This window comes from Hermetia illucens, chromosome 2, assembly GCF_905115235.1.
Source record: "Hermetia illucens chromosome 2, iHerIll2.2.curated.20191125, whole genome shotgun sequence".
Taxonomy (NCBI): domain Eukaryota; kingdom Metazoa; phylum Arthropoda; class Insecta; order Diptera; family Stratiomyidae; genus Hermetia; species Hermetia illucens.
The window spans coordinates 137,335,843-137,407,931 of NC_051850.1; the positions used below are offsets into that span (position 1 = coordinate 137,335,843).

General features: G+C 39.7%; 2 protein-coding genes and 3 pseudogenes across 2 annotated transcripts; 2 read left to right on the forward strand and 3 right to left on the reverse strand.

Annotated features, from left to right (window-relative positions):
- Positions 1–31,537: 31,537 nt before the first annotated feature.
- Positions 31,538–32,613, reverse strand: LOC119648570 (NADH-ubiquinone oxidoreductase chain 6-like; the record flags this gene model as incomplete). Its single annotated transcript, XM_038050340.1, is given in 2 exon segments — positions 31,538–32,303; positions 32,305–32,613. Coding segments are annotated over 2 exon segments (621 nt in total), but the record flags the coding sequence as incomplete, so codon positions are not given.
- Positions 32,614–34,349: 1,736 nt separating this feature from the next.
- Positions 34,350–36,094, forward strand: LOC119647529 (annotated as a pseudogene).
- Positions 36,095–38,712: 2,618 nt separating this feature from the next.
- LOC119647530 lies at positions 38,713–39,414 on the reverse strand (annotated as a pseudogene).
- LOC119647528 lies at positions 38,713–41,012 on the reverse strand (annotated as a pseudogene).
- A 26,787-nt stretch (positions 41,013–67,799) lies between these two features.
- On the forward strand, positions 67,800–68,503 carry LOC119649538. The gene is made up of 2 exons (XM_038051725.1): positions 67,800–68,086; positions 68,152–68,503. The coding sequence occupies exons 1-2, from the start codon at positions 68,075–68,077 to the stop codon at positions 68,443–68,445; spliced, it is 306 nt and encodes a 101-aa protein (XP_037907653.1). The 5' UTR covers positions 67,800–68,074; the 3' UTR covers positions 68,446–68,503.
- Positions 68,504–72,089: the final 3,586 nt, after the last annotated feature.

Sequence of the window (72,089 nt, forward strand, 5' to 3'; positions counted from 1 at the left end):
CAAATAATGGATATCCAATTACTTTCCATTTGTTTCACTATCTGCGGATATCAGAATTATAAATTCTGCCACATTCTTCCTGCGACAGAACCACCTACTTCATAGTAAACAGAAGGCAATGATGAACTGCGGAGAAAAATAACGAAGTAAGAACTACGTTACAGCAGAACCTCATTACGGATGTAGGCCCAATCGCGCCTTATTTGCAAATCACAAGTTATTTACGTACAAAGCAGACATCAAGCCAAATGGAAATGTCCCTCCGGCAGGAAAAGTCTATTTTTAGTAACCACATTTCTGTATACAAACAGATCCGGCGACTAAACAAACGGAGGATGTTGCAACTTACGGCAGTCCTTTCTACCGCGTCATAGTATTTTCCATGAATGGGGTTCGCCGAATCCTGTAGTCCCTCAAAATTTTTAAGCAGGTCGCATCATTGTCGCACCATTACTGTCACCGATCCTGTCGCATCTTCTCTCCTATCGCTAATTGATTCATGGCGGAGGCGTCTGTTTATATTTGGTGTTGTTTGGAGTTATTGTTTGTCAACTTTCACATAAATCAATTTGTTTGCGTGGTAGGATTTTGCACTTACAACCTTGAAGCCAAACAAACGCAAAAATCTTAATAGGCCCAGGGGTATGGAGTTCTGCTGTTTCCTGGAATCCACATTATATCAACCTGGCTGAAGAGGGTCGTGGAAAATTATTATTGTAGGTATATGAAAGGGTTAATTATGGCGATATTAATTTTCATTAATGGTTGATTTAAATGGGATCTGGCTGTTGCCCTGTCTTTGTGAATCTAGCATAAAAAGGGACCGTTGTTAATATTGTGGGACTTTTGGCCACCGGAATAAAATATTGTTTATCGACAGCTTATGTTACAGTCACCCTTTTTGTTGACGGACATGATAGGGTGGAATTAATTCATTGGGGTGAAATGCCCAGTCGATTTATTTGCACAATCATTTTGCGGTTATTGGTATCTGTAGTAGAAACCTAAGAGCTGGAGGCTTTGGAGGATTCCGCAGCTTGGTAGTTCAGCATGAGTGTAGGCAGACACCAAGGGGTGTTTGCATCTTGGGAATAAGTTCGCTATAGAACAACACCTATCAAATGTAAAAGGCTACCGGATTCCGTAATAAATACTCTTGCAGTAATGTGTAATTAAATAGGGAGAAATCAGTGACAGCTGAAAGTCTATCTTTTGAAAATCTACATCTAATCATTGCTAGGACAACTCATACGAAATTGAACACCGAAAATACAGATGGGGATGGCGAAATGCCAAAGAGGTTGTAGTACAATCGACGGCATATACTTACGCCGTTGTTAAAATGATGCAGATTTCACACCATTAACGGATGGGCAGATCATGTTTTCTTGATTGACTACTATTTGTACTTTGATGGCAGACGGTAAAAAATGACCTCCTGGAAATGCTAACTATGCAAAATTATCCGACTTACACTTGACTTGTGTCACAAATGTTTAGTTTAGTTTCCGGGATGAAATGGAAGAAGCAGGGAACAGTGAAATTCTCAAATAAAAAAAATGTTTAGCTGAAATTCACTAAAATCCTGGAAATTAATTTATTCAATTGGCATTTGCGAAGCTAGAAGCATGATTCGTTATAAGCTTCTGGAGATTTGTGTGCTTGCAGGACTTTCTGAGGAGGCTACACTTCTTCTGCCCCAGATGCTTTGGTGTTCAGAGGTGGCGGTGAGGAAGACGGGGCGGCAACCCTATCGGCCAAACCAAAACAAAGTGGCCGAGGAGAACCTCCATAATGGTGGCACCGGGAGACGCTGTACTCATTTTGGCTTGCCGGCCGTGATGCAGTAGGCGAATGCTCTAAAGGCCTAATCAGGGCGATCAGACCCGAGTCTGCACGGCGACTCATCTGAAGTGGCAAATTGGCCACGAAACCTCACCAGGAGTATACTGGTACCATGGGAACCGAGATAGCCCCTGGACTCTCATACTTCGGGCGAACTCCCGCTGTATGTGAGTAGAGCTCGGTTATTTGCGGTTGGCCCCTTAGTGGGTACTTCATGGGGGTTGTTGGTTATGCTCAAGAGAGAAGAGACCTTCGGGCCTTGGCGTGGTGTTGCGTTCCTTATTTCAGTAGAGATTTAGGTGGGTCTTGCATCCACCAGTATGAATGCTAAGCCAGCACTTGGTATAGACTGGTACCGTTGTTGCTTGTCACAGCGGGGCTTTGATTGTGGTCACAAAATCAATCCGTGTCCGTAGAGGACCGTGGGATTAAGTCTCCACGACAGGTACCCACGCAAAACACACAAGGACTCACTGCCCCAGGTGCTATTTTGCCCCGTTGTATGCGCTCCGACAACAACTAAATTGCGCGATAATTGACGCGAGTCACCAGATGAACTCACAAATTCGATGAAAGCAGTTAACGAAGCTATAGGGCTGCCAATTTTGCAGATGTTGGACCTGCCAGGTTTGAAGTTTCCTCATACCAATGCGGCCTGGATGCTCCTTGAGTGGACTCAATTATCAGGAATTTTAAGGTGGTTTGCATAGCTTAAAAGTGAGCGAACTCGATGCGGTTACCGGAGGATTTACATTTTTTCATTCTTGTGAGTTTCAGGTGGATGTGAATGGGAGAGCAAGAGGCGTAACAAAGAAACAAGTTGGATAGAATATTACAAAAAGAATGGGGGGGGGGGGCATGGTGGGATGTTATGACATTAGGATGTGGTCCTAAGTGATAGTCGTCAGTACTGAATTCAAATATTCGAAATTTGACTTTCGGAAATTGGTTTTATAGGCTTGCGCCCTACGTGTGACTCGGGACGAGCTATCATCGCTTTGAATTCACGAGCAGATTCATGAGCGTCAGAAGTGAAGTAAGGAGAAGCACCAAGAGATTAAAACAAGTCGGGAAACCGGAAGCTGGACGCTTCAGGTACGAAAGGTTTTGTGTATTTCTTAGTACGTAGCACGTAATATATGCATATATTATGTGAGAATATCCACTTTCGGATGATATTGACATTCATAGTCTTGAATTTGCAAAGAAGCGACAACTTTGACGTATTATAATTTTGTTACTAATAGTGCGATTTCCACCAAACTTGGTAAGATCATGCTCTATATTATATCCTATATTGTTGCGAAATTTCGTGGTCCTAGCATGAACTTAAGGGGGGGTCTTGCAGCGAATTACTAAAAATTATAGTAATATACTATTATTAACTTTATTTGTGCAGATATCAGTTTGGAAGGTATTTCGGAGCCCAGGCCCCATATAGTGGCAGCCTCTTGATTTTTTTCAGATTTTTCGGTTTGGTAGTTTCTGAGAATGGCCCCCGTAAAGGAATGGTCACTTTCAACCCCCCGCCCTCCCCACCTTTTCAACAAATGTCAAAACTAAGACCGTCTTCGAAAAGTACTAACCGAGACCTTTAATTTGATACCCCACATGACTATATTTGACGAAAAAAAAATTTACACCCCCCTTTTGCCTGTATGGGGACCCCCCCTTAAATTCGTCATTAAAGGATGTAATTCACTGTATGCGTGAGTGTTCACAGTTCCCAGCTTTCCACCAAATTTGGTGTCAATCGCTGCAACCGTTTCCGAGAAAAATGCGTGTGACGGACAGACAGACAGACAGACAGACAGACAGACAGACGGACAGACAGACAGACAGACAGACAGACAGACAGACAGTAAACCGATTTTAATAAGGTTTTGTGTTTACACAAAACCTTAAAAAGCAACGTTGGAGAGGACAAAAGTGCAGTTTAAATGATTTTTGTGAGGTAGAACTGAAAAATCACCTAAGCAGCATTGCAATTCAACCTTATGAAGATGACAATTAAGGGAGAGAGAGGTAATAACGAGTTATTGGGGAGAAGTAGAGAGTCAGAAACAAAGGTGAGCGTAAGGAGGTTAAAATTACCGCAAACATCAGGATTTCATGAAATTTAACAAAGAATTCATCATATCTTTGCTTTATAGTCATACGGTCTTCGCCATAGCGAAATGCAGAATAGCCTTCAAAGAACTCAGAATCCAAAATCATCGTCCAGCCAGTTCTCAGAAAGGGAGCTAATGTGGAGTTTAAAAACCAAGACAAATCGATTAAAATAAAAAGTTTGTGTCTCAACTTCTTGTTTCATTCTCAACTTCGTAACTTAAGGAAATAGGAAACCGGAAACTCACGCTTGTACTACCATGACTTCTTTTGAGATTCTTAGGTTGGGTAGTTTCTGAGAACGGATCTTTGAAATAATTACGGTTCCCCAAGGAGGTATGCTATCACCACTTCTGTGGAGTATGCTGAGCACCTCACTACTATGCAAACTGAAAAAATACACGCTCAAGCTTATGCTGATGAGGCAGCTATGCTTGTTATTGATCGGAATTTAGGAACGGTGTGTAGAAATGTACAAAGCCCTTGAAATAAAAAAGCACAGAGCATTGGAAGAATTACTGGCAGAACTGAATCCAGTTCTTAAATTACCTTCTGATTCTTGGGTTTCCAAACATCTGTTTGGTAGAAGATATGAAGTTACCCTTACACGTAGTCTTCTTCGCCGCGAATAAAGTTCTCGAGTCGGGGTCTACCTCCCGAATAAAAACGAGAAGTGGGTTTTCACTTTGAGACAATATGCAATGATTTTTCAAACTGAAGTACATAGCATCCTAAAGGCGGAAAACTGGATGATTGACGAGGCAGCACTGAGGGCGTTGAGTAGTTCTTTGATCATCTCGACAATCGTTCAGGAATACAGAAACCGTTTCAACTCTATTTCTAGATTCAATATGGTGGAACTACTCTGGATAACTGGTCATTTTGGTGTGGAGAGAAATGTAATCTGGGATGGTTTAATAAAAAAGAATTCAATCTCCCCCATACCGTGATCGGAATCAGCAACTGGAATATAAGTAGCATTTGCTGTCTTCATAAACTGCGATCGAGCTTTCCATAATGGTAGGGTTACATTTAACAGAACTCACCGTTGTATCTCGTTTCTTGACAAAGGTAGCGAGGATCCTCACAATACGGTCTTGGTGGCTGCACCGATAATGGTGGGAGGTATGTGTATTTCTGGTGGCACATTTTTGTCATAAGATCAATTGGGTTTCGACGAACCAATACTGTACGGGTAATCAGATTGATCACTTGCGTATTAAGTCCGTTACATGTCGCAGGGTTGAAGAACTGTAACCCGCTAAGGTCAACATCGACCGTCGATGCTGGACAGTGGAAGAGCTATCTTCCAGATGGGACGGCAGATATACTGAGTAAACTGCCTGAGAAGATCCTTGAACCTGGCATGCTGCCATAATAAAATGCTCTTTTCTTGGGTGCTATACAGATCGTTGGCCATGTCCTGAAGGGGCGTTATAAGACTGACTTTCGAAATCCCATATAGAGTGAAACGCTGGAAAGTTCAAAATAGTGTGCGCCGTGACAAAAGGAAATTGGCTATTGCGCTTGTCAGGGAGATGCTGCAGAACGTAATGATTTCAGAAGTGTCCACAACATAACGAGAGAATTTGCATGTGGATAGTCCTGTGAAGGACGTCAACGGTCGATTCATCATCCTCAAACACGCAGCTGAAAAGGAAGGTTACTGCAGATCTGTTACCTCCACTAGTACGGAAATCTTGGGAATCCGAGACCTTTCTCAGAGAGTGGAAGAAGTGGATGATCATTGAGATTTCAAAGAAGGGCACCAGTTTTGAATGAGACAATCGGAATAGTATCTGCGTATTTTCTTCAGTTCCAAAGATAATGGGTAAAATAATTCTGGAGCGCATCTCTGGCTTCAACTTCGAATTCACTTGCATTGACCACATCAGCATCCTACGAATCATTTTGGAACGATGCACGGAACTTAGATCTGTGAATGACCTGCTCTTTAGCAATTTCGAGAAAACTTTCGTCAGCGTGACCAGAGAGTCCATCAGGTATCCTCTATGTAGGATGGGCATGCTGAGAAAACTAGTAGCTAGTGTCAGAGAAACTATGATGGCGCAAGGAATGGGGGGGAGTTCAACGAATGACGACATTTTTTTCTCAAACACCTCCACTACGCTTTTAGCACCTGTTTGCCCTCCCATCGGGTTATGGACCTCGACCAAATGGCTTTTGGTTTGAAAAGAGAGGCAAGTAGAGTTGAAGTGAAGGCAAACACCAATGAAACCAAGGTTCTCAGTGTGACAGGTCATCACATTCTTTCTACCTGTATCGAAAGCATTGGTCAATTTGTTATCTACAAAGTGTTGTTTCTGCCGATGGCAGCACCGAACTGGATGTTGCTCAACGCATTAACAACGCTAGATCCACTTTCGCCGCCCTGTCTAAAATCTGTAAATTCAATTATCTCAACATTAAGATCAATTTGAAACTCTTCCGTGCTAGTGTCCTTTCTGTGTTGCTATATGGGAGTAGCACATGGAAAGTGGCTCCAAGGGTACTTGGCGCATAACAGGGGAGCGGGAGTGCAGGAAAGTCATTGGGGGAACTGAAGCGCATTTCGGTTAACCGCGAATGATGGCGCGTAGATGTGGTTGACGTGCTATATCCCGCCAAGGGGTAACTGGCAACCACATATACATATATAGTTGTATCGCCATGGCCTCTCGTTTAGCTCTTATTATTCTTTTCCGGACACTCCTTTCGAAGGTATTGACCGGTTTTTCGGAAATTTGCGTTAGGGTCCATGTTTCACATCCATGGGTAACATAGGTCTTACTATCGTCTTGTTTAATGGGGATTTTTATATCCTCCAATTCCTTTCCATCTATTGGCAGTTGTCCACCTAGGTATATTTAAGCTGTTTACATTTTGCAAATTGTATTCGTGCCTGGTGGTCGCCACTTTTCCCGGTTCGGTTTTGCTTGAATTCCGATGCCAAGCATTCATCATCATCATCATTAACGGCGCAACAACCGGTATCCGGTCTAGGCCTGCCTTAAGAAGGAACTCCAGACATCCCGGTTTTGCGCCGAGGTCCACCAATTCGATATCCCTAAAAGCTGTCTGGCGTCCTGGCCTATGCCATCGCTCCATCTTAGGCAGGGTCTGCCTCGTCTTCTTTTTCTACCATAGATATTGCCCTTATAGACTTTCCGGGCTGGATCATCCTCATCTATACGGATTAAGTGACCCGCCCACCGTAAGCTATTGAGCCGGATTTTATCGACAACCTGACGGTCATGGTATCGCTTATAGATTTCGTCATTGTGTATGCTACGGAATCGTCCATCCTCATGTAGGGGACGAAACATTTTTCGGCAAGCATTAGTTTCTACAATATATTCCAGTCAATACCTGCTTCGATTCAATGAATATTTAATGGAAGTCGATGTTGAATTCATAGCATTTGCTTAGTGATTATTTGGCCCTAAAGCCGAGAGAATGGATGGATTTTCAACCGGTAGTCGGCATTAGCACTTGATAGGACCAACGACGTACACATATCTACCAGCAGCCGACATTCATTTAAATCCATAACATTGGAAATCAGTTACCTAATGACATAAGTCTACATCTCCATATTCACATGCATCCGAAATCATTTTCTATCCCAAAGTCAGCTCGAAACTAGCCCAGAGCCAGCCTAAAGCGAGCCCAAAGCGAGCCCAATACTTGATGTCTGTATTGACAACTGTACACAATAGGGGCACAATAGTTTTTCAAGGACGCGGTGCGACTTTCCCGTAACAGAATTGACAACTGTAGCCGCGACTTATACTGTGAAGAATTCGTCGTTGTTTTTAAATGTGATAAAATATTACAACATCACTTTTGCAATGTGGTAATTTCAGGTGATGTGATAATGTTAGGCGAAGTTTGGAAATATTTGCATCACTCCCACATTACATGGCCGAGTTTTTACTTGAAACCCTAAAGAGGCAACCTGCATATTTACCCGCAGATATATTTTTACCGGTCAAATATACTAAATAAATCTGGCCTAGAATTCCTTCCGCTTTTGCAATGTCGCAATCTATTAGTCTAAGTTAACGTTCCTAATTCTAGAAATCACTTCCCTTTTTAAGTTTTTTTTTGTAAACACAAAACCTTATTAAAATCAGTTTACTGTCTGTCAGTCACACGCATTTTTCTCGAAGACGATTGTAGCGATTGACACCAAATTTGGTAGAAAGGTGGGAACTGTAAACTCTCACGTATATAGTGAGTTACATCCTTTTACGTCGAATTTAAGGGGGGTCCCCATACATGCAAAAAGGGGGTGTACATTTTTTTTCATCAAATATAGTCATGTGGGGTATCAAATTAAAGGTCTCGGTGAGTACTTTTCAAAGCCTTAGTTTTGACATTTATTGAAAAGGTGATTGAAAGTGATCATTCCTTTAACGGACCCATTCTCAGAAACTACTTAACCGAAAAATCTGAAAAGAAGTCAAGAGGCTGCTACTGTATGGTGCCTAGGCTCCGAAATAACCTCCATACCGATACCTGTTCAAATAAAGTTAATAATAGTACATTACTATAACTTTTATTAATTGGCAGGAAAATCCCCCTCCAGGTGGTCTTCCCGTGTGAAAGACTTTTTTTTTCGGTTTTTTAGAAATGTTATGTGAACAACTGGATAAAGGTACAAATACAAATTTTTCCATAGCATAGTTCATTATTGAAATACAGAGCAATTTATAAACCCATCTCCGCGGCGCTGTGATCATCTTAAAGAAAAAGTAAACGCCACTTTAACGTGCAGACTTAACTACAGTCCGCAAAAAATAAAAATATTAAAAACTAAATTTTTGGTGCCGTGTTAAACTCTTTTTGTGAATTTTGGATTTTTAAGGCTTCTTTAATGAATAAACAAAACGACTGTATAAATCGCAGTTATCCTAGTTTGCAGACCGTTGAAATATGTTCTGAACAAGTTCTGAAAATTTCAAAGAATTTAGTTGGATAGATTTTGGGCTATGGTGGCAACAGTTTTTCAATATGCAGTTTCGAGAAAAACGCATTTAAAAAGTAGAATGTTATTTTTGGCCATAAAATCTTAACTGCCTATAATTTGCTACGCCTAGTCCATAAACCTTCAGGTTTCTTCAATAAACGCATGGACAGCCTTGGCTTCACTTCTTGTCCTTTTCACGAAGTCATTCGAACGTCATTCCGACCGATAAATACGCGCTTTATTACGACGATCGGCATAAATCTGGCGTGTGACTTATTACGTGCTATACTTTCCGAACGGCTCCGGATATCAAAAAATCACTTTGCTTATATATTCTACGCTATATCTACATACGATTGATACTAAAAAAATGGTTCCGCGGATCCGGCACACGGGATGACCACCTTAAGTTCCTCCTAGAATTTTGCAGCAATATAGGCTACAGTATAGAGCATGATCCTACCAAATTTGGTGAAAATCGCACTATTACTAACAAAGTTATAATAGGTCAAAGCTGTCGCTTCAGTGCAAATTCAAGACTTTGAATATCAATATGACTTGAAAGTGGATATTCTCACATAATACAGGGTGCGGCAGCATAACTTCCTTTTTTCAAAACTCAATAAAAACTATTGTATGCATCGGAAAATATTTATTAATTTTTTATAATGTAGGTACATGTCTAAAAAAATCACAAGGGGACAGATCGGGAGAGCGTGCCGGCCATTCCAAATCGCCTCTAATTGAGATAAGGCGCTCTGGAAAGTGTTCCCTCAGAACAGCCATCGATGCTCTTGAAGTGTGCGCTGTTGCACCGTCTTGTTGGAACCAAGTTTCCCCAAATCCAAATTTTCTAGCCGTGGGAAGAAAAAATTCTGTAGCATGTTTACATACCGGTCCGAATTCACTGTCACTGTAACCTCATTTTCCTCAAAAAACCAGGGACCAATAATTCCAGCTGAGGAAATTGCACACCACACTGTGTGTTTGTCTGAATGTAGTGACCCATGTAACGATTGGTTTGCGGTCTGGGACGGGAGCCAACGGGACTAAATTAAAGCGATTCCGAAATGCACGCTGTGTTGCAATAACCGAACATCCGCTTGAAAAGTAAACCTCAACGGCAAAGGCACGCTCCTCACTATTCCAACGCATGATGGCGACTGAACCGTGTCCGGGCAAAACTTTACAGTATCCCCTCTTGAACGAGACCACTAGCACTCCGCTATGACATCAACTAACTGAGTGGCGCGCATTTTAAAAAAGGAAGTTATGCTGCCGCACCCTGTATGTGCATCTATTACATGCTACATACTAATGGGACAAATGCATACTCAAATCTCTTTGCAAAAGAAATACACAAAACCTTTCATACCTGAAGCGTCTAACTTCCGGTTTCCCAACTTGTTTTAGTATTAACTAGTAGGGACCGAATCATTCTTTTGTTTGGGTATTCCACAGGATTTTCGGGATAATAATATGCAATAATTTATCTCTTTGAATTTGGGGAATAGATAATAATTCAATTAAGGATAGAAATATGATATGTTTGCCATTTTCGATTGATGTAGATGTGGCTGTGAATTATAAAAGTAAGAAATGTCCATGTCACACACTCCTTTAGAAATAATATACCACATTTAGGTTGATGCTTATCATTTCCACTAGGAGTAATGACCAATGGGATGCAGGTTTGAGATATGAGTAAACAAGAAAGCTAAGGCAGACTGGAACTTTTAGTACACGTGATCTAAGAATCAGAATACCACATTCATTCAAGTCGAATATGCAAGATAAGTGGCCGAAACAGAATACAGATTATGAGTTAATTAATCAGAAAATGGAATATGCTCGTGCGAAAGAGAATGTGATACATTAATATTTATTCCTTAACCAGTTTGTAATAATGTAATGGATACTAAGTATTAATGCACGAGTTTTGAACTTATTGACGTCGGCAAACCAGAATATCAGCCTCAGATTTTTTGAGATGATCCTCTAAATTCATATTAAATATGAAAAATAAAAAGGTCCTAAAGAGAGTAAGTAGGAGCTCCGTAACGTAGAATGGATCTCATAAGGACTTTGTACACAGTCGGTTTAGTTTTAGTGCTTAGTCCTATTCTTTTATCGAGAATAGAGTAGATAGTTTTTACTGCTCTACGTGATTTACTAAGATAAGGCTCAAAGTTGAAACTGTATCTTAGATGTTCATGAAATTGAATATCTTTCATGAATTGTTGACATTGTTGGTGTTCCCAATGTGCAGCTTCAACCGGTAAGCTTCTCTGCGGATGGATCAAGACTTTGAATATCTAGACTTTCTTCGAAGAGTGTTGGCTTGTGTTTTTGCCTCCTTTATTTTAATACCCCAGTTTCGGTAGTATTTGCAACGATCTGGCAAATAATTCACAATTGCATTAGCTGCCTTACCGGGTTAGAGGTTAGACGAGAAGATAAATGTATCGTTGGTGAATTATAACAATTCTGTGCTATTCTCAGGGGTCGAAGCAGTAGTCTGGTAGATGTTGTGAAGTGTTGGTCCTAAGATGAATCCTTGCGGTACTACCGATGTGACCAGCATGTGATTGGAATATTCACTTCCCACGTTGCCACAAAAGTGTGTATCTTTGAAGAAACTTTCTACAAGTTTTCTCATTGGAATAGGGAATTTGAGATTTATTAGCTTGAACATGATTCCGTTTGCCAACATGGACTTAAAGGCCTTTTAAGGATCTAACGCAGATACCACTGCTGATTTGTTAGTGACATTAAGTCTGCTGCTTTCTCCACAATGAAGGCATTGTTTCGTGGTTGGCCCTTTTCAAATCACAATATTGGACTAGCCCCAGTAATAATAATCGTTGACTTGACAATCCGTGATTATTACCCGGATTTGACTTAGGTGCTGATTCACAACTGCGTCGATTGCTGTCCAACATCCAGTCCAAATCCCAGGGCTGCACAATTTTTGTGAATGGAATATAGTTATGTGCGGTATTTCCCGAAGCCGGCCTTGATTTTGATATTTGTTGTAAGGGCAGGAAGTGCACCGACTATAAAGTGATAATTTCTTTCACGGATCCAGTTTCAGAAACTGAAAAGTCATAAAATCTTGCAGTAATATAGACTCAGATTCTAGAATATAGAAATCCAACTATGACAGTATATTTAGTATTCTGGCATGCTAAATGCAGATATATTGTAAGGTACGTATAAATGGAATTTAGTTGCTGAGGAGAGTTGAGTACAATGGACCCCCAGGGTCTGAATAGTGGGTGAGTGAGAAATTGGGTGAGATTATAATTAGTCCCGCATGTTTACTCTCCATCCACTCCCTGATGTTAGGGATCAACTTATGTGTCTAACGACCCTTGTTTGAATAGTCCTATCGTTGTTGCCAACTAATTATAGATATTTTTCTCTCGTCTTTTATCGTTTTCGAAAAAGTTGCAATCGATTTGATCTCGTATATTATATGTTCATCATCTCATCTTGTCAATCGGCATCATTTCTGAAAAGACGAACGCCGCATCATCTGAGATCATCCGGAAGGCAGAACAGAGCCTTAGGTCTGTGCTTCTGTATACTGCATTCAGCTTTTGTGCGTTAGATAAGATATGCAGCGCAGTGAACCCCACACTGGGACTGTATACAGGAAGATGGAACTCATCACCCTGGGTGCAAGTATGGTGCGGAGCTCCTATATTCGGCATTATTCTTGCCAGAGTCAACCTGGCGGTGGATGCCTCTTTGCAAATATACTCCAAGTGCTGCTTAAAGCTGAGCTTTGCATCTATTGTCACTCCCAAGTATTTGATGAATGACTTGGAAGTAATGATACGATTAATAATAACTCTGCCGTAGCCGGTTCCAAGCCCGGTTGTGAAAGGAGGAGGGATGGATAGCTTCAGTCTGAATAGTTGAACACTACCGCAGCGTCTCAGGGGGTAGGTGAGGAAAGTGTAGGAACCTTGCAGTCCTGCAGATTACTCACTGAGGAAGCTATCCCCACACCTGGCAGTTATAAAATGCAAATCCATCTAATGAGAAGAAGAGAAATTTGAGGTCCGGTACGGATAATCGGCGGGAGTTGTCTGACTTGGTGACTGGGTCGGGCTCTCGTAATGGACAGCACGGCGTCGAAACCGCTAGTCGTGAACTTCTTCTTCATCCGCTCCTACTACGAAATAACGGCGAGGGCGGGTACAACATCTTATCGCCCCTTGTTGCACCAGAGATTCGTCGAGCGTTTCTGGCAATTCGCGTACGTGACTGTGCAGCGAGTCGCAGACCAGTACCGCTTTATTACTCGCAGCGACACAATTCCGGCCACCATCAGGGAGAGTGTTCGACTTGAGGTCATCGGGGAAACTCGTGACCGAGAGTCGATGGGGCAGAGGCAGCGGTATCAACAACGGTATCAAGCTTTTTCCGATCTCTAAGCGAATCCCAACAGAGCATCCAGGCACTACAGTTTTTGGTGACGGATGCGAAAGAGTATTGGGGTGCACTTTGGGCTTTAGCCGCCCAGCATGCTGAGTGAATCACCGCCGAAAGCACCCGCCATGCCAATACGCCTGGCATGAATTTTGCGGATGTAACCGAAGAGGAAGTTCAACGAGCCATAAACAGCTCGAAAAACTGGAGGAGCCCAAATTTGGATTGGGTGCAGAATTTCTGGTATAAAAAATTTACCAGCGTACACAGTCGGTTGGCACACAGCATAAACCAGATCATGAGTCCACGAAGGAATTTCTACCCTTCCTCACTGCGGAGATTACCTACCTTATCCCTAAGAAGGACACGGTGCCGGACCCCGGACCCCGCAGACACAAGACCGAATACTTGCTTACCAACCCCTCTACAAGGTCATAACGTCCATTATTAGTGGAAGGGTCAATGCGCACCTCGAGACCAACAACATTCTGTCCGAGAAGCAGAAGGGCTGCCGAGTTGGTTCAAGGCGTTCCAAAGAGCAACTCATTATCGACTCGGTAGTTGTAGGACAAGTAACAAAGCCAAAGAAACCTCTTTAGTTACTATATCGATTATGCCAAGGCTTTCGATAGCGTTTCGCATACCTGGCTAATCGGTGTCCTCATCTGTATCCCATTAATCCGAAACTAATAAAATTTTGGCGAAAGTCATGGAAGGGTGGCAAACCACCTTTCAATGCGTTCATCTGAGGGTGCTAATACTTCAAAACCCATCCGTATAGGGAGGGGCATCTTCCAGGAGTATTCGTTGAGTCCCCTTTGGGTTTATATGGCTACTGAATGAAGCTAGAGGCCATGGTTTTGCAATAAAGTATGGCCTACGTGCTAAGTGCGAACTGACACACTTGTTGTACTTAGATGACATCAAACTGTATGCTGGTACAGACGACTATCTTAGAAGTCTGTTGCGAATAATATACATGTTCCGCTGTGGTATTCGGATGGAGTTTGGATTAGACAAGTGTCGAATCCAAGCCATCCGCAAAGGTCATCACGAGCCGCATGCCGGACATAGCATTAGTAACCTCCACATCGAAGCTATGACCGAGACGGAGTTCTACAAGTACCTAGGAATTCTGTTAGGAACCCATGCTCGAGTTGGTGATCTGGAGGATGCTCTGTTGCTGAAATCCCTGCGACATGTAAAGCTGGTGCTGAAATTGCATATCTCGGGGAAGAATAAAATAAGCGCGTTGAATGTATTCGCTATCCCTTCACTGGCTTATGCATTCGGAATGTTGCCGTGGATGAAAACCGATCTGGAAAACATCCAAGGGCGAATACGGACAACTATGTTCAAATTCCGAATGCATCATTCAAAGTCTGACGTGGAGCGGGTGAACCTGCCTTGTAACATCAGGAGTAGGGACGTGGTTGACATGGCGGCACAACATTATCACCAAGTCGACTCGCTGCGTGCTTATTCTTACAGCAAAGAGCAGGCGAGTCCCTTACATGCGGCTGTCTGTAAGGCAGACTGCGGGCTGACTCCACTTAACTTTGCATATAAGCATGGGCTGATCACGGGCACACGTCCGGTTTACCGATATGAGCCGGAAGCAGTACTTGATAGTTCTGCTTACAGCATCTATTGGGACTGGCAAGTTCAGACTAATCGCCATACTGTACGAAACAAGCCTGACGTACTGTCGCTCCGCGTATATTATTGATGTCGCTATTGTATATGGAAAAGAAGGTGAACTATGAGCCATTGGCTCGGGAAATCAAAGAAATTTGGCATATCGAGCGGGTGGTTATAGTTTCCATAATATTGTCAGTATAGGTATGGTACCTAAATCCCTCACGGCTTCTCTTGATGTCCTGGGACTGGGACTGGGACACACAGTTTGGTTCAAATCATGCAGAAGTACACCATTTTGCATACGTGTTCGATATTGCGGGGAGTACTCGATACCAATGACCTGCCACCAGCGTCCCCTTAGTTTTTAGGTAGGTAGGATAGTCCGGGCCTAAATGCTTGGCGCTTAGTGCTAGTATTAGGTAAAATTCGGCATCTGCCGATATTGTGATAACTCGGAAATAATAATAACAATCGTTGGCACAACAATCCATATTGGATCAGGGCCTTGAACTGTGTTAGAGCACTTCATTCAACATCGTAACAGTACGCTACAGGATTATTACCCTGATTTGACCTAGGTACTCATTCACAGCTGAGTCGACTGATATCCGACTTCAAACCCCAACACCGCCAACGAGATTTGAGCCGCGACTTTCCGTATGACAGCCTTGTGCTCTACCCACTTAGCTATCTGGACACTAAACTAAAAAGTTAATAATAGTATATTTTTATTTTTAAAAATTCACTGTGAGCTCTCTTACATTTATCCAGGAACCATGCCGTAATATAGGTTTTAATATGAGGCAGCACACTGGAAAGTTTGGTTAAAGTCCTATTATTACTAGCAAAGATTTCATCATCAACGGCGCAACAACCGGTATCCGGTCTAGGCCTGCCTTAATAAGGAACTCCAGACATCCCGGTTTTGCATCGAGGTCCACCAATTCGATATCCCTAAAAGCTGTCTGGCGTCCTGACCTACGCCATCGCTCCATCTTAGGCAGGGTCTGCCTCGTTCTCTTTTTCTACCATAGATATTGCCCTTATAGACTTCCCGGGTGGGATCATCCTCATCCATACGGATTAAGTGACCGGCCCACCATAACCTATTGAGCCGGATTTTATCCACAACCTGACGCTCATAGATTTCTTCGTTATATAGGCTACGGAGCCGTCCATCCTCATGTAGGGGCCAAAAATTCTTCGGATGATTCTTCTCTCGAACGCGGCCAAGAGTTCGTAATTCTGCTTGCTAAGAACCCAAGTCTCCGAGGAATACATGAGGACTGGCAAGATCATTGTTTTATACAGTAAGAACTTTGACCCTATAGTGAGACATTTCGAGCGGAACAGTCTTTGTAAGCTGAAATAGGCTCTGTTGGCTGACAACAACCGTGCGCGGATTTCACCATCGTAGTTGTTATCGGTTGTGATTTTCAACCCTAGATAGGAGAAATTATCAACGGTCTGAAAGTTCTCCTATCTTTATTCTTCTTCGTGTTTGACCAGTGCGGTTTGATGTTGTTGGTTGATTCGTCTTCGGTGCTGACGTTGCCACCATATATTTTGTCTTGCCTTCATTGATGTGCAGCCCAAGATCTCGCGCCGATCACCGCCTGCTCGATCTGGATAAAGGCAGTTTGTACATCTCGGGTGGTTCTTCCGATGATGTCGATATCGTCAGCATAGGCCAGTAGTTGGGTGGACTTAAAGAGGATCGTACCTCTTGCATTTACCTCAGTATGACGGATAACTTTCTCGAGGGCCAGGTTAAAGAGGGCGCATGATAGGGCATCCCCTTGTCGAAGACCGTTGTTGATGTCGAATGGTCTTGAGAGTGATCCTGCTGCCTTTATCTGGCCTCGCACATTGGTCAGGGTCAGCTTAGTCAGTCTTATTAATTTCGTCGGGATATCGAATTCTCTCATGGCCGTGTACAGTTTTACCCTGGCTATGCTATCATAGACGGCTTTAAAGTCGATGAACAGATGGTGCAACTGTTGTCCATATTCCAACAGTTTTTCCATCGCTTTCCGCAGAGAGAAAATCTGATCTGTTGCTGATTTGCCTGAAGTGAAGCCTCTTTGGTATGGGCCAATGATGCTCTGAGCGTATGGGGCTATCCGGGCTAGCAAGATAGTGGAGAATATCTTATAGATGGTACTCAGCAACGTGATACCTCCATAATTCTTGCCCTGTGTGATATATTCCTTTTTATGTATGAGACAGGTAATGCCTCGTTGCCAATCGTCAGGCATTGATTCGCTGTCCCATACCTTGAGCACAAGTTGATGAACCACTTGGTGTAACTGGTCGCCTCAATATTGAACCTATTCGGCTGTAATTCCATCGGCTCTTGGCGACATGATTTTTTAGCCCATGAATTGCACGGACTGTTTCTCCTAAACTTGGTGGTGGCAGTATTTGTCCATCGTCTTCAGTTGGCAGGACCTCTAACTCGCCGATGTTCTGGTTATTCAGTAGCTCATCAAAGTACTCAACCCATCGCTCTAATATGCCCATTCTGTCGCAAATCAGATTTCCCTCTTTGTCTCGGCAGGATGAGTATCGAGGTGTAAAAGGCTTCATCCTGCTGACTTGTTGGTAAAACTTCCGCACCTGGTGTGGTTGCTCCCTGTACTTTTCTAGTTCGCAGACTTGTTGGTTCTCTCAGGATTCCTTTTTCCGTCTGTGAAGTCGCTTCTCCGCTCGACGGAGTTCGTGATAAGTCTCTGCGCGTGCTCGCGTTCTTTGAGAATGCAACATTACTTGGTATGCGGCATTCTTCCGTTCCGTTGTTAGCTTACATTCATTGTCAAACCAGCCGTTCCGACTCCTTTTGCGGCTGGGGCCAAGTATGCTTGTGGCCGTATCCATGATAACGTTCTTCAGGTGATTGTGAAGATCATTTGTTGATGCTTCATCTCCAGGTCCTCTGTTGACTGCGGCTATTGCGGCATCCATTTCTTTCTCTTATAGGTGTCGCGGAGGGTTGTGTTGTGGATGGCTTCAGTGTTCACTCTCACCTGATTGTCAGAGGGGATTCTAGGTGGTATTGTTATTCGAGCTCGGAGCACCATGCCAACGAGATAGTGATCCGAGTCTATATTGGCCCCCCTATATGTTTTGAAATTCATCAAGGCTGAGAAGTGGCGGTGTTCGATCAACACGTGGTCAATTTGGTTGAAAGTGGTCCCATCTGGAGAGGTCCACGTATGTTTGTGGATCGCTTTCCGCTTTCCTCCAACAACCATTTCGTGTGACCCTAATTGCTAATTGAATAATCCGCAGTTCGTTTTCATTTGTTTTTCGTGTAAGCTATGGGAGCCAACGTATCGCCTAAATACGGGCTCCATCCCTACTTGGCGGTTAAAATCCCCAAGTATGCTTTTAATATCATATCTGGGACAGGCTTCGAGGGTTCGTTCTACTGCTTCGTAGAAGGTATCCTTCTCCGACTCTGCAATCTCCTCTGTAGGGGCGTGAACGTTAATGAGGCTTATATTTCTAAACTTGCCTCGCAAACGCAGAGTGCATAGCCGTTCGCTTATGTTTTCAAAGCCGATAACAGCAGGTTTCATTTTTTAGCTGACTATGAAACCTACTCCGAGCACATGGTTTACTGGATGACCGCTATAATATATGGTGTAGTGGCTCTTCTAAAGGAAACCGGTCCCTGTCCATCTCTTGTAACGCTGTTATATCAGCCCTATATTGGGACAGGATATCCGCTAGCTGCGCATCAGCTTCATCTCTGTACTGGGAGCGCACGTTCCATGAGAAAATGCGCAAACCGTTGATCCGTTGTCGTTGCCGGGTCTGTCGTTTTAAAGTCTGTCCTGTCCGAGGCTCTTGTTGTGGCTTCGTAACAAATTGTTTTCCGTGTAGGGTTTTCAGCCCTACCCAACTCCCAACCTGGAGGACCAGTTGGTACAATTTGTCCCGTTTTTAGGCACGCGTCGTGTAGCCAAATATTCTTGCATGGAAAATCAACGAAACCTTTCATACCTGAAGCGCCGAACTTCCGGGTTATACGCTTGTTTTTCTCATTTGACCCAATGCTCGGGGTGAACTAAACTAAACTTATATTTTAAAAAGCTTGCCCTTTAATACTTTTGCAGATGGAAACTACCCTTCAATGAGCATAAATTAGAGATTATGTCCTTTAGGGCATGTCACTGTGATGCCACGAAGAAACCACAAAACACACATCCTTCGAGTAAAAGAAATTGACTATTTAGAGAACTAAACTCTCGCCTTCCAACTTTTTTGCTTCTGTCTCTTCAAACATGAAATAACTCCAAATGCAGATGTCCTATCAAATTCTTCTTGATGGTGAGCTTAACAAGACGTGTTGACACCTTTTTAATTCGATATGGGGTAAACATTCTCTTCAAATATCAGCTCCAGTGTGATTCTTTGTTTTTTAAGCCAGTAGACGGAGTGCGTAGAGAAAAATCTTGTTTAGATTTATCTTTTCCACAAATTTCTTCTCCCTCTTCATTCCCTATTTCGCCTTCCTCCATATTTCCTCCATTCTTGCTATTTCTTCTGCTGCGCGATAGATAGTACGAGTTATTTTATGAAACCAACGCTTGGGGGAAGTATTTTACGTCTCCTCCAAACCGGCTTTAAATGTTCATTTCAAATGGTCCTTTCGTAACAAGATAGATTCAAAGTACAGATTCTGATATTGTAAAGTGCTAAGCTATTCATAGTGATAGCTTCTAAATTCGCAACTTTGTTTCAATTATTAAGTTCAAGGATTACAATAAAATGTTTGTCTTGCAAAATCTGATTGACATGTCTCATGCCTTGCTTCATAGAAATTTTGTATCTATATACATGAGTATCTTATGTAAATAATCCTATGCATACTGTGAATTTTGTGTGTTGAATAAATCACATTTGCAATTTCACATGGTGGCTTCAAATCAAGGCATGAGTAGTCTTCTTATTGTGGCTCCTCCGTAAACCAAAAGGGTTGTTTAATCTGTATAATAGTCTACAGATATTCTCCAGGGAGTATTTGGGTAGAAAAGGTTGTCAACCTTTGAAGTGTTTGCGAGTGATTGCAATCACTTGAAATGGTTATTTTCCATTGGTTTTCAGTAATTTTGCAAAGTCCTACAAAACTTCATCCTTTGATAGTCACACTTTACTGAGTCCTCCGTAGATTATATGGACACAGGTTCCAAGTAAACGCTTTTCACTTAGATTCGATTATATTCCATATGCAAATCTATGAATCCATTGTTGTTACTGTGTACTAAATTTTCAACTTGCGTTAACAGTTTAAAAGTTTAATTAGGAATGATACAAGTTTATATGTATAACCTCTTAATTACTCCTAACTTTTTCCGCCTAGTCCTCTCGTCAAACGTTCTGATACGTACAAACATTGCAAGCACATGCCGGCGGTAGATATAATTTTATAATCCGCGACCCACTTTCATCATCCTTACAGCGTTAGCCAACAACACAAAATATTGATCTAAAGTGCCCTCAATTATCTGTTTTGCATATGCATGTATATATATACTCCCCACATTCTGAAAATACAATATTCTTGGGAAATGTTTGAATAAGCAAGCGAGCGGTGCAAAGTTATCCTCCCAAGTGAATTATATTTGTAATATCTACGTAAAGTTTCGAATCACATCCTGGTGTCGAAGTTTCGTGTGGAATCCTTTATTGAGGCAGCCAGGGATGGTGTGGTTTGTATCAAGGGTTGTTTTGTGTGAACTGCGGATACAACTTCCCGGAAAATATATCTTACACGCGACTTGAAAACGCGTTGATGGAATTTGTTTACTAACTGTGAGTATTGCAATGGGCTATCCTTGGGAATTTCCATAGAATGAGCTGCGTTGGTGAGTTTTCTAAGAAAAGGTGAAAGCATTAAGAAATTTCAATACGTTTTATGATGTGTCAAGATTTTCAACCTCACTGATTTCCCAGAAGTTGTGGTTGGTTGACGATATAATTCAGGTGTATTGATATCAAATAACGTTGCTATCTGAAAGAGCTAATATTGATGTTACATGTCTAGCGATAAATAAGGTTAAGACTAAGTTGAGCAATCAGACTTTATTAATCGAGGGTAGGTACGTAGGTAGGCAGGTATTAGCGGCGACTCCGAGAAGCCTAATTAGCGCTATGGCGCGCAATTTCGATGAAACGAACCCGTTAGGCGTGAGTGTTTCGAAAGGACAAAAGGGAATGGAATCGGCTGATATATTTAGAGCTTGCGGGGTTCCCGAAACATAGCAGATCTCCCACTCTAAAATTAGAAATTTCTTTGAGATTCCCAAAGGTTCCCGAAGAATTGATCACCAAACGTCCGTAGCCTGGCTGGCTCTTACTATAACTGGACCATTTCAAAGGAAGCGCCTGTGGATTGTCCCCTCATCTCCGCAACTTAGGCAATGTAGTCAGTACACACGCCTTAATCCCACACGCATTTGCGCATGTCTGGCCTAAATTTCTGGTGATGGCCATCTGAAGTTAGCGGCTCCCCGTGGGACTGATCATTCCCTTTAATGTTCTCATGATCGGACATCCAGACCGGGTCTTCCAGACTGTTCAGTGCACTGGCCCACCTGAAAGACATCACTAAGCCTTAATGGCGGCTTGGCTGTCGGAAAGAATGACCATTGTACGTTTGGCGCTCCGATAATGCCCAGCTATCGTGAGACTCTCAGTATAGGGAGTACCTTCGTGTAGAATACACTGGCGTATCTTGAAAGGCCGTGCATATTCAAGACATAGACCATCTGCGATCCTTCAGTCAAAAATACTTGTTATATCCTCGCAGCACGTCGCCGGTTTTCCACTCTTTCCTCGTTTGAAAGCCCATAGCAATATCCCTCTTAGAGATCGGTTTCTCAATGTAGTGATTCGCCTAACATGTGGATGCTCGGAATTCGATAGTATTGCACGATATAGGAATGCATTAAAAGAATCTGCAGAGCAGGCCTACAGAGATTCAGCCTGCATATGTGGTACTTATTAAGCTTGGTCCTATTATATTTCTGGTTTAACATCGGTTACCATGCAATAGAATCGTACGTCAGGATGAAACGAGCCATGGCTGTTTACACCCAAAAACTATCCTGGGGAAATGGGGTCTCCCATTTCCTTGCGAAGGTCTTCATGCAGGGTAGAAGGCTATACACACCTTCTTAACCCTCAGTTCTATGTTTAGGCTCCGATTTTACTTAGAATTCGAATCACATCCAGATACTTTACATTGCAGTTAGAAACCAATTTTTGTTCACTTAATCGCGTGAGATAGAGTCCAAATGCCCTTTGCTTGGTGATAATAGTGGCAGCCCCGTTTTGGTTGCGTTTATGTCGGGCTATCTTATTTGGCTGCTCACAGATACTGCTTTCCCAACATGCATTCAATAATATCATCGAACCCTGACGCCCCTAGTGTCCATCGAATCTCATCCAAAACTACCAACCACATCATCGGAGAGATGACACTGCCCAGGGATGTCCCCCAGCTCACAGCTTTGCTTAAATGGTTCCCACATTAGATTGGATTATCCTGGTTCTTAGAATGCATACTCTCCATTGCGTAAGACAAGCCAATTCTATTCTGGCTAGAACCTCCTGTATTCACGTTGTTGAACGCAATCTCTATATTTAGAACAGTAGCTAAGAAAGGTTCCTTGTGGTAATTACCTCGTGGAGAGCGGTTTCTGTAGATTTACCATTGAGGTATGGATGTTGAGATTTAGAGAAGAGCACCGTCTCTATGATGGTCTTTGAGTGAATGTCCTGTACGCGCTCTAGGTTCTTCAACAGGAAAGAACTGGGCCGATGGGGTAAAAGCGTTTTACATCTATTTTCGGTATGAAAACTACGCTGGCTCGTTTCCAGGATGATGATGATTGACATTATGGACTCGGAGATTTATATGCGGAGAAGTTTCTTATAACCCAGCTGATTTTCTCCTCGGTGTTCACCGATCTGCTACACTCAACCTGCAAATAGCATTCTGGCACATATCTTCCTTCCTCTTTAGTAGGGTGATTACTGAAGACATCCTTCAACCATTACAATTCGTTGAGTTGGGGAAGAGGAAGGTTATTGTACGGCTTCTCTTACACAAAGATAAGTTTATGTTAATAATAAAGTCGGGGAGAATCTCACATCCTTCTTTGATTTTCATACTATGTTGAAAACGTATGCTTCGCATTGACATCGAAATTTATCAGCTGGTTGGCCTTCCGCGATGGGAAAGTATGTGTTGTAATTCTTCTGATTAAGCCATGGGCCAGGTAGACAGTACGACGCTCTAAAGAAAGACAAATAAAGACTTGTAGGCCCTTTCGATGAGAATACATGCGTCATCTACCTCTACCCCATCAATGTCTCTGTTGCTGTATGGAATAAATAGCAATTTTTGCTTTAGATCCATAATGATGATGATTCAGTCTTCGCTGATCTACGGCTTTTGTATTAACACGATTTTGATGTGTTTCTCCTGAAGGAGGTATGCGCGCTATTCTCAACAAGAACTGCTTGCGAAAGGGAACCGTCTGTTTTTGTCAGCCTGCTGATCTACATTTCCTTCAAGATTTCCGAGGCAGCGTTGACGTTTGCTTTCCTGCCTCTGATATACACTGTAATCCAACTATTTCAGTGTCTTCAAATATTTTCCATTTCACCTTCATGATCACCACTCAGTTGCCCATGGGGATATAATATTTTGATAGTGCGGGAAGTGGTTGAGCTCATCTTTATCTAAGCAGATCTTTAGCAACTAGATGGGAGCAAAAAGTCTCTTGAGAACTCCGTCGTATGGGATAATCTTCAATTTCATGATTTCCTAGATGTCGCTAACTTTAACGATGCACTAACTGCGAAAGCCTCTAGAGAGCTAGGTCTCACATGCTCTTAGGTAACACCTACGGGCCACCCAAGACGAATCCAGGAGATTAGTGACTCCTGTTGAAATCGCTCGAGGGTTTCTCAGCGCATGCTCGATCGGCCGGTATTTGTTGCTTCGGTGTCTATAGATATTGGTTTGCGAATGAGCTCTTGGAAACTATGCTTTTTTGCTTTCTTGCTTGACTATGATATTAAATTATATCTTTTTCTTCCCGCTCATCATCATTACCGGTCAGAATTTTGTTCAGAGTATGGATGACCTTCTGGTCTCTTGGTCCTTGGATAGAGCTCAGGTCAACTTTCACTTGCTTGTTGGCTTCCAGCAGCTTGCACTCTTTTGACTCTTGACGGTATGACTACGGCTAGTACAATTCGATGTCCGTGGCTTCTAGGCTGGAAACTGCTAATCTGTCTGCGGTCTTGCTACTGGATGTCTCTACTGTTGGTTCTGGTAGAGCAGTGACATGGCTGGCAACCATTGTACTGCTTTCACCGACTGCTGTCTACTAGCTCGATGCCAGCAGTTGGTCCTCTGTCATTCGTCCTTTTTTAGTAAGGCACGTTCGCCTGTTTTAGAATTTCAGCTCATTGAACCCGCGAGTAATTTTGAAAAAATTTCCACCCTGCTTAGTCGGGGCACCACCAAAACGGTTTTATTTCAAACTGAAGGTGACCAAGGTATTCAGAATCCCACATACTAGGCGTATGCTTTTTCAACTCAGTTTGGGGTACTATTAGTGACTTTAGTAGCGCTTGGACGGTTGCGGCCATCCCGAATAGATTCGTTTCGCTCTAAATCATGGCAAAAAAGTAAACAGATTTGGTATTGAAATGCAAACAAATTTCTAAATTTTGAAAATGTTAAAAATTACTCATCATCATCATCAACGGCGCAACAACCGGTATCCGGTCTAGGCCTGCCTTAATAAGGAACTCCAGACATTCCGGTTTTGTGCCGAGGTCCACCAATTCGATATCCCTAAAAGCTGTCTGGCGTCCTGACCTATGCCATCGCTTCATCTTAGGCAGGGTCTGCCTCGTCTTCTTTTTCTACCATAGATATTGCCTTTATAGACTTTCCGGGTGGGATCATCCTCATCCATACGGATTAAGTGACCCGCCCACCGTAACCTATTGAGCCGGATTTTATCCACAACCGGACGGTCATGGTATCGCTCATAGATTGCGTCATTGTGTAGGCTACGGAATCGTCCATCCTCATGTAGGGGGCCAAAAATTACTATTTTATCTTAAATAATATTTTTGTTTTAATTGTTGCCATGATCGCACAGATACTCACATATTTATAGCCTTTTGAGAATTTTGAAAGATTCCTTCGTGTGTTTTTTAAGATTTTGTGTGCAAGACAAAACCTTATTAAAATCGGTTCAATGTCTGTCTGTTTGTCTGTCAAACGCACTTTTTTCAGAAACGGTTATACCGATTGACACGAAATTTGGCGAGAAGGTGGGAACCGTGGACGCCCAGACATGTAGTGAGTGATATTCTTCTACATTGAGATTTAGGGGGGGCAGCAAATTTAATGCAACTACCTATCAATATCACAGTAAAGTGAAGAGTCTGACATGCTAACTGCATATACATAATTACGTACAAATGGGATAGTTTGGCACTCATATATACTAACAGAAGAAACAAACAAAACCTTTCACACCTGAAGCGCTGAGCCTCCAGTTTCCCGACTTGCTTATTGTTGCACCATTCTGATTGTGTCCTGTGTGCTATAACTTTAGCACAGCAAAAATAGATTTCAAATCTACTTTTCGTGCTGATGACGAATTTTTAGAAAGTCCAGCTTCAACTACTCAGGTTTTTCCGTCAGTCTTCTGTATTCTTCCCTCTTGCCGGTGGCGTTGGTAGGTTTTTACGAACTTGTGATCATCTTGCAGAAGTAGAGGTTGGTTAACTGTTGAAGTAAACCATTTTTGGGGTATATTTGTCCAAATTCTGAAGAGGCCGGGCATGTGAAATGCAGAGCCCTCTTTTCCACTTCTCACATTGATGTAGACCGCCATCATTTTGTCCATGCAGAAGTTTCAGAAGCAGTGCTCTGTTAAATGCCTCCTCCAAATTATGTCCCTTCTTATTAAGGAACAATAAAAATGTCACTCTAGAAGAACCAGATTCTATCACAAAGATTTTCTACTGGTGACAGAAACTTGACCATTCAGATTGAACTTGACAGTAAGTGCTGCTTAAGTGTCGCAAGGTATTCGAGCCGTGCGAACCACTTTTTCTTTAAAATCTTTTTGCTGTCAATGAAATAGCGTACAACTCTGTCAACAATCCATATTGGATCAGGGTCTTGAAGTATGTTAGAGCATTTCTTTCAACACCTTAACCGTACACTGCAGTTCACGGTAGGAGGCAATGTGGTCAGCATTACGATCGCCCGAGATTATTACCCTGATTTGACTCAGGTACTCATTCACAGCTGAGCTGGTATCCGACGTCAAATCACGATACAAATCCCACTGCCCAGCCAGCCCACCAGTGAGATTTGAACCTCGACCTTCCGTACGACAGCCTTGTGCTCCACCATTGAGCTATCCGGATGACGACCGTCTTTTAGGGTCGTCATTTTTTAAAGAGGCCGGACTAGTTCCATAATTGGCTTCCCTTTTCCTCTTCCTGGCATCACGAAATTACAACAATATAGGGTATAATATGGAGCATGATGCTACAAATTTTGGTGGAAATCGCACTTTTACTAACAAAGATATAAGGGTCAAAGTTCTTACTTCTTTGCAAATTCAAGACTTTCAATGTCAATATCACCTGAATGTGGATATTCTCACATAACATATCCATATATTACGTGCTATGTGCTAATGGGACAAATGCACACTCAAATTTCTTTACAGAAGAAATAAACAAAATCTTTCATACCTGAAGCGTCCAGCTCCCGGTTTCTGGATTTGTTTATTAAATTTTATATAATTCGGTAGAATCCCGATAATTCATACATCGATTATTTCTATTTCCCGCTAATTCGTACAAATTTGCCGGTCACCAAATTTTCTTAATTTTTTCCTGATAATTGGTAATCTGGCACGCGCAGAGACTTATCACGAACTTCGTCGAGCGGAGAAGCGTCTTCACAGACGGAAAAAGGAAGCCTGGGAGAACCAACAAGTCTGTGAACTAGAAAAGTACAGGGAGCAATTCACCAGGCGCGGAACTTTTACCAACAAGTCAGCAGGATGAAGCCTTATACACCTCGATGCTCATCCTGCCGAGACAAAGAGGGAAATCTGATTTCAGAATGGGCATATTAGACCGATGGGTTGAGTACTTTGATGAACTACTGAATAAGCAGAACATCGGCGGGTTGGAGGTTCCGCCAACTGAAGACGACGGACAAATACTGCCACCATCAAGTTTAGGAGAAACAGTTCGCGCAATTCATCGGCTAAAAACTCATAAGTCGCCAGGAGCCGATGGAATTACAGCCAAATTGGTTAAATATGGAGGCGACCGCTTAAACCAAGTGGTTCATCAACTGATGCTCAAGGTATGGGACAGCGAATCAATGCCTGACGATTGGCAACGAGGCATTATCTGTCTCATACATAAAAAGAGAGATATCAGACAGTGCAGCAATTATAGAGGTATCACGTTGCTGAGTACCATCTATAAGATATTCTCCACTATCTTGCTAGGCCGGATAGCCCCATACGCCTAGAACATCATTGGCCCATACCAAAGTGGCTTCACCTCAGGCAAATCAGCAACAGATCAGATTTTCTCTCTGCGGAAAGCGATGGAAAAACTGTTGGAATATGGACAACAGTTGCACCATCTGTTCATCGACTTTAAAGCCGCCTATGATAGCATAGCCAGGGTAAAACTGTACACGGCCATGAGAGAATTCGGTATCCCGACGAAATTAATAAGACTGACTAGTCGTTTTAGGAATGATGGGGTCCTAAATCCGCATCAACTTAATGCTGGACCGGACCAAATGGGAAGCAACTTACTCCCTCTTTCCTGGTCCACGGACCCCTCGCTTAGGGCTTGCACCCAAACTTCTCAAAAAAGTGAAGCGATGGCGGCTTTACGGTTTCTTACCAGGGCAGAGGCAAATCGTCAGACGCTGCCTCACCTCTGCCCTGGGAGCAGCGTGACCGTAGTCAAAGCTCTTACTGTACAAGACTATGATCTTGCCAGTCCTCATGTATTCCTCGAAAACTTGGGTTCTTAGCAAGAAAAATTGCGAACTCTTGGCCGCGTTCGAGAGAAGAATCCTCCTTTTTGACCCCCTACATGAGGATGGACGATTCCGTAGCCTACACAATGACGAAATCTATGAGCGATACCATGACCGTCCGGTTGTGGATAAAATCCGGCTCAATAGGTTACGGTGGGCGGGTCACTTAATCCGGATGGATGAGGATGATCCCACCCGGAAACTCTATAAGGGCAATATCTATGGTAGAAAAAGAACACGAGGAAGACCCTGCCTAAGATAGAGCGATGGCGTAGATCAGGACGCGAGGCAGCTTTTAGGGATATCGAATTGGTGGACCTCGGCACAAAACCGGGATGTCTGGAGTTCCTTATTAAGGCGTTGAGGATGATGATGATGAATTGGTAATCCCGATATATATATACGATATACGATATACGAATTCTCCGGATTCTACTGTATTTACACATGTATATTTTTAGGGATTGGCTACGTAGGTAGATAGGTATCAGTGGAAGGTTTCGATGCCATAAATTTCTACGACCATGACGCTGTGGTTGAAGCAAAGAAGAGAGTTCAGCTGGTTCAGACTTTTAGAGTCAGCCCGTGACATTCACGAAGGAAAGAAGCTCCACCACTTAGTAGTTAAAGATTTCTCACAGCTTCTTAAAGAATAATTAAAGTAGAGAAGTAGATAGTAGATTCCACCTTTAACAGTGGCCAGAAGGAAACAGACTCTGCCCACCGAGGGACTGTCAAGAACAGAGCCCCACCTGGCCTGATCACTCCCTTCTATTTTCTTATGTCCGGGAACCCAGAGAAGGACCAGACTATTCAGCGTCCTCTTGCACTGCTGCACCAGCTTGGAGGATGTCACCATTGAGTACAAGGCCTTAATAGCCGCATGACTTCAATCATGCCCAGCCATTCACAGGTTTCCAGTTTCACCAGCATTTCCGCTTGAAATACATTGGCGAATGCTTCGAGACCCCACGCCTCGGCTGCACTGTGTGTGCTGGAAAAAATTCCCGCATCGACTCCACAGATCATCTTTGATTCGTCGGTGAAGAACACTGTGTTAGAGCCTTGTGGCACACCCCCGGGTCTTCCTTTCTGCCCTGTTTGGAAAGTCCACGTCCTCGTGAAGTTCTGTGCTTGAGTGTGGTGCAGTCCATAAAGAACGCCTAAAGTTCCCGAGGTACTGCATTTAGGATGTTACTATGTACGTATTATTTCGGAAACTATAATACTTGCTTTGCCTGATATCACTCACATCAGTATAAAATGAAAGGCTGCCCTTATTCTTAAGAAAAACAACGAATTTTTGGATTTGCGGAAAGGGAACGTGGTTTAATAGGTCTCTGACTTTATATGCGAATCAGGTGCTTGTGTGTAACAGCATTTTTGATATAGATACTCCACGTCGTCACCAAATTGCATAGGAATGGATTCCCTTGATTGGATTAAAAGCCACAATGTATGTGAAGCTCATGCAATGATTATTTTTAGAAATATTGTGAATCCGAAATGTTCTGTCTCCAAGCTCGACATTGTTTGCATATAATCGGATTGGAAAACGTTTCGCTTTCCATTCGATAGCCTTTCCTGCTCAAAATTAACGACAATATTGTCCTTGCTGCGGCAAACCACCATGGGCAGCCTTTTGGATTGGATTAATCCATGAAATTTGTACAGCTAATAGCTTCTATCGAACGATATTCGTTATCCTTACAAATGACAGATTCATGATTCCTGAAACACGAGCTGCTCAAGTGCACATCGCGACCTCACAATTAGTCCTGCTGCTTACGGCATGAGAGGAATTAGGTGCTCTTCAATTGTAGGCGAACGCCATAATCTTCCCGATGTGAACACGTGAAATAAATCAATACAAAAAGATTATTGCCACCGGAACAGTATTTTTGGTTCGATGAATTTTCACAAATACTACGACGAAGTCATCTAAGATAAATACTCGAATTCATGAGGTGCTGTCGTGAATGGATGCTTCGTTATCATCGATGTCGCTTTGTCGTTATCCTTGAGTGGAGATGTTCAACGGAAACCATGTGAACAGCAAAAGCATTCTAGTGCACGTGACTCTTACCTGTGGGATTAGCCCTCCTGGACTGTGAAGGGGCCCTTCGCGTGCTAGTTATGAAAGCGCAATACGCGTTACGGTGATTCCTGGTGAAGGATGGGATGGAAGTAAAAATGCTCCACGTTTAAGCATATTTGCATACGCAAATTAAGGATTGCGCCACGCAAGACAAGGAAGAGGTGACGGAGTGTTTATGGGGTCGATGCAATTCGTTGTGGGGGAAGTACGTCAAGTTTTTAGCTGTAATGTTTCGGTTGACGGTATGTAAGTGAGTAAGTTAGTTTATTCTAAGTTTGATTAGTCGTAGAAATAGGAAGAGCAGACGCTGCATACAGAATTGGTATTTAACGGACTTTGAGTTATGAGTTTAGATAAAATACGTCCTTGAGCACTCCTTTGATGAGGAGTTCACCTTAAGGTAATCTGTTTGTTTTTCAATTAACTCGGAAAAAGTTGAGTTTATTGCTACGAATTTATTTGTTGGAAAGAGGATTATGAAATGCTACTTGCCTGCATATGTAATGAAATAGATTAATTTACAAATTTTGTAAGAAAAGCTCTCTATACAAGAGAAAACAGAGTTTAAAATGATTTCTTTCCGAATAGAATTACGTAGGATATTCTGGAAGTATTCGCATATTGAATCCTGGAATGTACTCGTGTTTTACTTTCAAGAAAGTCTATGTATCTTTAGAATTCATCTAATAAAGGAGTGAATGGACTAAATATTCGTTTTCTACAAATTACAGGTGCTTAGTAATTCCTTGGAGCTTATAACGTATGGACCTATGAGTTGAGGTTTAAAAATATACTCAAAGTACTTCCTTCTTCACGTAAAAGACGGTTAAAAAGGAGAAAAATTTGTGGGCTCTCAACATTTTCCTGCTATCGAAACGCTAACAACGCTTCGGATGCGGAATAACCGCACGGATACGAAATTTGGACAACGAAAACAGCTAATGATTGGGTTTGGAATGTATATAGGCTCCCCGACAAAGGCGTTGAGGTCTTCAGAATACTCTCTTCCTCCAACTCAAGCGAGGAATGGACATAGACATTCTGGGACTAAGTGAAATAAGGATACTCTGAGGAATACTCCTTCCTTTCTTTGTCTATCTTGTCTAGGGAGTCGGTTTCTGATAGGATTTTGACTACAAGATTGCGGCCTAGATTAAGGAGTATCACACAGTTGTGATGCTTGGCACCAACAGAGCTTTTAAAGATATAGTGAACAAAAGTGCTTTCCATGAATAACTCCACGAAGTTCAGGAGAGACTTCCTAAAGGCGACATTGTAATGGTGTAATGGTGGCTGATAAAAGATTAGTAATAACTGTTGCCCCCCAAAATGACATTTGTCCTCACGGGAGAACATAGCCTATGAAGGCAGTTCCTATTACTAGGAAATAAAATTACAACTCCTACTATTCATGTGTGTATGTATATAAATGAATTATAGTATATTCCTCGCCCAACATGGAGGTAAATGCAGATAAAAAAGAAAGAGGCTCCGTTAGCGTGCAGAGTTCGTAATAATCAGCCATAGTTTACAGTCTCGACAAATGTGGGTAACTCTATTGAATGCTATGTCAATGTTTGCAGTATAGTGTATGGCAAGGAAAAGTCCTGTAATAATTTGGATAATAAGACAAAGACCTAGAAGTGAACCGAAATTTCATCAAGATGAAATATTGGCAGGAGCGGGTAAATCTACTAATGCATTATTGGCAATTTTAAAAAGGGGGTGTCTTACTCGTATAGGTTTATTCATTAGTTAGAGAATATGGGACGTAGGGGTCCGTGAAAAATATTAGTAATTTTTACTACTGCAATTAGGGTGAGTAGTAAATAATTTATTAATAAAATAGTAATTATGTTTGTGGGGAAATTATAAAGGTTTATTAGTGACAGTCTGTTGGTAGGTGTGAAATTAATGGGAGTATTAAATTTAAATAAGTTGTCTATAGGGAAAATAGAAGAAACTAGGTTGTTGTCAGTAAATAGTATAATAAAAACAATAAATGAAATACTAGTTATGGCGAATATAGAAATTTTTATAGAAAAAGTGAATATTTCATTTGACTGCTAAAGAGGTTACATAAATAAACAGAATTAATAATCCTCCTAAAAAAACTAAGAATAAAATATATGAGTATCAAAATGAGTTAAATATAAGACCAGTAATTAAGCACGTAAAGAATGACTGAATAAGTAATATTAATCCTATAGCTAGGGGGTGTTTTATTTGTATAAAAACTATTCTTGAAATGATAGCTATTTGATATAAAATAATTTGAGTAATTTCAGAAAATAGTTTAAGTAAAATATTAATTTTGGGGATTAATGATAAAGAATTTCTTTTTTTCTGAAGTTTTAAAAGATATAATCTTATTTTTGGTTTACAAGACCAATGTTTTTATTAAACTATTAAAACTAATGTTAATATTAATTTATTGAGTTGTTCCTATGATTTTATTTGTGATAGGGGTTTTTGTTTTTGTTTCTAACCGGAAACATTTATTGTCTATACTTTTAAGTTTAGAATTTATTGTTTTAAGATTATTTCTGCTTTTATTTATTTATTTAAATTATTGTAGAAATGAAATATATTTCAGAATAATATTTTTGACTTTTAGAGTGTGCGAGGGGGTATTAGGTTTGTCTATACTTGTAAGAATAATTCGTACACATGGGAATGATTATTTTAATTCTTTTAGTGTTCTTCAATGTTAAAATATTTATTATTTATGGTTTTTTTGATACCTTTAAGTTTTAAGAAAAATAGATTTTGAATGGTACAGAATAGAATCTTTTTTGTTAGATTTATCTTTGTATTATTAAATTTTTACAGAAATTATTGAATGAGAATTAGATATTTTATAGGGTGTGATGTAATATCTTATGGTTTAATTCTTTTGAGTATATGAATTAGTGGTCTAATAATTATGGCTAGTAGTTTAATTTACAATAGAAATAACTATCGTAATTTTTTTTTATTAAATGTTGTGTTTTTGTTGCTGTTTCTTTATTTAACATTTAGAAGAATAAATATCTTTATGTTTTATTTATGTTTTGAAAGAAGCTTAATTCCTACTTTATTTTTGATTTTAGGGTGGGGGTATCAGCCTGAGCGACTTCAGGCCGGTATTTATTTGCTAGTTTTATACTTTGCTTGCCTCTCTTCCGATGCTGTTAGGAATTTTCTATGTCTATAGAAGTTTAGGAACTATGAGATTTTATTTATTAATCAATATAAAAATTGAGTTAAATTTATTTTATTTTTGTATAATTTTAGCATTTTTGGTAAAAATACCAATATTTATGGTTCATTTGTGGTTGCCTAAGGCCCATGTAGAGGCTCCAGTTTCTGGTTCAATAATTTTGGCTGGAGTTCTTTTGAAATTAGGGGGCTATGGACTTTTACGGGTTTTTAGATTTTTACAATTTACAGGTTTAAAGTTTAATTTTGTATGAATAACAATTAGATTGATTGGGGGTGTATTGGTTAGCTTAATTTGTTTACGCCAAACTGACTTAAAGGCTTTAATTGCTTATTCATCTGTGGCTCACATGGGTATTGTATTAGGAGGTTTAATAACTATAACTTACTGGGGATTATGTGGTTCCTATACATTAATAATTGCCCATGGTCTCTGTTCTTCCGGGTTGTTTAGAATCGCAAATATGTCCTATGAACGATTGGGCAGTCGTAGAATATTTATTAATCGCGGGTTGTTAAATTTTATACCTAGATTAGCTTTATGGTGATTTCTTCTTAGTTCAGCAAATATAGCGGCTCCTCCGACCTTAAATTTACTGGGTGAAATTAGTTTATTAAATAGAATTGTCGGGTGGTCGTGATTAAGAATATTATCTTTGAGATTAATTTCGTTTTTTAGAGCTGCATACGGACTTTATCTTTATTCATATACTCAGCATGGAAGGGTTTATTCAGGGGCTTATAGAAGAAGTAACGGGAAAATTCGGGAGTATTTAATTTTATTTTTACATTGATTTCCTTTAAATTTATTAATTATGAGGGGGGAATCTTGTTTTTTATGACTTTAATTTAAATAGTTTAATTAAAATATTGATTTGTGGTGTCAGTGATATGAATTTATTCATTTTAAATCGTGAAATATATTTCAATTTGCTTTATTAGTTTTATTATTTTGTTTATAATTAGAATGTTGTGTTTTTATTTGAGTTTAAACTGTCTTTTGTTTGACAGAGTAACTTTTATTGAATGAGAAGTAGTTAATTTAAACTCGTCAAGAATTGTAATAACTTTTTTGTGAGATTGAATGAGTTTATTATTTATATCTTTTGTTTTGTTAATTTCTTCATTAGTAATTTATTATAGACGGGAGTATATAAGTAGAGATTTTAATATTAATCGATTTATTATGCTTGTATTAATGTTTGTGTTGTCAATAATGCTTTTAATTATTAGACCAAATTTAATTAGAATTTTATTGGGATGAGACGGACTGGGGCTAGTTTCGTATTGTTTAGTTATTTATTTCCAAAATGTAAAGTCTTTTAATGCGGGGATGTTAACTGCGTTGTCTAACCGAATTGGGGATGTGGCTTTACTGTTAGCTATTGCCTGAATATTAAATTACGGAAGATGAAATTATATTTTTTATCTTGAATTAATAAAGATAGACTATGAAATAATAATTATTGGGGGATTAGTAATTTTGGCTGCAATAACAAAAAGTGCCCAGATTCCGTTTTCTTCTTGGTTACCGGCTGCAATAGCTGCTCCCTACACCTGTTTCAGCTTTAGTCCATTCTTCAACCTTAGTAACTGCGGGGGTTTATTTATTAATTCGGTTTAATATGTTAATTGATGGGACGTGAATAGCAACTGTGCTTTTATTAATTGGTGGACTTACAATGTTTATATCGGGGCTGGGGGCTAATTTTGAATTTGATCTAAAAAAGATTATTGCTCTTTCTACTTTAAGACAATTGGGGTTAATGATTAGAATCTTATCTATAGGGTTTCCTAAATTGGCTTTTTTTCATTTGTTGACTCATGCATTATTTAAGGCTCTTTTATTTATATGTGCTGGGGCTATTATTCATAATATAAATAATTCTCAGGATATTCGAAGCATAGGAAATTTAGCAACACATATACCTTTGACTGTAAGATGTCTAAATGTGGCTAATTTAGCTCTTTGTGGAATACCCTTTTTAGCGGGATTTTATTCTAAGGATATAATTTTAGAGTTGGTTTTAATATCTTATACTAATTACTTAATTTTTTTTTTGTTTTTTTTTTCTACAGGGCTTACAGTGTGTTATTCATTTCGATTAGTTTTTTACAGTTTAACTGGACACTTAAATTGTAGTTCTATACATTATTTAAGAGACGAGGGATGAACTATGTTACGAGGAATAATAGGACTGATGGTTATAAGAATTGTAGGGGGGAGAATACTAAATTGATTAATCTTTCCTGTTCCTAGAGCTATTGTTTTACCGTTATTTTTAAAGCTGTTAACTTTATTTGTTTGTATTGTGGGAGCAGTTAGAGGGTATACAATTTCTAATGTTTCAATTTACTTTAATAATAAGTCTTTATTATTATATAATGTTTCTGTATTTTCTGGGTCAATATGGTTTATACCGTATATTTCGACTTATGGAATTATTGTGTATCCTTTAAAGTTAGGGATAGCAAGATTTAGGAGGGTAGATCAGGGATGATCTGAATATGCTGGTGGACAAATGATTTATTATTTATTAAGAAAGTATTCAAATTATTATCAGATCATGCAGGGTAATAATTTAAAATTTTATTTGTTGACTTTTACTTTATGAATGGTTATGTTTATAGTATTGAGTGTAACTTAAGTTAATTTAAGTATCTTATGTTTAGAGTATAACATTGAAGCTGTTATTGAGGTTGATTAACCCTTAAATAATTTAATAATAACTTTTAGTAATTTATAAAAGAATTAATCTTTATTTTTACAATGAAAATGTAATGTTTTTGATAAACTATATAAATGGCTTTGCAGAAATATTAATGGAATTTAACCATTAAAGAAAAAAGTTAGCAGCTTTATCTTGTTCATCATATTTCCTTAATTGGAAAATAATTTCAATGATATCATTAACAATGATAGGCCTCTGTTTTGGCTTCAATTAAAGAATAAGGATAAAAGTTATCTAAGATTAGGTCGAAACTAATTGCAATAAATCGCTTCATATTCAAGGAAGACTAAAGCATAGTACTTTTTGAATGCAAATCAAATGTTATAATTAACTACAACCCTAATTTTAAGTTAGGAAGATCATTCAAGGGCGCCCTGGTTTCATTCATGATATAATCCAAACAATAAAATAACAATAAATAAGACTACTCTGTAAGACCAAACTATTATGTTTGAAGTATAAATAATTGGAATAACAGGTAAAATTAGGGCAATTTCTACATCAAAGATTAAAAAAATAATGGCAATAAGAAAAAACCGGAGGGAAAAGGGCAGGCGAGAAGAGCTTTTAGGGTCAAACCCACATTCAAATGGAGAAGCTTTTTCTCGGTCAACAATAGTTTTTTTAGAGAGTACAGATGCTAGAATTATTACTACTGATGAGATAATTAAAATGATTGATATTATAAATAATATTGAAAGAATTATTTATACTAAAATAATCTAGACCTTATGATTGGAAGTCATATATACTTTTATACTATATAAATAAGGTTTAACCTCCTCATCAGTAGATAGATACATAGAGGAATAGTCATACAATATCAACAAAATGTCAATATCAAGCAGCGGCTTCGAATCCGAAGTGATGAGTTTTAGAAAAATGGTGATTGATATGGCGGATTAAGCATACTATAAGGAATGTTGTTCCAATTAGAACATGAATACCGTGGAATCCTGTAGCCATAAAAAATGTTGAGCCGTAGACTGCGTCAGCAATAGTAAAAGGGGCTTCAATATATTCATAGGCTTGAAGAATGGTAAAATAAACACCTAGAAGAACTGTAAAAAATAATCCTTGTGTAGCTTGGGAATGATTTCCTTCTATTAAACTATGGTGAGCTCATGTAACTGTAACACCTGAAGCTAAAAGAATAGCTGTATTTAGAAGAGGGATTTGGAATGGATTAAATGGAATAATTCCTATAGGAGGTCAAGTTATTCCTAATTCTACTGTAGGGGATAGGCTACTGTGGAAGAATGCTCAAAAGAATGAAACAAAAAAGAATACTTCAGAAACAATAAATAAAATTATTCCTCATCGTAAACCAATGGTGACGGGATAAGTATGAAGACCTTGAAAGGTTCCTTCTCGGGAGATATCTCGTCATCATTGGTATATTGTTAAAATAGTAATAATATTACCTAGAAGGAAAAGAGAAATATCATAATGGTGAAACCATTTAACTAGTCCTGATACTGTAGTTATAGCTCCAATGGCTCCTGTTAGGGGTCAAGGTCTATAATCGACTAAGTGGAATGGATGATTTGAGTGTGTTGACATTTTAAACTACTTCTCTAGAATATAAAGTTCTTAGTACGGCAAATACATAGGATTGAATAATTGCGACGGCAGATTCAAGAACTAATAAAGCAATTTGTCCAATTAAAAGAAGGGTGACTAAAATTATAGATATTGAAGGGCCGGTATTTCCTAAAAGGGTTAATAGAAGGTGACCAGCAATTATATTAGCGGCTAATCGAACAGCTAGGGTACCTGGGCGAATTATATTTCTAATAGTTTCAATACAGACTATAAATGGTATAAGAACGGCTGGGGTTCCTTGAGGGACTAGGTGTGCAAATATATGCTGGGTATGATTAATTCAGCCGTATAATATAAATCTTACTCAAAGAGGAAGAGCAAGGGCAAGTGTAAGAGTTAAATGACTTGTTCTAGTAAAAATATACGGAAATAGACCTAAGAAATTATTAAATAAAATTATTGAAAATAGAGACACGAAGATGAATGTTCTTCCGTTATGGTTCGAATCCTTTAATAGGGTTTTAAATTCATTATGAAGAGTTAATAAAATATTATTTCAAATAATGTTATATCGGGATGGTATGATTCAGTATATAGACGGAATTATTAGTAATCCAATAAATGTACTTAGTCAATTTAATGAAAGATTAAAAATTCTTGAAGAAGGATCAAATACAGAAAATAAATTAGTTATCATTTTCAGTTAAGTGCTGATGTTGAAGTATCTGTTGACTGAGCTTGGGGAATTTTAGGTATATTATTAAAGAAATTATAATAATTTAAAATATTAAATAAAATAAAAGTTAGGGAAAAAATGATAAATAAGAGTAACCATCTAATTGGGGCTATTTGAGGAATCAAAAAATATTAATTTTTAATAATTTTAGTTTGACATACTAATGTTATAACTTTAACTAATTTTTTCATTAGAAGTAGGTGCTATTCTACTATAAAGTGGTTTAAGAGACCATTACTTGCTTTCAGTCATCTAATGAAATTAATTTAAAGATGAAATTCATTTAATGAAAAAATTGGTTGGAACTCTTTCGATAACAATAGGTATAAAACTATGGTTAGCTCCGCAGATTTCTGAACATTGGCCAAAGAAAAGTCCGGGCCGGTTAATTATGAAGTTGGTTTGATTAAGTCGTCCTGGGGTTCCGTCTACCTTTACACCAAGAGCTGGAATTGTTCATGAATGGATTACATCAGCGGCTGTTACAAGAATACGAATCTGTGAATTTATGGGCAGAACAACACGATTGTCAACATCTAATAAGCGAAATCCATCTGTTGATAGGTCATTTGTTGGAATTATGTAAGAGTCAAATTCGATATCTAGAAAGTCTGAATATTCATAACTTCAGTACCATTGATGACCAATAGATTTTAATGTTAGTACAGGTTCATTAATTTCGTCTAGTAAATAAAGTAACCGAAGGGAGGGTATGGCGATAAATAGTAAAATAATAGCGGGGAGAATAGTTCAAATTAATTCAATAGTTTGACCATGTAGAAGGAATCGGTTAGTGTAGGAGTTAAAAAATAGTATAAATATTAAGTAACCGACTAAAATAGTAATTATGATTAAAATTAAAAGAGCGTGATCATGGAAAAATGTAAGTTGTTCTATTAGGGGGGAGGCTCTATCTTGAAGACCTAAATTAGCTCATGTTGGCATTGTTTCTAATAAAAGAAAAATCTTTATATATGGAGCTTAAATCCATTGCACTAATCTGCCATATTAGAATAAGTGAATTAATTAGTTAATAGAGGTAGTTCTGAATAACTGTGTTCAGCGGGTGGGGTATTTTGGTATCACTCAATTGAAGAAGAGAGTTGAACAGGGTAAATTACAGTTCGTTGAGTAATTATACTTTCTCAAATAATGTAAAGGAAAAATAGAATAGCTAGAAGTGAAATTGTAGATCCAATTGTAGACACAATATTTCAGGCTGTGTAAGCGTCTGGATAGTCAGAGTACCGACGTGGTATACCTGCTAGTCCTAGGAAATGCTGAGGGAAGAAAGTTAAATTTACTCCTACAAATATAATAAGAAATTGACTTTTTAATCATTTAGGATTTAAAGTTAATCCTGTAAATAATGGATATCAATGCACAAATCCTCCTATGATAGCAAATACTGCTCCTATAGAAAGTACATAGTGGAAATGGGCTACGACATAATATGTGTCATGGAGAATAATATCAATTGATGAATTAGCAAGAACAACTCCTGTTAATCCCCCTACTGTAAATAAGAATACAAATCCTAGTGCTCAAATAATTGCAGGTGAATAGGATATTTGTGTTCCATGAAGGGTAGCTAATCAACTGAAAATTTTAATTCCTGTAGGAACGGCAATAATTATTGTAGCTGAAGTGAAATAAGCCCGGGTGTCAACGTCTATTCCTACCGTAAATATATGGTGAGCTCATACAATGAATCCTAATAGACCAATGGCTAATATAGCATAAATTATTCCTAGGGATCCAAATGTTTCCTTTTTACCACATTCTTGACTAATAATATGGGAAATTATACCAAATCCTGGCAAAATTAAGATATAAACTTCTGGGTGTCCGAAGAATCAAAATAAATGTTGATAAAGAATGGGATCTCCTCCTCCGGCTGGGTCGAAGAAAGAAGTATTTAAATTTCGATCTGTTAATAATATGGTAATAGCTCCAGCAAGAACAGGAAGTGACAGAAGGAGAAGTACTGCTGTAATTACTACTGATCAAACAAATAGAGGTATTCGATCAAATGTAATTCCTGTCGATCGCATATTGATTACTGTTGTAATAAAATTTACAGCCCCTAAAATTGAAGAAATCCCGGCTAAGTGAAGGGAAAAAATAGCTAGGTCAACTGAAGCTCCACTATGAGCAATACCAGCGGCTAAGGGGGGGTAGACAGTTCAACCGGTTCCTGCTCCGGCATCTACTATAGAAGAGGCTAATAAAAGAGTGAGAGAGGGGGGAAGTAACCAGAAACTTATGTTATTTATTCGTGGGAAAGCTATATCAGGGGCTCCTAATATTAGGGGAACAAGTCAATTACCAAATCCACCAATTATAATTGGCATTACTATAAAGAAAATTATTACAAAAGCATGGGCAGTAACAATTACGTTATAAATTTGGTCATCTCCAATTAAAGCTCCTGGATGACCTAATTCGGCTCGAATAAGAATTCTTAAAGAAGTTCCCACTATACCAGCTCAGGCTCCAAAGATAAAATATAATGTACCAATATCTTTATGATTTGTTGAAAAAAGTCATTGTCGCGATTAAATGGCTGAATAATAGGCGATAGATTGTAAATCTATTTATGAGAAAAGTTCTCTTTGATCATGGGCTTTATAGTCAATAATGATATTAGACTGCAATTCTAAAGGAGTAATAAAATTACTAAGGCTTAAAAGGCTTCTACTTATATTTATAGCTTTGAAGGCTATTAGTTTATTTAACTTAAAGCCTTTCTTAAAAAATAAAAATTAACAGGGAAATTAAAGGTAGGCCTATAGTTGAGATGAAGGAGAAAATCACACTTGTTTTGTTTGGTAAAGTTCTGACAGGAAGAATTTTGATTCATGAGTGTTCGGTTTTTCCTAAAAGGAAAGCGGGGTAACAAAGACGTAAATAAAAAAATAGGGTAATTAGAGAGGATATAATTAAAACAAAGGTTATAAATATATAATTTATGGTTGAAAGTTGTTGAATAATTATTCATTTGGGGAAAAATCCTAAAAAGGGTGGTAAACCACCTAACGATAGCAAGTTAATAAATAGGCAAAATTTTAAAATTGTTGACTGAATTGATAGAGAATAAATTTGATTTAGGTGGAAAGTTTTAAATAGGTTAAATATAAAAATAATTGCTGTGGATAAGAATACATAGAAAAGAAAGTAGGTTAATCAAAGTTTATTAGAATCTGCTATAGCCGCTAATATTCATCCTAAGTGATTAATTGATGAAAACGTTATAAGCTTACGGAGTGATGTTTGGTTTAGGCCTCCTAAGGCTCCGACTAGAGCGGATGAAATAATAAAAAAGATTATTAAGTTTAGAGAATAAATATATGTGACAAGAACAAGAGGGGCAATTTTTTGTCAGGTTATTAAAATAAGAGAATTTGTTCATCTTAATCCGTCTATGACAGACGGGAATCAGAAATGGAATGGGGCGGTTCCTCTTTTAATTAATAGAGCTGTAGTAATGAGGTTGTTATAATTTAGTACTAATTGTGGAAATATATTGGTTTTTAACATACTAATAATTACTGCAACTAAGAAGATAGAGGAAGCAATTGCTTGTGTTAAGAAGTACTTAAGAGCTGTTTCTGAGGACAATAAATTGTTTGTTCTATTCATTAGGGGGATAAATGAAAGTAAATTAATTTCTAGTCCTATTCAAGCTCTAAGCCATGAGGATGATGAGATTGTAATTAATGTTCCTCTAATTAGAGTAAGAAAAAAGAGAATCTTAGTGGAATTATTAAAAATTAAAAAGAAAAGGATTATAACCTTTATAAATGGGGTATGAACCCAGTAGCTTAATTAGCTTATCTTTTTATATTTATTGATAAAATGAGGTCGTGTGTGTATCAGAAGTATATAATTCTTACAGTAGAATGGGTGAGTGTAGTATATTTTAGTGTACGAGGCACAAAAGTTTTTGATACTTTTAGAAACAGTTTAATTCTGTTAAATATAAATAAACACAATGAATATAATTATAAATTATTTTATTTACCCTATCAAGGTAACCCTTTAATCAGGCAATTCATTATATTTACTAAAAAAAAATTTTTTTTTTACAAAAGTAAAATTTTTATTCAATTAAAATTAAATAATTTTATTTGGTAAACTTTAAAAAATAGTTTAATTTTATTTATGTAATAAAAAGTGGAAACGTACAATAATTAAAATTGTTGAAAAAAATAGTGAATTTATATTAAAATGACTATTATAATATAAATATATTAATTTATAAAAAAACTTTTTATTTCAACAAACTATATATATTAACTTAATCATGGAACTTATTAACTAATAATTATTTTTATAAACCCTGAAATTTTTTAGAGAAATACAATATGTTTACATATTGTATAATAAAATTTTAAATTAAATATAGTTTTTAATAATTACAATAAAATATTTTTATAACAGTAATATAATACAGTATATTATATTATTAAATTAAAATTTTATTATATATATATAATAAGAAAAATTTAGTTATTTAAATAAAATTAGATACTTAATTGATTTAATTAAAAGTAAAATTAGTGTTTATTTTAAATATAAATTTATAACATAAAATAATAATTAATTTAAAAAAAAAAAAAAAAAAGCACCATTACTTTAATTATTTAGAGTTGGGGGAAAGAGGGGTTATTTTTAAATAAAAGTTATTTATATTAAGGGTTAATATTATTAAAAGTATTAATTTTACAAAAGTATCAATAAGTAAATAATATTAAATGAATTAAAATTAAAAATTTTACTAAATTAATTAGGTAAAGTTTTATTTTGGCTTAAAGATTTATTTATAATTTATTTTACATGTAAATTTTTGTGGGGATTGATTATTAATTAAAAATTTTTAATTTTATTTTTAGTCGCAGTAATTGATATTATTTATTTAAGAAATTAAGAAATAGTAATATTATTTAATATTGGTAAAATTTGTGCCAGCAACCGCGGTTATACATAAAATGTAAATAAATCTTATTGGTAATAATTAATTTGTTAAGTTAAGGTTAAGTTAATTTGTACTATATTTATTAGGTGAAATTTTAAATATGGATTAAGTTAAATTTAAAGATAATGAAGTTAGTAAATTTTAGTAATAAACTAGGATTAGATACCCTATTATTTAGAATGTAGGTTAAAAATATCTGAGTAGTAATAGTTATGTTCTTGAAACTTAAAAAATTTGGCGGTATTTTAATCTATTCAGAGGAACCTGTTCTATAATCGATAATCCACGAGGACTTTACTTAAACTTGTTTTTCAATTTGTATACCGCCGTTATAGATTATCTTATAAGAGAATTAATTTTCTTAATTTTTTTAAAAAGTATATCAGGTCAAGGTGCAGTTTATGTTTAAGGAAGAAATGGGTTACAATAAATTTATATTTAAACGGAGGTAGAATTGAAAAATTTTACTGAAGGTGGATTTGAAAGTAAAATTATGTATATAGTTAATTTGACTTTGGCTCTAAAATATGTACACATCGCCCGTCGCTCTTATTACTTTATTAATAATATAAAATAAGATAAGTCGTAACATAGTAGAATTACTGGAAAGTGATTCTAGAATGACAATTTAAAGCTTATTTAGTAAAGCATTTCTTTTACATTGAAAAGATTATTGTGCAAATCAATATAAATTGAAGAATAGTATTTATTTATTTATTTTGTTTAAGGTGTTGTTTTGAGTATTAAAAATAATTATAACTAAGAGTGTTTAAGTATAGTTTATAGAAAAAATAATTTTAATGATAGAGTAAAGTATTGTAAAAGAATGTTGAAAAATTTTTGAAAAATTTTTATTTAAAAAGAAAATTTAATTTATTGTACCTTGTGTATCAGGGTTTATCTATTAAAATCTATTTATTATAGATTTCTCGATTTTAAAGGAGTTAATAGTTTATTTGAGTTAATGTAAAAAAATTATTTATAATAAACTGTTAGAAATGAAAAGTTATTCGGCTTTAAAGGTATCTAGTTTTTAAAGAAATAAATTTAATTTATTAATATGGGCAGAAATTTAATTGTTAAAATGTTCTGTAAATTATTAAAAGTAATTCATGGGATAAGCTGTGAATTAAAGTCTTAAAATAAGTTAATAATTTGTAATAAATGTATGTTTAGAAATAGCAATCGTTAATAAATTTGTTATAATTTATTTTATTGATATATTATTTAGTTATTATTTAAGTATTTATTTAAATATTAATTTTAATTTTAAAAATTAAGCAATAATGATAAAATTAGTATAAAATGTTGTATAAGTAAATTGAACTGAAAGATTAAGTTAAAGAACTCGGCAAATTAATGAATATTCGCCTGTTTAACAAAAACATGTCTTTTTGAATTTAGTTTAAAGTCTAGCCTGCCCACTGATTGTTTTAAATGGCCGCAGTATATTAACTGTGCAAAGGTAGCATAATCATTAGTCTTTTAATTGAAGGCTTGTATGAATGGCTGAACGAGATATTAACTGTTTCGATTTAAATTTTAGAATTTTATTTTTTAGTCAAAAAGCTAAAATATAATTGAAAGACGAGAAGACCCTATAGATCTTGATAATTGATATATTAAGTTTATAAAGAATATTTAAAATTTTATATAAAGAATTATTTTATTGGGGTGATAATAAGATTTAATAAACTCTTATATAAATTAAACATAAATTAATGAATAATTGATCCATTAGTAATGATTAGTAATTTAAGTTACCTTAGGGATAACAGCGTAATTTTTTTTAGAGAGTTCTTATCGATAAAAAGGATTGCGACCTCGATGTTGGATTAAGAGATAGAGTTGGGTGTAGCAGTTCAACTTTAAAGTCTGTTCGACTTTTAAATTCTTACATGATCTGAGTTCAAACCATGATATGGTGAATGTCAACGTGGGCTCTGAAAACATCTTCATCGGCATGTAATGGGCAAGCATGGTCTTAGTGACCGAAGCAACAACAGTGAAACATTTCTAAACTGCTACACTATTCCAGCATAGGGCCTGGCACAAATTATTTGGGTATGCACTGCCAGCAAAGAGAGCGTTGACACCTAAATTCTATGCGGATCGTTTCGGTGATTCGGTTGTCATTCAGCGGTAGAAAAACGTTCTTCCTTCGAATGTGACACAAAATTTAAATAACCCGCCCGAGAATATTGATAAGCCAGTAATAGCAATTATTAGTGAGAGAAATGGTTGCGCAAAATGTCACGCGCTGAAGCGAAGTACAATCTCTGAGGAAATCGAAGTCCTTTTTCTTCACATTTCACGCAGACATTTTCCATGCCAAGGCGGGTGGACGTAGCGGGATTCAATTGACGATGCTCTCTTTTCTCAAGCATAACGATTAGGGTAATTATTTCTGCTGATTTTAAGTTCTTAGTCTGACTACTTGCCCAGGTATTACAGGGAACGTAGCTATCACTGGTACTCCAAAGTTTCAAACTTTTATCAATTCATTTTACGGCGTTTAGCATAATAACTAATGAATATGGTTATCTGATTGGCGTACTATCCCGAGACTCGTGGACATATTGATTAGAAAGCGAAATTGGCAGGACGGGTAACAACTCCATTTCAGGTTACGCGTCTACTATCCCAGAGTCACCCACGAATAGATAGTAGGATGATAGACGAGGACATATATAGTATTTAGATATATCATACATATTCTATATGTATAGGGGCTCTGAAAATGACTCCATATTTCCCGAAATTTCTTCCCTCCAATAGGACCCGGGTGTGATCAGCTGAAGGTCCGCATCACAGTGATTATACGTTTCAACGAAAAGTATGTGCTATTATGCGAAAATGTATTGCTACATCCTCGATTGTGGTAAACACATCAAGCACCGATGCGATGTTTTTTGCTACATGGACATCTTGATCGTTAAAAGATGCCAGTGCGAGTCAAGATTAGAGCCCACTAGGCCAGACAATTACTATACAGGACTCTCCCGGCTATAGCACAGGTTTCAAGGATGACCGCTTTTTGCGTCCCCATGTAAAGTCCAGCCTTAAGATCGAGTATTTTCAGCACTTTATGTAAATTCTGACGGATTAATCCCGTAGCTGAATTTGCCACGAGGACTACTTTGACCTGACACGGCTGAGAGTCGCCCAACAACACCAGAGTGGCTCTTTGCTCTTGGAGGTTTTGGCGGTTATGCCGTCCATTACCACATCAATTCAACAAATTTATCGTGCGCTCTTATTATGGTGTCACGCATTCAGAAAATATCCTAGGCCAAAAATTCCGAAACCAAAGTTTACTTCGACAGCAAACGACAACATTGCTTCCGTTGACATGTTTAAGAGTGATCGTTTGGCCAGCGAGATTACTGCGACAGTGGCCAATTACTTGATTTATTTTGCGGTTATTCGTCTCCACAATCTACATTTTTAAGCGAATAACAGAGGTACGCGCGTTCTGGGTGTTTCGACTGAAAAAAAAATAGTCGAAAAGTTGAGAGAGGAAGTTTGTCGCGTCACGTAAGCACATCTGGGGAATCTATCACCAAGAGGGCATACACATGTCGCGGGTTTAATTGAAAACTACCATCTCTCCAATGGTACGTCAGAGGAAGTGATGAAACAGAAGCTTGCAGTATGTTCCAATCACATCCGGATGAGGATGATCCCGCCCCGAAAGTCCATAAGGGCAATATCTATGGTAGAAAAAGAAGACGAGGTAGACCTTGCCTAAGATGGAGCGATGGCGTAGGTCAGGACCCCAGACAGCTTCTAGGGATATCGAATTGGTGGACCTCGCCGCAAAACCGGGATGTCTGGAGTTCCTTATTAAGGCAGGCTTAGACCGGATACCGGTTGTTGCGCCGTTGATGATGATGAATGACAAAATTAGATTGGGATGGTCAAAACAACCATCCTAAAGTGGCCAGAGATGATCAAGAAGGGAGAGCTAGACGCGCGTGGTTACTTTTATCTTTCAGTTTTAGCTCGCGATTAGGTAGAGAGGTATGCGTGTATCTCTATGGTTGTCCGGTACGGACCCACGTATCGGGAAAGGAAACATGAATTTTGTATGATAACAAGTGACGGAATCTTTGAATCCGTTATCCGTTGTATGAAAGCAAATGCGGGTTCAAACATGGCATGTTATCGAAACGCACATTATATACCAAAGATGACAATCAATTTCGCTCTTTGCTGGACATGACCATCCAGTACAGCAGGTATATCAGCATGCAGTTGGGTTCGAAGAAATGTCACATGGAAACAATTATTAGAGGAAAATACGCCAACAATTTCATTATAAAATCCAAAGTAAGATACGAATAGAGTGTATGTATTCGGGCGGCGTGCATGGGTCGATTAGTCCTATTTAGTCGGTCAAAATTATTTTAGAGTGTATTTTGACTTTAAGTCATATATTTATACGGAATTTATTCATCATCAACAACGCAACAACCGGTATCCGGTCTCGGCCTGCCTTAATAAGGAATTCCAAAAATCACGGTTTTTGCTCGAGGTCCGCCAATTCCATAACCCTAAAAGCTGTCTGGTGTCCTAGCCTACGCCATCGCTCTATCTCAGGCAGGGTCTGCCTCGTCTTCTTTTTCTACCGTAGAAATTGCCTTTATAGACTTTCCCGGTGGGATCATCCTCATCCATATGGATTAAGTGACCCGCCCACCGTAACCTATTGAGCCGGATTTTATCCACAACCGGACGGTCGTGGTATCGCTCATAGATTTCGTCGTTATATAGGTTATGGAATTATACATCTGCATGTGGGGGGCCAAAAATTCTTGGGAGGATTCTTCTCTCGAACATGGCCAAGAGTTCGCAATTCTTCTTGCTAGGAACCCAAGTCTCCGGGGACATGACGACTGGCCTTGTACAATAAGAGCTTTGACTTTACGATGAGACGTTTCAAGCGGAACAGTTTTTGTAAGCTGAAATAGGCTCTGTTGGTAGAAAACAACCGTGCACTAATTTCATCGTCATAGCTGTTATCGGTTGCGATTTTCGATCCTAGATAGGAGAAATTATCAACAGTCTCAAAGTTGTAGTCTCTCTCTAGTTGTTTTCGTTTGACTAGTGTGATTCGATATTGTTCGTTCTTTTGGTTTTTGGCGCTGACATTGCCACCATGTAGTTCGTCTTGCCTTCATTAATGTGCAGCCCAAGATCTCTCGCCGCCTGCTCGATCTGGATGAAGGAAGACTGTACATCTCGGATTGTTCGCCCCATGATGTCATTGTCGTCAGCGTAGGCCAGTATTTGGGTGGAGAGGATGGCGCCTCTCGCATTTACATCGGCATCGCGAATCACTTTCTTCAGGGCCAGGCTGAAGAGGATGCATGATGGGGCACCCCTTGGCACCGTTGTTAATGTTGAATGGTCTTGAGAGTAATCTTGCTGCCTGGCCTGGCCCCGCACATTGGTCAGGGTCAGCCTAATCAGCCTTATCAATTTCGTTGTAATACCGAATTCTCTCATGGCCGTGTACAGTTTTTCCCTGGCTATGATGCTATATTCATATTCCAACTGTTTTCCATCGCTTGCCGCGGAGAAAAAAGCTGATCTGTTGCTGATTTGCCTGTATTGAAGCCTCTTTTCTCTTTGCGGGAAGCGATTCAAAACTGTTGGAATGTTGACATCAGTTCGAGCATCTTTTCATCGACTTTAAAGCCGCCTGTGATAGCATAGCCAGAGTAAAACTGTACGCGGTCATGAGAGAATTCGGTATCACAACGAAATTGATAAGGCTGATTAGGTTGACCCTGGCCAATGCGCGGGGCCAAATAAAAGCAGCAGAATCATTCTCAAGACCATTGACAACGGTCTGCGACAAAGGGATGCTCTTTCATGCATCCTCTTTAACCTGGCCCTGGAGAAAGTGATCCGTGATGAAGTAAATACGTAGTGGTTTAAAGGAATATTACTTCTTTTCTACGGGCCTGGGCAACTTTCCCTCCGTAGGTGCTTTAGAATAGGCAAATCATTGTTTCAAACTGCTTCAATTATCTGGGGTATCACAATAATAGGTCAGCAAGCGGTTTCCCAGATATTCGAATTTTTCGACAAAATTATTCGAGTCACCATTGTGAAACCAGAAAAACTAAGTATACTTAAAGCGCCGGAAATCCCACTCTAGTGCATTTGAAATAAAATCCCATTTTACAAGGCTCAACTATTATTAGTTGGTTTTTGTTTTGATGGAGTTTGACAGACATAAAGCTGACATTATTTTTAAGACTGACATTTGACATTTGCTCTCTTATTATTATGGCTTGGCCATTTGATAAAAAAATAAAAAAAAGTTTTTCAACCAGTCGTAAATATCTCCTCCATAATACATGAATATGGCACATTGGTTTCAGTTATATTATTACATATTTTCTCATTTCAGCGTTTGCGCAAATTATTTAGGCATGTTCAATTGCAATTTGATCAATATTGGCAACACTGAAATCTCGTCGCCTGAAGCTATGTGTGTGTTTCAGATACAAATTAATAGTCCACAGATGGGAACTTTTCGACTTTTATTTTTTATTTTACCATGAAGTATGTAATTTAGCATTAAGTAAATTGATATGCCTAATCGACCTTATATTCTAGGGCTACAATTAATTCGATAATTGTTAAATTTAAAAGCTCTAAGGCCGAGGGCAGACTAAAAGCGTAGCGCAGTATGGCTTAAACGAGTGTTATTTCAAATTCATTTTGAAATCGGCGTGAAACGATTCATGCTTTTCGTTATTTAATATGCTTTGGTTCTGCTTAATATTATATCTACATAGAATTCATGGTTTTGGAGTTATTTGCGAAAAAACGTTGACAAACATCCATATTTTCGATGGGTTGAGAATAATCTTGGCTGAAAGGGGACGAAGCATATGGTGGCAACGCCAACACCAAAAACCATAAAAGCAACAGTACCAAATGACATTTGCCAGATGAGAGCAACTTAACAATTTATTCTATTTAGGGTTGGAAATGACAACCGATAACAGCTACGGCGAAGAAATGCCCGCAGGGTTTTTGGCAGGCAGTAAAGCCTATTTAAATTTATAAAAACTCTTCTGGTCGAAACGACTCACCGGAGGGTCAAAGCTTTTACTGTACAGACAATGATCTTGTATATTCCTCGGTCTTTATATATTCCTCGGAGACGTGCGAAAAGAATCTTCCAAGAATTTTTCGACCACGAATTTTTACCAAGGCCGTTTGGTTGTGGATAAAATTGGGCTAAATACGCTAAGGTAGGCGGGTTGTTAATTTTTATGGAAGAGGATGACTCACTCTGGAAAATCCATAAGGGCAATATATATAATGGTAGAATAAAGACGTGGCAGATCCTGCGTGAAATGGAGCATTGGCCTAGGCCAAGACGCCAGACAGCTTTTAAAGATAACGAATTGTTGGACCTTGGCGAGATGTCTGGAGTTACCTACTAAGGCAAGTCCAATCCGCACCTCGTTGACGACGATGAGCAAGCCCCTTCGAATCATAGTAGGAATACTCATTGGTGACTGCAGGCTAAATTATGGTCGGGAAAAGCTAAAGATATCTGCATATTCAGTGAAGAGAGTGGCGAAACCTCGGCGCATATTCTGGGATCGTATCCGGCACTTGTGCCAGCAGCTTAGGGCACCTGGGAAAATACCTAATACCAGATGCTAGTTTGAAAGAATGGGAAGCAAGGAATATAATAAAGTTCCTGTCGGTTATAGGCTTGAACGTCATACTATTGTTAATATGTATACTATAAGCCGTAGAGGGGCATAATAATAATTCATCTAGGTACCGCCCTTAACAGTCCAAAGTCAGAAAAGAAATTTGGTACAAGAATCGGCTACTTTTCGGAGTGGTAGCGTGAAACATCCGAATGATAGAACCCAGAAATGTAACGCCTAATGAAAGCTGGTGGTAATAGTGAAGGTACAGAGCCAGGAACAATGCTCCAGCTACCGGCTATTCAAGCCCATAGTGTCTACTAGATAATTTCAAACTAAATCAGCTCATTTTTTTGTGAGCCAGTAGAGCTAGTCACCGGCTATTCAGTATTTCTGCATTCCTGGAGTATCCAGCCTCATTAATATTTTTTGAAGAATTAGTCAAAGGGTAGTATAGGTCCCACGGCGAAACGTGGATTGGTATCCACAATGGACCATAAAACCTGGAAAACGCTTGCCGAACCAACACCAAAAGCTCTACTATCAAACCCAATCTCGACCTCCACGTGGTAACCGCTGGAAGCTCTTTCTTAACGACGGAGAAAAATGTACCAACTGGTCCTCCAGGTTGGGGGTTGGGTAGGGCTGACAACCCTACACGGAAAACAATTTGTTACGAATCCATGAAAGGAACCTTGGACAGGACGGATTGTACAACGACGAACCCGCAACGACAACGGATTAACGATTTGCGCATTTTCTCATGGAACGTGCGCTCCCTGTACAGACCGAATGGTGCTGAGCAGTTAGCCGATATTCTGTCCCAATATGATGCTGATGTAATAGCGTTATCGGCTTTGAGAATATAAGCAAAAGGCTATGCACTCTGCGCTTGCGGGGCAAATTTAGAAATATAAACCTCATTAACGTTCACACCCCTTCAGAGGACACTGCAGAGTCGAAGAAGGGTACCTTCTACGAGGCAGTTGAGCTGACCCTCGAAGCCTGTCCCAGATATGATATCAAAATAATTGGGGATTTTAACAGCCAAGTAGGCAAGGAGCCCGTATTCAGGCGATACGTTGGCTCCCATAGCTTACACCAAAATACAAATGATAACGGACTTTGGATCGTGAAGAAAGCAGCCCGGGTGTGGGTGGATACACTGGAAAAGAGAATAAATAGAAGAAAAATAGGAGCTGCGCATCGCTTAACTGCACTCCAGAGATGGATGGACAATATCCGGGTTACGGACACACAGAACACAAGTTTTAACCGGACGCATGATGAGGCGCTATGTTGTCCAATTTGCCTGAACCCCTGAAGTTCGTAGTTAGAAAAACCACATTAGAAGCTAAAATCGGAGAGCACTTTACTCCGGAAAACATGGTGAACCATATGTTGAAATTGAAGGGAATACGGACTGAAAGAAGGAGCAAGGAGCACGAGCGCGAATACTAGTGCAGGATAAATTCTGATCCAGCCGCGGGACGTAGTACCATATGATGACAGGCTCCCACAGGGAGAGTGGAAGGAGAAGAAGGTGGTTTCAGTGGGTAAGAGTCTCATATAACCGTCTGGCAGGAGCCCACGGTAGCTTTTGAAACTTTCCGCCTCCCAAGGAAAAACCTGAAAAGACAGACAGATGAATAGCCAGACAGACATTGAACCGATTTTTTTGTGTTACAAAAAAGATGCCGTTGATATGTATTGCCATCAGAATGAACTCTTGACAATATCAGGAAGTGATTGGCCCCTATCTCGTCTTTTCAACCATAGATCGGAAAAATTACCAGATATGAATATAATTGAAAACGCGTGGGACATTTTGGCTCGAGAAGCTTACAAGAAATCTTACAATAACTGAAATGAATTGAAGTAGGTGATCAAGACGGCCAGGCGAAATGTTCCTCAGGGCCACACTCAGTCACTATATAACAGGCTACTAGATCTAATGCTGACGTTATGTGATGCCCAAGGCAAATACACCTCATACCAATTAATGCTTTTGTAATTTACATTGAACACTTTCACTGCGTCTCTTTCGCACTTTCAGAACAGAAACTTTCGAGAAAAACGCATAAAATTAGAATAATAAAACTTTAATGAAAAAATGATTAGGCAACATGAGCGGAAACGATTAATAATAAGTTGGGAAACCGTAAGCTGGGCGCTTAACGTATAAAAGTTTTGTGTTTACCTAGGGGGGGCTTGAATACGTGGCAGTTTCGCTGCCCTGATATCTTATCTCTGGATTTCCACCAAACTTTCCAGTATTCCACGTCATATTCCGCCAACATTGGCGCAAAATTGTGCGGGTCTTCCATAAACTCCACAGGTTCCCAATAAATTTTAAAAATATATTAGTATGCTATTATGAGCTTTATTTGAGGCAGTATCGATATAGAGGGCATTTCGGGGTCTAGGTGTTATAAAGTGGCATCATCATGATTTTTTTCAGATTTTCCTGGTGGGTAGTTTCTGAGAATGGCCCCTTGATTTAAGTGACCCTTTCATGATCCCCTCATTCCACCGTTTCAAAACGAATATCTGATTCGAAAAGCGCTGACTACATGTCTATATGTGGTGAAAAAAATGTTCACCCTTCTTTTCACTACGGACCTAAACTCAGTCTAGAATTCACTGTCTGGGCGTTAACAGTTGCATGTGACATACAGACTCACAAACAGGCAGACAGTAAGCCGATTTTAATATGATTTTGTTTTCAACAAATCCTCACCTAATATCGGCAAATGGCTGGGGAGAAATAGCTTCTTCTTCAAACGACCTCTCACAACTTTTGTGCTGTATAGGCGAACCTTTGCCTCGACATGGGGACTTAGGTCTCATGTCGTAATGTGGATATATCTTCCTATCAATAGGGTTTTCGCAGGTAACTAGCCACACTGCAAAGAACTGCGTATCTCGGAATCACCGGTGCCATGAGCACGAGATCTGACGCAGCCCTGAATACTTTACTCCATTTTCGGTCCTTGAATTTGTTTATTTGGGGCATTGCAATGAGAGCAGCTCATAGACTAATTCGGTTAGATCTATGGGGAAATAATGGACGTGGGAGGCAGAGCCTTGGACGAGTTATTTTGAGAACTGAATCCAGTTTTTCCAATGTTTTCTGATTCTCGGATCCCCATATATCTGTTTGTTAGGAGATATGAAGTTATCTTGAAACGAAGAAAAAACTCTAATGAGCCAGAAGAATGCGTGTCAGGATATACTGACGTCTTCTGCACCGATAGCTAAAAAACAGAAAATGGTTCTCGAAGTGGTCTTTTCTCTTGGGACAATATAGAATGGTCTTTCAGGCTTTAGTGTATGCGATCCTAAGAGCGGCAACCTGGACGATTGTTGAGCGATTAAAACTGCGTTAAGGGCGTTGAGCATGCCTTTGATTACTTCATAAGTAGTTCAGGAATGTAGAAATTGACTTAACTCTGTTTCTAGATTCAATATGGTGGAACTACTTTGGCTAGCCGGTCACTGTGGTGTAGAGGGAAATGAAATTTCGAATGCTTTAGCAAAAGAGGGTTCAATTACCCCCATTCTCTGCTCGGAACCAGCAATTGAGGTGTCAGTAGCATTGGCTAATGATGCTATCAAAAACTTAGCACTGATGAAGGGAACAAGTTGTTCCCGGAATATCGGTATTTGCAAAATATAAACCAACACTAGCGAATAGCTTTTATTATTTCAAATAATTAATCAATCGACAACTTTGAACTGCTATAACGTTGATACTAATGGCCAGATTCTCACGCAACTGTGCAAAATTGCGTACGATATTCTACTCTATACTTCTGGTACTTAATGGGGGTTTCTAGACAACTTCAGAAAGTTGGTAATATACTTTTATTAAATTTATTTGAATTGACACATAATGAAACATATTTTGGGAGCTATAATTCATATAAGCGTATGGCCGGCAGGGGTTTTTTTAAGTTTTAGGGTTGCGTAGTCTCCGAAAATGAGTCCTGCTTCAGTTTAAATTTACACATGTTTACTACTCACTCACTCATTTTACAATTCGGGCCAAACTAAAATCTACTTACGAACGTGCTAATCGAGGCTTCTCATTTGATATCCCAAATACATAGTGAAACATTTTTTACATTTCCCTTTTGCGTGTATGGGGAGCCCCCTTTAAACTTTACCTAAATTTATGTTACTCATTGTACGCGCGGGATTTCATAGTTCCGATATGTCCACGAAATTTCGTTTCAAGCGTGTAACAAACAGACAATTTTAATAAGGTTTTCTTTCACACAAAACCTTAAAAACTGAAAAAATCTTTGTATTTTAAATAAAATTCTTCCAAAAATGCGGCTATCCTTTTTTAGGAAGCGTATTTTGCCCTCAACTCTTAGTATTGCTTCAACATCATGACAGAAGAGTGTCAGATCCTTAATTGAAATCGAACAAGGGGTTCATAGAAGCGAAGGTTCTTGTATAAATTACCCTTTTACTTTTAAGACTAGATACTTATTGAAAAGCCTGGGTTTTTCGTGTCAATATATTACATTCACGCACAAAAGAGTATAATCTCCGGCAGGGAGTGTGCCTAAATATAACTAATTCCTAAAAAGAGTGCCTAATGCCCCTACTCAAGGATTAAATTTCAATTCCGATCTCGTTAGGACGAAATTCCTCTAAAATTTCAAACACAAACTATAGCTACTAAACAGCACCGATGCAAAGGTGGAGTTATTACCACTTAATTCTCAACAAACTTGAAGCTGACATTCATTTCGAGAACCTTTTCAGACACGTTCTATAAAAATAGCTTCACACGTGGAAGAATAATGGATACCATAAAAATACCTGCAAACGAGGCTCTCAACAAACACCACACATGTTGTCCATCATTCCAATTCACTGTCTTCCTGCAAAGGATTCAATTATTCCTTCGAAAGTCTGTCTGCAGTTATACCCGTTGTCCTTCTGCGAATTTCTCGCCGTTGCAAATTTTCCACAACTCGAGTGAAATGTCGCGAGCCTTCCACCACGTGTGAAGCCCCGTTCTGTTCGTGTTCTCTGCTGCGGGGATACTTTCTCCACCTTAACGCATTCCATTCTTTCCTGAAAACATTTTCCTTTTGAAGGAGTATCGCACGGAAAGTGTGCTGCAACAATGTGAATGGAGTGCGTTTATCATAGATGGCAATTTTTGTGAAGTGCCTGAGATAGGTAGGAAGTTGTCAAGGGACTTCCTCAAACATAAGGACCATGCACGTTTTCTAGAGTTTTTCCGATCTAATTGAAAATGTGATGGCGAAAAGGAATCATGCCAGTAAATGTGTTTGGAGTTATGCGAGCAATGCGATGGCAGACAAATTCTACTTTAGGCATTTTATGGATTGGACGGTCCATTCGAAACCGTTCTAAGAATATTGAGATTCAGAAATCTTTTGGGGTATAGGAAAGCGGCACAAGCCAAAAATGCGTCACAATTCTATGAAATCCAAATCTTAAAATGCCACTCCTATCGGAAGCGACCCACTCAGAGATGCTCCATTCAATTCAATATAGAAAGCTAAGAAACCCGTGGGCGGTTAAATTACTTTCTAAATACGGGGACAAATTTACGCTTACACTTACGAACACTACAATTGAATGCATCCACGTCGACACTTAGAAAATTCGAGTTAGTGAAATTGGAAACATGGACTAGGCTCAATTAAAGTCGATAAAAAGTCTATTTCTTGGTTAAATCCTGGCAAGAGGAGAAAATAACACGCAGAACAGTGTCTTTCCGAAACACTTTCCGCTGGTGTTTTTGAGTCCGGAAATAGAGACAATAACGCCCCCATTTCCAGGTAAATGATAACAATGATTCTATTTATCTGATCACTCCATGCTTTTTGCGTAGCATCTTTCACTGAAAGTTGTATAAAGTCATGAAACTAATTCTTGGTAAAATGGTACGATATCAAATATCTTTGTCGCTTGTACGAATTTTCACTAGAATTTCAATCAAATTTTTGAAAATTGAGAATATTGAAATTTTAGATAAATGAAAGTAACTTGGATGGAAATAAAGACAGATTCTTAAACGGTAGGTTTTACCTGGATACGAGATCATAAGGTTTGTTTTAAACTAGGAAGCACTTTAATTTTTTTCTGCACCGTATACCATCAAGATTTCACTGCATGCGATTAATGAAATGAACGAAGGGAGTGACTCGAAAGAGTATGAGGGAAGACATATGGGGGTGGACTTGAATTGTGCCAGTATCATGGATAAGAGATTCAAAAGTGATAGTGCCCTTTACTTTTTTTAAATTAATATTAGCTAAACTTGATATCGTGATCAAAGTGGTCAAATTATTTTTTTTATAAATTTGTTTGTTTTTGTTAAAACTTCTTTGTTGTTTAAATCTCAATCATTCATAAGATGGGAAGATTTTCGCGAGCAAAATAAAGTGGGCTGTCGTAGCGGAAGGTCGCGGTTCGAATCTCACTGTTGCAGAGGGATTTGTTATAGTGACTGGATGTCGAATGCCAGTTGACTCAGCTGTGGATAAGTGCCTGAGTCAAGTCAGGGGGTAATCATCTCGGACGAGTGCAATACTGCCATTCACAACACAGCCCTCCGCAACACCTATAAAGGCGAAATGGATGCCGCAATAACTGCAGTCAACAGAGATCCTGGAGATGAAGCATCAACAAATGATCTTCTCATCAACCTGAAGAACGTTATCATTGATAAAGATAACTGTCCCCAGCACCAAGGAAAGTCGGAACGGCTGGTTTGACGATGAATGTAAGCTAGCAAGGTAGCGGAAGAATGGTACATACTGAGTAAGGTTGCATTCCTAAAAAACGCGGGCACGCGTAGAGACTTATCACGAACTCCGTGGAGTGGAGAAGCGACTTCGCAGAAAGAAAACGGAAGCCTGGGAGAACCAACAAGTCTGTGAACTAGAAAAGTACAGAGAGCAACCGCACCAGGCGCGGAAGTTTTACCAACAGGTCAGCAGGATGAAGCCTTATACACCTCGATGCTCATCCTGCCGACGCAATGGGCATATTGGAGCGATGGGTTGAGTATTTTGATGAACTGCTCAACAACCAAAATATCGGCGAGTTGGAGGTCCCGTCAACTGAAGACGACGGACAAATACTGCCAGCACTAAGCATAGAAGAAATGTTCAGTGCAATTCATCGGCTTAAAAAGTATAGGCCCCCAGGAGCCCATTGAATTATAGCCGAATTGGTTAAATATTGAGGCGACCAATTACACCAAACGTCAACTATTGGGCAACGCTGACGATATCGACATCATGAGAAGAACAACTCGAGATGTACAGGCTCCCTTTATCCAGATGGAGCAGGCGGCGTGAGATCTCGGGCTGCGCATTAATGTAGGCAAGATGAACCTAACCTTCGAAACTCCTCCTAAATACAACTTATGGTACCACTAATTGCATTCCACACTCGCTTATCATTTCCACTTGTAAGGGTCTTGTCGAGACAAGTTGAAGCTATTCTTTTTCGTTTGCAAATCTCGGACATACGAAGAGTATGTGCTCCAGGCCATCGTATTCGTTTTTACACTCAGGACAGTCCACCATGTCCAGTTAGAAATTAGGTCAAGTGATAGTGGACATCGTCATGGCTGCGCATAACTCAAAACTAGATGTTTGGAATCAGCTTGTACGTCCATCTCTTCTTGTGAGGATCATCCCAACGTTCCCGCCACACCCTGATTGTGTACTCTTTCTCTTTTCGTCGATCTTCGGCATTATGGTTACTACGTGCTTTCCAATTATATAGTGTTCGCAACTCCCCAGCTAAAATCATCTATCAATGGGCGCCATTCCCGCAATCACAGAAGCTGCTGACGTTGTTCGCAATGCTTAACGCCGTCAGACGATATATTGAAGATAATTTTATCCTATATACGTGAACATTAAGCGCTTTTGTCCAAATGCGTGCCGCATACTGTAAAATGGATGAACACACCCTGGCTAGCAATAGCCTCCTTGGTGGGTTGGGTCCTCCAACACTTTGCTTCTTGTCACTTAGCGCAGCTATAACTTTCGTTGCTTTCTCGACGGCGTAGCTCAAGTATTCCTTGAAGATCAATCGATGATTCAGAATAACGCCGAGGTATTCGATGAAAGGCTGGGATTCTATCACATGCTGTCCGAAACCATAGAATTTCTTTCAGTTTAGGGTATTGCTGAACTCTGTTTTCTGCCAAATCTAATCCATGTGATACATTCTTTAGGTGTTTGTCCATTACAACAATTTCAATGTTGTCTGCATAGCTGATAAGGGCAACTTCTCGCGAGAGTTTGATTCGCAGCACATGGTTATACATCACATCCTAGAGCAGTGGGCCTAACACTGACTCTTGAGGCACTCCGCCGGCTACCAAGTATTCAACTGGGCACGTCAGTGTCATAGAGGAGTTTTCTATCCACGAAATAATTTCTGATGATGAGGGTGATGCCACCTTGCCATGTTGTACCTGCAATTGCTTCCTCTGCCAGATTGACTACTGCGTTGATAACATCCACCGATAATCGGCCGGAGCAGCCTGTTGCATATACTGCGCTCCAGCAACTTTCCCATAATGTCCAGCAAACAAATGAGACGATACGACGATGGCTTTTCAGATGGTTTGCCCCTCTTTGTTAGCAGTACCAGCATTTCCCTTTTCCACTTGCACTTGCGGTATTCCGTCCAACCCAGGTGCTTTTTGAGCCTTAACCTTTTTCGCAGGCAGTATTAAGCTCATCCTCTGTTAAACTTGGGATATCCTTTGTGAGATGCTCTCTTTCGACCGCAATAGTGCAATAAAACCGGAAACTTTATTTGCGGAGCCGTGTTTCCTTTCAATTTAACCATTACCGTTCTTCTTCCCACGGGTTGATGTCTGCCTCTTCGCTTGACTTGTTTTGTACCTCGTCTTTCTTGGTGCAATTTCCTGCTCTTCATGTGCGCATTGGTAATTTCTTCTCGCTTGCAGGTATTGGCACAGTCGCCATTCCACCTCGGTTTCGGTAATCTGTGAACGTTATTTCTTGCGCCTTGGCATACAGGCATCACACAGGCTCAGCGAGCATGTTTCTGGCAATTTGCTAAGATTTTTCAGTCGCTGTACCCGTTAGTACAGAAATATCCTTAAATATTTCAGTGAACATTTCCGTGTCAAATATCTTTGAACTCTACTAATTCGAAGGCACTATATACCACTGGCTTTCCGGAAAGTATAAGCACTTCCCATATTAGCAAAAACAATGTCTAGTGAAGAAAAAGCTTGGAGCAAAGTCCGCCCATGCTGTTAGAATCCTTGTTTCCCCACTCGGTGGCCCATGCTTTGAAGTCTCCGCGATGACAATAGATCAGACGTTGCGGTTATTTCTTCGAACGGGTATCGTCCTGTCGTCCAATTTGTGCATTTTCCACTTTTGTCGGTGGCCCATGCCGTGTTATCGCTAATAATCGCCACGTTCACATCGAGCTCTTGCAGTGACTAGCTCAAAAGATCAGGTGCGGCCTGACAATGGTTGAGATTCATCTGAATAAAGCTCATTTAGTCTTTGCTTTTGGTTCCCTCCTAAACAACGGGCATTTTTCGTTTCCAGTGGCGTGGCCTTTATCATCAAAACCTGCATCTTTACAAAACATGCATTCAGGTCTTTCTCACAATTTCGTGCCAGGTATCCTTCTTCGCCACACCGCCTGCATTGGTCAGACCTATCTTGCTTTTTTTTTTGAGGAGGTGGAAATCTTCAAAAGACACTGGTCTGGATATACCAGCGTGTGAGATTTTTACCCACTAAAACGACCCCCGACTCCCTCCCTGCCCCGCGGAACCACCATAAGGTATTACATCACGGGGCAGAGTCAGCTCACTCTAGCTTAATTCCATTTCTTTTACACGCGGCGCACGTGACCGCGCTTTTCTCCTTTCCTCTGCTTTTCGGAATTTATCTTGAATAGATGCAATCATCGAGTTGACCGCATCCCAATTCTCTTAATGTGCTAGCATTTTCGGCACTAGATTTTCTGGTACCAGCACCTTTCCTAGAGTCTCCTCTAGATTCCTCCTTTCTTCCACAAATCTCGGGCAGTGGAAGAATATATGCTCTGGGTCTTCTGGGACCCCATCAGAATTTGGACAATCGAGTGAGGTCTTCAATTTAAACCTGTGAAGATATTGGAGATATCCTCCATGTCCCGTGAGAAACTGGGTGAGATTATAATTAATCTCACCGTGTCGTCTCTCCAACCACTCCTTGATGGCAGGAATGAGCCTGTGAGTCCACCGCCCCTTTCCCGAGCGTTCCCACCGCTCTTGCCATCTATTTATGGATTTCTCCCTCTCATTCTTCTTTGTCTGCAATAAGGGAGAGATTGGCTTCGCATTGCATATATGCGCCATCTCATCTGCCAAGATGTCAATCGGCATCATTCCAGAGATGACGAATGCTGCATCATCTGAGACAGTCTTGAAGGCAGAGCATACCCTCAAGGCTGTCCTCCTGTATACTGTACTCAATTTGTTAGTGTTGACTGACATCTGCAATGTCTCGCTCCAAACTGGGGTCGCATAGAGCATGATTGAAGTCACCACCCTGGCTATGAGCAACCTAGAGGTATGCCGTGGCCCTCCCACGTTCGGCATCATCCTCGCCAGGGCCATACTAGCAGTGGACGATCTATCGCAAACGTACTGCACATGCTGCTTATAACTGAACTTCATGTCTATCACCACCCCCAAGTATTTGATGGTCGGCTTGGAAGTGATGATACGATTCCCGATTCTTATGCAGGCGTAGTTTCTCTTCCGGCGCGTCTTGATGAGGACCGCTTCTGTTTTTTCCTCCGCCAGTGTCAGACCTGAGCTCTTTAGCCAACTTTTAATAGCACTGATTGCTTCGTTTGAGTATAACTCAGCATCTTCGAAATGCTTTGCGACAACAACCAGTGCAATGTCGTCAGCGTAATCCACCACTGTGGCTTCCTCCGGAAGGGGAAGATTAAATACATCGTTGTGCATGATATTCCACAGAAGTGGGCCCAATACGAAGCCCTGCGGGACACCCGCGGAAACGACGTACTCCTGCGGTCCGCTATCAGTGTCGTACCAGAGCCTCCTTTCAGTTAAATAACTATCGACAATTGCGGCGAGATAAGCGGGAATACCAACTTTCGCTACGGATTTCCGAATGAGATTCCAATTGGCCGAATTGAATGCATTGGGGGGTATAATATTTTCTATTATAAATATAATTATTGGTAATGCAATTATGATTGTTATATGGGAGACAGTTGGAGAGTGCCCCTTCTTCCCTTAATGGAAGAGTTTTCACATGGATAGAGCTGCGAGACTTCCTACGTAACCACCGCACTCATCCTTCTTCGGGCTTACGTTGAAAAGTTCACACTTTATTATGATGATATAAAAATCTCCACTTTGAGGCTCAACACCTAGAAAAATGAAATGAAAAGATTGTGATTGGATGCCAATGACCAGTTCTTATCTACGCATAACTACCCTCAAGTGCATTAAGACGGGCCTTCCTCATTAGCACTTTGGTCCGGTGAGAGATACTCAACATATACAACAGTATAAGGAGGTCATCCAGCGTGTCAGATCCGAAGAATCTCTTTTTTTTTGCATCAATTGTGCCTCTATAGGGTAGAATATATGGGGAGAGCGATTTTTTAATACTCCGAGTCGTTCGGAAATTACAGCGTTAAACAGGTAAAAGATCACATGCCAGGTTAATGCCGATTACCGTTATAAAGTATTCATTGGTTCGAATGACGATCGAATGATTTCGCTAAAAAAACAAGAATTGAAGCCAAGGCATTACATGTGTTTCTTGAAAAAACCTAAGGTTTATGGACTAGGTATAGGAGATTAAAGTCAGTTAAGATTTTATGGTTACAAATCACATCTTACTTTTTAAATGCGTTTTTCTCGAAACTGCAAGTTGAAAATCTGCTGTCACCATAGCCCAAAATCTATCCAACGAAATTCATTGAAAATGTCCACGACTATTTAGAACATATTTCTACGATTTGGAAACTAGGATAATTGCTAGTCGAAATAATAAAAAAAAATTGTTTTTTCTTTTTCGCTGGTGTAGATATATTTATTTTTGCAAATACCGATGTTTCGGGAACCACTTGTTCCCTTCATCAGTGCTAACAAGTCCCATTTAAATTGGGTTACTGATAGTAAAAGGTGCATTGTTTACAGTCCCGTTTTAATTTAATTGTTTGTGTAAGTATTTAACCTTCTATTGCTTCTTAAAGTTTGAAGGCGATCAAGGTCAGGTCCAGTGTTGGTTCCTATCATGTGGTTCTGTGTGACTATTACATACTAAAACTACCTCCTTTACATTCCTTCCTCCCAGCGGAACTGTTCTAAGTTGCTCTTATCTGAACTTTCTTCCGCCTACCTCTTTGTCTGTCGACAGCCACAGTGTGGGACTTTATCCCCTTAGAACCACTTCTCATCATGAACTATGACCCACGGAACTGCTGCTTCTACTGGTAGAAATATTCTCTACCTCTCAGTTTTTCGAAGCTCCTGGTGAATGCGGCTTGTAACGACTGAATGGACTGGGTGATGATCTAAAGCCTATTCTGGGTAGCCGGAGTCGACCTAGAAATTAACCTCGAAAGTCGCTCATGGGTCATTTAATCCGTCCTTATACCAGAATCTGAAACACAAACAAACTTCGGGATATCGCGTGTGTCTACCGGAATTAAATACACGAACCAAAACTGGAAATTAAAAAAAAAAATAATAATTGCTCGAACCCTGTCTTGGCAATCTTAGGCTATTAAATGGAGGCCAGGTATGACAGTTTCACTTGTATAACTTTTCAACGCTTCTCCTAGAGGTCTATCTTACTTCACTTAATTTCCACCAAAATCTAATCCTGGGGGTTAATTGCAAGGTATCTATAATAGGCTGCCTACTTGACTCTTTTGCAATATGGACTAATTTATAAGCTTAAAAATATCCCAAACTTCTACCCACACTTCTACAGGTTGATCTTTAATTTTCTGGGTGGAAAGTTATGTCAAGTAGAATTAAGAGCAGCTCTCCTCTCTAAACACCAGTCCTGTTGGCACTCGACAAGGCTCCAGTTCCCCGCAATCCATCCCGCTTTTTAAGGTGGATATTTTTGAGCCTGTACAAAGGGCGTAATATACGCGCATGTTCGGCTGAATTAATTTTTAGATGAACTTGAACAAGTGGAAACTAGTTTTTAAATATCAACAAAGTTGATTTTTTTATGTGGAAATAGTATAAGGTAGACTTGGAAAATGTTTGCCAAGATTTCGTTCCTCAATATTAATTCAATTACCATTCCTACAGTTAAATAAGTCGTTAATTTAGGCGTCATGATCGCTACCGATTTCTACAATATCCCTCCCCTTAGCAAGGGTTAAAACTGCCGCTTTACTACAACTGGGACTTTTGACTATCAATAACGGCTGGTAACTGGTTTCTGGAGTGTACGCAAGCTCCTCGACAACGGTATCGAGTGCCACCAAAATCGTTATTTTTTCCAATTCGTGGAGGAATTCCAGCAATATAGACTACACAGTCTGGGCTTCAGTAAAGTCAGATGGTGGGTTTATGGAAAGTGGTGGCAGACGCGATTACGGTGTTGGACCACTGCAGACAACTATAATTACTTATGAGTACTGGACCGTCATTAAAGGTTCCTAGTCCTCTGGCGCAGATGAAGTTGTCAGTCACTTCTGAAGAGGGCGTTACAAACTTGGTCGACTGTGAAAACGTGGAAATTCGGTGATAGATCGATGAATGTAAGCTCTTGCAGTATCTGCAGAGTTGCTATTTTGATTCATTCGTAAGTGCTGGACATGTTTTCTAATGGGTGGAAAAAAGGCATAATCGCTAAAATTCTCAGGGAGGGCATTCGTCCTGAGGGCGGCACCTGGATGGGATTTTCGATGCGAGAAAAATTTCGAAAGCTTGGTCAGCAGCAAGTAGGCTAGTTTCTGTTCTGGATCCTTTTGTGCTGGTCACATTTACATCATTTTAATCAGGTTACTACTCCACTTGCTTTATATAATTTCCTATAGCGTGGGGTATTCCACAGAAACTAATTACTATTATTTTTAATGCACTCGCTTCTCTCTCACTACTTTTTTCTATTTATCTGCGACATTCCTTATACTACCTTTGCTGAAAAACAGAGAGATTCAGTAGACCATGTTATCCATTCTCAAACACCTCCACAACTCGGATGATATCTGCTTGCTCTTTCATAGAATCATGGATCTTGGCCAAATGGCTCCTGATTTGAGGAAAGAAACAAGCACAATCGGACTGAAGATAAACCCCGCTAAAACTACGGTCTTCAGTCTCATAGGTCATCGCACTCTTTCTATCTGGGCAGGACGACGAATGAGTTGATCAATTTCTGTTTGCTATTTGTATTATAGAAAGCGTTGACTCTACGAAGGCGGCACTGAACTTTTTTTTACCCAATGCATTAACCGCGCTAGATACCCCGTTTTGTCCAGTTTGGGAATGCATTTCAATATTAATGTTAAGTCAAGGCTGTTTTGGCCCAGCGTTTGTTCTATGGGGATGGAAAATAGAAAGTGTCCGCCACTAATATTCAAAAGTTTTTTTTTTATTCAAAAGTCTACGCCGTATTAGTTGGTTTTTTTGTCCTAAGACAATAACTAATTGATAGTTTGTTACATACACATGGACGCCGACGGCGCCGACGAGTGGGTCGCCTTAGAAGTATTTGGCATAGAATAGTTGAAGAGGAAGAAACTTCTGGGAAAATTGTGCAGGAAGCTACAGCACATTGGCGGGAGTCCACAGCGCAGCAACGTGGGTGTGGTTGACGTATTATACTACACATTAGGGTACTTTGTCAAACACATACAAATGTATATGCAGATAACCGTTCATTCGGCACAGATAGTGTATTTCTATACATTGGCAGGCGCACCCATTCTCAATGCGTCCCTCCACCTAAAAAAATGGCTCACGCCGCCCATAATTCAAGAAGCTCGACCTTCCAAAAAAACCACAATATCCGACTCTCTCAACCATTTGATCCCAGATTTTTTTTGGTAGTAGGGTAGGTGAATGCGTTTACGCACAGAGTTTTGGACTCCCGCAACAGCTGGCGGACTACCAACTAAACACCTCCCTGTCATCGGAGAACTAACCTGGAACCGTTTGACATATTACTTCGGGCTAGTGCTCCCGCTCTCCAGGCTTAGAAGTTGGGTAAGGAAGTAATCAATCTCAACATGCGTTCCGTTCAACCACGGGTCTAATTTATCAATGAGCCGCGCAGTCCACCTGCCCCTTGGCTCATTTTGCCAAGAAAGTTGCCACTCGGTAAGCGTGCGTTGCCGTTCCTCACGGGTAACCACCTCTCTTAGGTTTTCGGCTTTACGGCGGTAGATAGCTTTGCGCTCCTTGGCAAGGAGGGCAACGGGGATCACTTTCGCGATCACCATCACAACCGGTTCGGAGACGGTGCGATAAGCAGACGCCACTTGCAAAGCTCCCCCCCTCTGCACTTGAGCGAGGCGTTTACGATGCACCTCCTTGTCAAGGGCATCAGCCCATACCTCCGCACCGTAGAGAAGAACCTACTGCGTTGCTCCCATGAGGAGACGTCTTCTAGTTGATATAGGGCCCCCGACATTCGCCATTAGCCGACTCAAGGCTGCGACTCCAGCTGCAGCCCTGTCCGCTGGTACTTTGATTTGCTCGAAGAAGCTCATCTTCGAGTCGAGCATTAAACCAAGGTCAAGTACCTTGGTTTTGACTCTATAGTCAACTCGCCGATCGATATGCGACGCAAGGTCGGGATTCTCCCAGATTTGATACAATTTTCTGAAACTACCCAAAATTTCTTGTAAATGGATATTTTTTCAATTGCAGAGGTCATAAACACTTTGAAGATATAACTGTTTGAATTTTAAGGAAATTTCAAAATAGATTTTTTATCTAAAATTCAATGTGTTATTATAACGGGACACCCTGTATAGTTATAACCTTAAATTATGTTAGCTGCTAAAGTTTCTTATTTATGAATAAAAATATTGTTGCTGTGTGGAAATCTACTAATAAACATGGTTTAAAATGTTCATATCCCATTTTGGAACTATATTCAATAATTATTAGACTTCTTTGTGTACTGGAAGAAAATACGTAATTACGTTTTCCTTCTGGAAAAACTTTTCCGTATTACTGTTCACTGAGTTTTTTTTTGTAGGACGAAAGTTGATGTTTTTAAAAGAAGCATTGATAACTTCAGTTAATTTTATGATAATTGCGGTTCTTAGATAATCAGCACCCGTTGTCTAATTTAATATTCGCAAAAGGCTATCTACCTAATTAAAAGAAAACTATCTTTTCAACATTTGTGAAATTAACAGCCTCAATAATGATAGGAATTGATGTATGAAAAAGTATGTTTTGGTCAATCTGCCCATTCGCTGGGAATAAAAAATTAATCTTAACAAGTATCAAATCTTTGACCTCGAGATCAGTCATGGCCGCTATTGACCGCGAATTTATCCGATGCAGTCAGTGCATATGTTCACACAGTTAATGCCCAAGTGCACCGTCGTATATCATTAGCTCTTCAGTTGATAAAACCAGTACCTGCGACTGCTCATCGCGCGATTGATCTCCATTAAATAGGGCTTATATTGTTACCGTATCAAGGTCCTGTGCAGAAGAATGTCAACAGCACCTGATCAGTTTCCAGTTTTTAACTAGTTTTGTGTGACGTGCGAAGATGCTGCATTCGAACTGCAACCTTGATCTAGCCTCTTGGATTTCTGATCGAGAGAATATAAAAACTCGATTGAAGGTCTATGTCATGAACAGTGTCTTCATTGACCAGCTCAAGTGCAAGTTCAAGTGCAACTCATCAACTCCTTCAACATGTTCAAATTCGTAATAGATAACTCACATGAAAATTAGTGACTTTTCATCTAATTGATTTCTAATCTAAATTTCAGGTGATTACTTTCGCTGTTTTGGCCGTTGCTGTAGCCTCAGCTGCTGAGTACTTTGCAGCTCCAGCCCTCCAGGCTAGATATGCAGCTCCATACATCGCTCCACTGCAATCTGCTCCATTGGCTTTGGCTACACCATTGGCTGCACCTTTGGCTTCTCCTTTGGTCTACACAAAACTCGCTTTGCCCGCAGCCGCTGGATACTCACAATATAGCAGCATTGCAACACCAAATTCCTACAGCGAACAATATAAGGCTGAACAGAAGCCTTTGGCTTATTCCTCAATCATTTACTAAAAGAATCCAACTGACTGGGATGTGATTAAAAGATAAATAAATACAGTTTTGGCACAAATGAATTTGTTTTCAATTTTCGTCGGTATACTTATAAGTGCTTATTTAGTCGATATGTTGCTTAAAGCTATAATTTGCTAAGTTAGGATTATCAATGTTGCTAGACGCTTCGCCTATCTGAGTGGTGAAGGACTCTGATCTGGCATGACAGATAGTATCGGCTGAGGCACTATATAAAGCGTCATGAGGTACACTAGCTCTGCGAGAGGAAGAAGGCAAATCTTTCTGAGATAACCGCGGATTTGGAAAAGACGGTTGGAAAGAAACTGGTTAGGAGATGCTAAAAAAATGTTATTCTCATCCCAGTGTTAAAAATGGGTTCAGAAAGATACATGGCAAATTGAATTATCGCCTGACACAGTTCCTTACGGCACACTGGGGTGTTGTGTAAATATTTGCATAACTTCGGATTGAACGTGTTTTCCAACTGTCGCAAATGAGCTGCTACACCTTAGGATCTAGCGCACATTGTGTTCCATTATTCGAAGTTCATGGGGTGAGGACAGAGGCCGAGCGAAAACTTCAATATAGCTGTCGGAAACCAACTTCTAGAGGAAAAGGAGTACTGAGATTGTAGGCAAATTTGATCACAATGAACATCACAACAATTCCTTTCACTTGGATCTGATCAGCTCGGAAAGCGTTTCGGACATACAACTTGAACGTGTTATAAAATCAGATGAGACGATTCTATGTAAATTCAGGAGTAAAGCAAGGCTATGGATTGACCCCAATATTGCTTAATATTGTACTAAAACCTTTAATCCTGAGGATGCTATTAGGCTTGGATAGCGCCTTGTTTTATAAGTTACCACAATATTTGCGTATTGTTAAATGAAAGCCAAAAGGACTTTGGAGATACTTGATGCGAAGTTGACATAAACTATATAATGCTGAAGCAAAGCCGTAAAAAAAGTGCTTGTGACAGACAGACAGACAGAGAGACAGACAGACGGACAGACGGACAGACGGACAGACGGACAGACGGACAGACGGACAGACGGACAGACGGACAGACGGACAGACGGACAGACGGACAGACGGACAGACGGACAGACAGACAGACATTGAACCGATTTTAATAAGGTTTTGTTTGCAAAACAAAATAAAATAGAAATAGAAATGACGCTCGAAGCAAATTAGTGAACAACTTTTAAGCAAATTAGATACCACAGGAAAATATATCTCGATATCCAAATACCACCCATATCAATAGTTGAAAGATCAAGGGAAGGACTGAGGGAATCAGTCCCCTACAATTTCGGAGTAAATGAAATAATTCAGCTGACAACTCGTGAGCCGCTGTTAAGATATTTTCTGATTAATTCCATAATGATAGTTGGAAATTTTTTCTTAGCAAAAACTACGGGCTGAGAATGTGCAGCTGAGTTTCCCGTCCTAAAAATCGAAAAACTGTGACAACTAGACCCCAGGTTGGGGGTGCGGGCACGGCTGACAATCCCATTTGGAAAAATTGGCTGTCACGAAACCTGGGAGGATACATAATGACGAACCTGACAACTAAGGCTGGCGAAATAGGAGAAGCGATTCCTACATTTTCTCATGGAAAGTGCATTCCCGAAAGCTATGTCTCATCTGGTTGACATCTTGTCAAAATATAATTATTTGATGGCTTGGAAGTGGTGATAGGTTTCCAAATTTTAACGCGAGCAAAATTTCTCTTCTTTGTGAGGCGGACCACTCCCATCTTTTCCTCCGCGAGTTCCAGCCCAGCACCTGCCAATCAAGCCTTAACAGTATTTATTGATTCGGATAAGTTCAACTCAGCATCATTGAGATGCTTTGCGACAACGACCAGCTCTATGTCGTCAACGTAGCTCAACACCTCTTCTGGAACTGAAAAATTAAGAACGTCATTCTACCTGATGTTCCTTAATAGTAGGCCTAGTGCGGAGCCCCGGGGCATATCCACGGAGACAACGTATTCCTGAAATTTATCATTGGTGTTATAAGAGAGCCTCCGTTCTCGCGAATAGCTGTCCAGAATAGCAGCAAGATAGGCGGAAACACCAATCGTGGTCAGGTATATGTATACGGCCCGAATCGGCCGAACTGAAAGTATTTTTAACATTCCAGCATTACTATCGATCAATATTTGCAAGTATTACTCTTTTCATGAATTGCATTTTAGGCCAAGCCAGTACCCAATTTGATGGCATCAATGGTTAATGTGGCTTTACGGAACGGAGCTGAGGAGGCCTCTAGAAATCGACAGTATGGATCTGAAAGGCCTCCTTGTCTCTCAGCGACTGGGATCAATCTACTACAGATTCTCCGCTTTAACATTAGAATATCCCCTCGGACATGCACTCTTTGGACAACTGTGCGAACATATCAGATCTAGATTTCACTGCAAGCTTAAGGGCCCTATTCCCATATTCCGTCCAGCCCGGAGTTTTGTTATCACCAATTCTTCTGAAGATCTCCAACAACTCGTCTCTGGTTACTGCCAGGATTGCCGTCACCTTCAGGGTTCTCGAAATAGAATCAATGTTGCTCCCTTGCTGGGGGAATAACCCAGGATAATTTTTAACAAGAAAGTAGGACACGTGATCTGCGGACATAACCGGTCTCTGTCCCTCGTCAAATCTCAACGCTCTCGATGCTCTACCATGGGTTTACATCTGCTTCAGAGTAGAGCTCTTTAAACAATTCCCTTTTGCGCAGTTCAGGGGCAAACTTGCGATTTTAGTGGGCTTCACTGAACCGTGCTTTTAGGTTGGTGGCAGGCTGAGCAAAGGCCGGCCAGCTCACTATTTCACCAGTGATTGGGGGATCTTCTAGATATGGCCGCGTCACATGCCTTAGAGGTGTATTGTGTGACATAGAGATTTTTTTTTGTGGGGCCGCCAGCCTTAGTAGGTGGGTTCGGCTACACTTCCATGAAGGTCAGCCCATCCACTGCTTTTGCTGACCAGCTTGACGCCCCTCTTGGCTTTGCGTACCGTGTGGCTGTCCCTGCGCTATGGGTGTAATACTCCCTAACGTGGTAAGTCAAACATCGTCCCCGTGCAGAGCTAAAAAACATTGGGTCTACGATTGAAGTAGACCCTCCTTTCCGAAAGATGCTTACATTACCTTCGTTAGTCAGAAAAAATTTTTGGCATTTGCCTCTAGTAGGCTTCGGATCCTTGCACTATTCTCTCTAGTTCCTTTTCCAGGGGCCCACGCATTAAAATCACCGGCAATCACCTTCGGCCTTCGTCCCCTTGCATCATGAATAAGGATGCCCAACATGTCATTAAACTCAGACAATATGAGACTCGATGCGGCCCAACAGCTTTATCAGGACTCGTCGCTTATTTTTGCCCACATAAAGCAACTAGCTGACTGACTCATGGAGCATTGTATAGCATGCCTACTGTACGCCGTTATCATCGCCACCAGTCGAGTCTGTGACCCATACGCCCCATGACGGTCTGCTCAAGTAAATTTTGAGCGAACCTGCAATGATTGAGGTTTATTTGAATGAACCTTATTTTTCATTGCAGTCAACGTCTTTTTGAATTCCATTTACCACTTCCTGCAACATGCCGGTTATCCCGTCGCTTCTTTTCTTTGTAAAA